The sequence below is a fragment of the Magnolia sinica genome, chromosome 15, assembly GCF_029962835.1.
Source record: "Magnolia sinica isolate HGM2019 chromosome 15, MsV1, whole genome shotgun sequence".
NCBI classification, from domain to species: domain Eukaryota; kingdom Viridiplantae; phylum Streptophyta; class Magnoliopsida; order Magnoliales; family Magnoliaceae; genus Magnolia; species Magnolia sinica.
The window spans coordinates 3176837-3237784 of NC_080587.1; the positions used below are offsets into that span (position 1 = coordinate 3176837).

The following is a 60948-nucleotide window of genomic DNA, read 5'->3' on the forward strand; positions in this document are numbered from 1 at the left end:
CCGTGGTGTATATAATGATGTTTATAACGGGTAGTGCCTTGGGAACAATGATGGTTAGATATCCACATTGTAAGGATGATGTCGGTTAAATGTCCACATTGTCACTCTCCCTAAGGCCCATTAATAGGCCCATACTTGCAGTGTGTAGGCCGTCTAGGCCCATCTTCGTTATGAACAGAGCCCATCATCACATAAAATGCTTAGTATAGATCCATGATTCATGATCATACGCATCATATGTATGCCTGATATGAGAAGTGACTGATCATAGAACATGCCTTCGGGCAGATCGTTTATGAGCTCCCCGATAGGCAGAGCTGCTCCACATGAGCGCTCGGTACGCGCAGGATTATTTCATGTCTGATAGTATGATTCATGCACTTGTATTAGTGTGATTGTGATAACTGTATGCCCTAGTGACATCAGGGCCATAGCCTCCACAGACACATCGTGGGTGGTTGGATTGGATACCAGAAATATTGTCACTAAGCATCGGGGCGCTATAGATGTCCTTGGGTGAAAATTTCTAAACTCGATGGTACCAGAGGATGACTCTAACATCGAGACTAAGTGGATATATGAGCGCACAAGAGCTGAATATCAAGAGGCCACGTCTCCCACTGTGTCGTGGTCGATTGGAAAGGGGTGTGGCCTTACTCGCCCGAGGGTAGGGGGCAATACTAGGCTGAGTTTGACCAGCTCGTGAATGGGTCCACTATCGACATGCCGGATAGGTATTGGCAGACTATTGGCCAGGCAGATAGTGAGGTTTCTTACGCTCACTTGGACTGTGCGGCTAGGAGAGCGGCAGTGCCACTTGGAGTGTACTAAACTCCGGTGATTATCCAAAATGAGAACTGTACTGATATATGATGAGGATTGGCATGCTTGAATTGCATCTTGCATCGCATGGCCATATTATGGCCGATAGCATTCATATCTTGCATCGCATTGCCTTGGTATGGCTGATTGCATTCATGTACTTATCATCATGATTACACATTACTCTGACTTTGCATTTTGAGCACGCTAATATTGTGCACACACTTACACCACCCTCTAAGCTTTCTATAAGCTTATGCACGATTGATGCGTGCAGGTGACGCCAGAGTGCAACCGTAGCATAGTAGCAGCAGGAGCGTGCAGACGAGCTTTTGGAGTTTCTATCTTTTACATTATTTTGTATTCCTAACAGACGCATTGTACTTAAAAGTTTTTTATCATAGTAAATTTTGTGATGGTGTTCTTGTTGTTATTGTTCGTGGGTTATGCTTATGGTTATGATCATTACAATTAAACTGATGATTTGAAATCCTCCTTGTGGCATCCCAGGATTGGAACCTGGTGTATGGGTGCCGGGAGCCGAGAATGGGGTACTACGAAGGCTGTCGGCGCCAGATTCGACGATCGGGAATTTTGTGAGCCCAGTTTCCGAGTTTGGGGTGTGACAGAGTAATATCCGTCTTACTGGGCTCAACGTCCATGGCGAGAGTCAGACCTGGGTAGTGCCTAGAACCACTCAACTTGAGCCAAAGGACGAGTGCATAAGAAATGTAAATACCCTAAAGAAAGGATCTGGAACTTAAGTGAATTGGGTCGTCCGCTCTTATGCAAAGTTGAGGATTTCGAACTGTCGGTTTGCGACCAAACTTTACACGTGGAGTGAGAATATTTCCCTACTCATATCCATATAGCCGCGGCCCCGATCAACCATCGGTAACCGTTAAACAGACTTCTGATCATATCCGTTGACTGACACATCCAAATGATGGGCCGATCATATCCATACGTAGATCATCATTAGGGCTAACTATCATACGGTGTATATCAACTTGTACACCCCATAGTGGGCCCTAGAGGATAGAAAAATCCTCCTGTATGGTTAGTATAGTAAAAATCCAACACTTGGGGTCATTTGTACCAAATCTGGTATTATAAAAGGGGCTTCTTTGGGGCACCCCTCTCCCCATACGAATTTGCCCTAGAGAAAGGAAAGAGGGAGGAGAGAAAAAGTAGAAGGAAGAGAGGAAGAAGAGAGTGAAAGAGGGTGTTGTTGGTAGAGGAGCCAAGGAAACTGGAACCTTAGCAATATCCTTCCTTTCTCCCACATCCACAACTACAAACTCAATTTCCAACCAATCGGGGAGGTAAGCACCCATCTTTTTGTAATCTTTTATGTTGAGCTAGGATTTGCATGTAACCCTAACATGCAAGTTCATTTAACTCAGGATCTCTACGAATCCGCCCCCGAGCTTGGTAACCCTAGATCATTTACTAGAGCTCTCAACGATTCATAGGTGCGGACTATTATCCTTAGGTGGCTTAGCACCAATTTTATTATGAGTCTAATGATTTTGATTAGTTGGAGGATCTAGAGAGAACCTAGGAAAGACCTTACCTTGATCCTTTCAATGAACATGAAGTAGTTATGGAATGTTTATTGTTGCTCACATGGTTGGGTATAAATTGATGATTGTATATTCATGTCTTGTTTGATTCATGTATCCTCTCAATCAACATAGAATAGTTATGGAATGTTTGTTGTCTCTCACATGATTGGGTATAAATTGATGATTGCATGTCCATGTCTTGTTTAATTTGTGTATCCTCTCAATCAACATGGAATAGCTATGAAATGTTTGTTGTTGTCTCTCACATGATTGGGTGTAAATTTGATGTTTGCAAGTTCATGTCTTGTTGATTCGTGCATAATGTTACCTCATAGCTTGTGTGGTTTATTAACCCCTGTGCATTTTATTCCTATGATATATATGAAATGCTTAGTTTCCTCACTAACCCACACAACACACATGCACCTTTATTTCACAACATTATTAGCTTTGCTTGTTAGGAAAACCTGAATCGTATGTTGAAAAATTATTAAAACATGATATTGTTTATGCTAGTTGATAATCTTGTTAGTTGGCATGCTACGCATTACCATCAAACCCTTGGGTTGGTCAAGAATATGAGGAGAGTTAAGGTGGTCCCCTTGACAGGACTATCCTGAGGCTAAACCTCTGGATTTGAGCGGGTGCATGTGGTCGACAGTAGTTAGACTACATCGGTCGCTCGTACCCGATGTCGTCTATTACATGCTCGCTTGAACTCGTGTGGTCTGGCCTACTTAACGACCAACCTTGTTTGTTAACCATGTCTGCTTACATATGTATGGAACCTGAAACACCCTTCAACCGTTACAGCCCATTGTTAACAAATTGAAGTCGATCCACCGACTCATGAGCTGGACATGGTGGAATGGGATACTGTGCCTAAGCTGTCGGCCTACACTGGGGTGATGAGCCTCCCTGTAGTGTCTGCGAGCAATCCCTTTCTCAGCACTCCCCATATGCTTGAAGTCGAGAATAGAGAACCCGACGAGATTAAGGATCGTGGTGTCCTGGTCTCACACATTGAGGGGTCTTAGCATCGCAATTAGTTAAGGGCATTGATACACGGAGTGTATCAGTTTCCCCAACCTACTGAATGAATGGAACTAATTAAGAACTTGACTAACACTATCATTGCACGCACTAACTAGGTTGGCGACTCGGCAACCGAGGTCGCAATGAGGAAGTGTTGTTCATACGCGATCGTTAGACGGAGTCGCTCAAGGGAGTGTTGTTGCGATGTCATGCATCATATCATTTATCATGCACCTGCAATAACAAAGATTAGATAGGTGTTTACAAATGCTTGCTTTTCATTAAATTCATAATATAACTGATGTTTGTTATAACTTAAGATTAATAGCACTCACTGAATTGATCAGTCACTCCCACTCTGGGACGGTGTTTTAAAACACCAACAAGACTCTTTAGTAGTTGCAGGTGACACTGAGTACGAGGAATCTTGCAGCACGTGCCTGGATGAGGAGGACGAGCTGTCCTACTTCTAATTGATGGGCGGTTCTCCATAGGCCTAGTCGATGGGCTTTGGACCGCTGGGTGTTAGACTCGATGCATCATTCTTTTGGACATAAGCTTTGTTGTATTTTTGTTGGGCAATGCCTTGCGCGACCCATTGATATTATTTCGGATTTGTATACATTTAGCCACTTTCAATTTAGTAGACTAGTTGTGATTGTGATTCATGTTTCAAGAAATTCCAGACTGCACATTTAAACCTGATTAAACGTAAAACAGTGAAAAATTGGTTATAGTGATACCCAGGAACCTGGGAGTCGATTGTATGCACGACCTCTAATTTTCAGGGCGTTACACAGGTAGACCACATTATGGAAACGGTAATGATTGAATATCCACCATTAAAAATCTCATTGGGCACACTGCCATGTTTATTTGACATCCAACTTGATCGCCACCAAGCAGTTTTAAATGGTTGGCGTTCAATAACACAGTTTCATGTGATGTGGTCCACTTGAGATTTGGATCTATTAGGTTCATACCATAAAATGATATGGAAAAATGGATGGAAGGCAGGGATGAAACACATACATCATGGTAGGGCCCACCGAGCACTGGCCACTAGCCAATCGGTGTCCCTGCCACCGGCACACGTGCCAAGGGGCATGTGAGATGGGGCTGACAGCGCATCATTAGACCTAGCCTGATGACTCAACACTGTGATGTATGTGTTTCATCCACACCATCCATCTATTTTTCTAGCTCATTTTAAGCTACAAACCCCAGGGGTGACAGAGATCCAAAGCTTAAGTGGACCACACCACATGAAACAATGGGCAGTGGATGCTTACCATTGAAAACTTTTTGGGGTCTGAAATTTTTATTTGCCATCCAACTCATTGGTAAAGTATCAGCTTGATCCAAAACTTCTGTGGCCCTAAGAAGTTTTCAATGGTTGGCGTTTAAAATCCACTGTTTCATGTGGTGTGGTCCACTTGGTGTTTGGATCTACCTCAATTTTTTAGCCACATGATCTAAAATGAGGTGGAAAAGTGACTGGAGAGCTTAGATGAAACAGATACATCTTGGTGGAGCGCATAGAGCTTGGACACCAGCTCGTTGCTGATGGTAGGGTCGCCTGCCAAACCGCGTCGAAAAAGTAAGCAAAGAATGAAAAAGGATTGCGTACTGAGTTACTACGTTCTTATCGTACTGAGTAAACTCAGTTGGGCCCACCTTGAATGTATGTGGTCTATCCATGCCGTCCATCCATTTTTTCATCTAATTTATGTGGTTGAACCCAAAATTGAAGCATATCCAAAGATCAAGTGAACATACCATTGAAAACAATGGAGATAATTATTTTCACCGTTGAAACCTTTCTAGGCCCCACAATGATGTTTATTTGTCATCCAACCTGTTCAAAAGATCATAAAGACATGGATGAAGGGAAAACACAAATATAAGCTCGATCCAAAACTTCTGCGGGCCCCAAGAATTTTTAAACGGTAGACGTTCAATTCAATTATTTTATATGGTGTGGTCCATTTGGACATCTGATATGCCTCATGTTTTATCTTAAACGCTTAAATTATCTGATAAAATGGATGGACGGAGCGGATAAAATACATAAATCATGGTGGACCTCACAGAGCTTACTCAGTATGTTAGTGAGTTACTACCCAATCTGCTTCCCCAATGGACCGAGTCGTGTGGATTTCGGTGGAAACGGATTGGCTACTCCCCTTACCACCAGCCAATGGCTGATGGTCGGTGCTACATGGCTCCACCATGATTGAACGTCTACCATTGAAAAAAAAAACTGGAAGCCATAAAAGTTTTGGATTAAGCTAATCTTTGGTTTTTTCCCTTCATCTAAGTCTGTATGACCTAATCGAAAGATTGGATGTAACACCCCTTTTTTTTTTTAACGGTGGGTTCCACCATATCCTTTGGTGTAGCCCACTTGAACTTTGGATTAGTCTCATTTTTGGGCTAATGCCCTAACTTGATCTAGAAAAATAAATGGACAGAGTAGATTTTTCATAAACATCATGAGTGGGGCCCACCATGTTTTTTTTTTAAAAAATATTTAAAAAAAAACAAAACAAAAGTGGGGTGACACCTAAAACCAATCCCACCTCCCAATTTTCTCTCTCCTCTCTTTCTTCTCCATAATACAACTGCAAACCCGAACCTATCTTTTGTCATGCCCCAAACTCGGAAACCGGGCTCACAAAATTTCAGATCGCCGAATCCGGTGCCAACAGCCTCCGTAGTACCCCATTCTCGGCTCTAAGCGCTCATACGCCAGATTCAGATCCTGGGATCCTATAAGGAGGATTTTCAACGTAAATTTGTCCCATAAGAAGCATAACCACCAATATACCCAAATCGTAAGAACAACATCATCACCACATATCCAGTAATAGCCATTTGAGTACAATACTGAAAAGGAAATATATGCATATAATAAAATCTCCAGAAGACCGCTGCATGCTCCAGGCTTAATGTTGCTGCAACCTAATATCACCTACACGCATCTATCGTGCATAAGCTTATAGAAAACTTAGAGGGTGGTGTAAGTGTGTGCACAAGATAAGTGCCAAGTATTCAATACAATGCCTTAATCATACAATATCGGAATTACTGGCATGAATCATACGATATCAGAGTAAGCGAAAATACTGTAAGTCCATACAAATATCCTCATCCTCATCCAGGATATGCAATGAAAAGACATAGTAATTCAATGTCATATACTGAGAAAGTAATATAAATCAACTATGTAATGCAGAAACATAATGAACCAGATATCAGATATCGAGGATACAATACAATATGTAATTCGGAAGAGCTACGAATACCATCAGCCTTATCTAGGTCATATAAATACAGAAATATAGTAACTCAAAATGTCATATGTCGCGGATGTAATGCAATATACGGTGCGAATAGAATGACCATGCTGGAGTATGAAGTCGGGATGATAGTACATAATAACGCAGGCCATGGGGTCCATCACAAGGGACTTCTATCCAAACCAGTCTCATACCCAAATTTGGATAGTCAGACTCAATGTGGTAAATTCCTGATCTCAGGTTAGTCGCGCGCCCCAACAGAAATCCTAGCCATTACGAAGGCACACGTAAGAAATATTTACACACTATCAGCCCGAGTGGATAGTGAATGAATGATGAATGAATATGTAACTCCTGCCCAATAAATCCACATATTAGTACTGTTAACCTCTGAGATCATCACTAGGGTCTAGTACACTCCAAACTGGCTACCGCCCCTGTAGGCCGCGCAGCCCAGCGAGTGGAAAAGACCTTACTACCCGCCTGCCAGCAGTATACCAATGCCTACTCAGCTCGTCAATAGCAGACCCATTTAGGAGCTGGTTAGACTCAGCCTAGATATGCCAAATCCCTCAGGCGGGTAAGGCCACACCCCCTCCCAACCGACCAAGACACAGTAGGAGACGCGGCCTCCTAGTATTTGGCACTCGAGCGCTCATGTATCCAATTGGTCTCGACGTTGGGGCGTCCTCTAGTACCAAGAGGGTTTAGGCAGTTTCACCCAGGGCCATCTATAGCAGTCCAATGCTAGAACAAATTTTCGATGTCCTGTCTGGTCATCCACGATATGCCTGTGGAGGCTACAACCCTGATGTCGATAGGGCACATAATGCAAGATGCATGAGTCACACATCCAATCATGCATTAATCTTGCGCATATCGTGCGCTCATTGAAACAATCTCCGCCTATCAGGGAGTCTCATAACAACATGCTCAATGACATATGCAATGATCAACCACATCTCATAACAAACATGCAAATGATGCTTATGGGCATGCATCATGATGCTATGCAGTCATATACTCATAATCGGTATCAATAACCAGCATTGACAATCGACCTCGACAATGTGGACATTCAACCAATATTGCCCTCATGGCATGACCCTCATAGAGCCTAACATACAGTGGACCCATGGCCCCACACGAGGGCCAGTTATACAACACCATGGGCCTCACTCAAGAACTTAATACATATCACGATGGGCTTTTTACATGGGCCTAACATACATCACAATGGGCTCCATCAACTAGCCCTCAAATGCATCACAGTGGGCCTCATCACATAGGCCTCACATTCATCACATTAGGTCCTTAAAACAAGGGCTGAATACACATCACAATGGGCCTCAAATATGGGCCGCATATACATCGCATAAGCCGAATACACATCACAATGGGCCTTAACTATGGGTCGCGTATACATCTATAAGTCTCGACAATCGGCCTCAACAATTGAAATCGACACTCGGAATCGGCCTTGACAATCGAAGTCAACCTATATAATCGGCCTCGATACTCGTTCTCGACAATCAGAATCGGCCTATATAGTCAAAATCGGCAATCGATCAATAATCAGAATCTGCAAATCGGTCACGTCAATCGGAATCGGCAAACGGCCACGACAATCGAGATCGATCGATAATTAAAATCGGTAAATCGGTCACGTCAATCGGAATCGGCAATCAGTCACGACAATCAGAATCGATCGATAATCAGAATTGACAAATTGGTCACGTTAATCGGAATTAGCAATCGGTCATGACAATCAGAATCAATCGATAATCAAAATCGACAAATCGGTCACGTCAATCGGAATCGGCAATCGGTCACGACAATCGGAATCGATCGATAATCAGAATCGACAAATCGGTCACGACAATCGGAATCGATCGATAATCAGAATCGGTAAATCGGTCACGTCAATCGGAATCGGCAATCGGTCACGACAATCGGAATCGATCGATAATCAGAATCGGCAAATCGGTCACGTCAATCGGAATCGACAATCGGCCATGACAATCAGGATCGACGTATACAATCGGCCTCGACAATCGGAATCGGCCTCGATACTCGGCCTCAATAATCGGAATTGGCCTAAGGGAAGGTCACAATGTGGACATCCAACCATCATTGCCCATCAATGTAGACATTCAACCAACATTGCTCCCAGGGAGTGGCTTACATAGAACTAAAGCCAAACATATAGTGGGCCCATGGCCTCACACAAAGGCCTAATATACATCATGATGGGTCGCACTAAATGGGTTACAAAAAAACATTACATTGGGCCTGATATATAACTCAATGGGCTACGCCAAAAAGGGTCATAAATACATAACAGGTGGGCCCTGCACCTGGGCCTCATACACATCAGATCGGGCCACGACCCATGTGCCTCAGTACATCACAATGAGCCGCAACCCATGGGCCTCAAATACATCACAGGTGGGACGCATCAATGGGTCTCTTAAGCGTCAAGCGGGCCTTAACAGATGGGCCACAAATACATCAGGGTGGCCTCATGGATGGACCATAAATACATCAAGTCGGGCAATGTCACGGTGGGCTACATACATCACAATGGGTCGCACCATAGTGGGCCACATACATATTATAATGGGCCACGTCATATGGACCATATATACATCATATCAGGCCTCGCCCATGAGTCTCAGCACTGGCCTCATATATCAAGTGGGCCACATTAGATGGGCTACGCCACAAATAGCAGCGGAGATGAAGATCGAAGATCATCTGAACCATACCACAAATAGCAGTGGAGATGATGATTTTCACCGTTTAAAAATTCTAAGGCCCACCATCACATTTATTTTCCATCCAGTCTGTTCATAAGGTCACCAAGACCTAGTTGAGAGGAAAACAACTATCATTTTGATCAATAACTACTGTAGTCCTAAAAGGATTGCAATGGCAGATGTTCATCTCTCCACTATTTTCTACTGTGTGGTCCACCTGATAGATCTGCCTCATTTTAGTCTCAGCCCTTAAGACGGGCTTGCCAATTGGATGAACGGCTTGGATGTAACACATACATCAGCAGACCCCATAGTACTGCTGACGTCATGGGGCCCACTGAGGGACGGCATGGATGAAACATATATCATGGCGGGCCACAGATGGACGGATACAACATATACCTCATGGGTGGGTCCACATGCGTTGCCCACCAAAGATTTGAATCTGCTTCATTTATGGATGGACGGTGTGGATCAAAACCCACACGTTAGCGGGTCACACCATCCCTGATGGACAGTGTAGATCAAAACACTGACGTTGAGATGGGGATGGACGGCGTAGAATATAAAACAAATACATCACAGGTGGGTATCACCGTCCCTGATGGACGGCTAGACACAGCACATGCACGTGCAATAAAGGTGGGTCCCACGTGAGACCACCATATTAAAATATTATTATATATATACTATACTATATTATAATATTATAATATACATTATATTATATTATCTTATAATATAACATACATGAATTGGGAATGCATCCACCGTCCATCGTCCAGATATGGACGGACGCCCTGGATGAAATTACATATATGCAAGGTGGGTCCATCCCACACATGCAGCACGTGTGGGTGGGCCCCACACGCGCCAAAAGGAGGGACGATTTGAATATAATATATGCATCAAAGTGGAGTTCACAGCACCGTCCATCGCCTTGGACGGTGCAGATAAAACATATACATCAAGGCGGGTACCACCACCTGCACGTGTCACACGTGTAGGGTGGACCCAGATAAGGACAGTTAGATATAACACGTACCTTAGGTCAGACCCATGGAACTAGCTGACGCAGCACATCAGCTGCTTGCTGTAGGCCCACCGTCCAGAGGACGGCTGGGATTTTGTAGATACCCCACGGTGGTCCAACGTGCTGTACTTAGCAAATTATCATGGTGGGCCCCATGTTCCCTGCATGGACGGGGTGGATTACATATAAACATCAAGGTGCGTCCCATATGAATGGGGTCCACCATTAGATGGATGGTGTGGATATCACACGCATCATGGTAGGTACCCACCATCCAGCAGCTGCTGGACGGTTTGGATTTTAAGATACATTACGGTGGGGTCCAATGCATGGACGGCGTGGATCAAATGCATATTAAGGTGGGCCATCAAACATGGGGAAGAGGGAGAGAGAGAGAGAGAGAGAGAGAGAGATAGAGATAGAGAGAGGTGGGAGGGGCCACGCCACACAAGACCCACCCAATACATACAAACATTAATATAGGTCATACAAATGTGGGCACTCAAATACAAAATCTACAAAGAAAAGCACCCACCTAATTTGATCTCCCCTTCCTTCTTCCACCAATGCATGTTAGAACTTCAAAGGTACAATTTCAACGGTTGGGATCAATTTTGGAGGGTGGGATTGGGTGGTAGGGAGTGGGCCACACCTAGCTTCTCTCATGGAAGCCATGGACGATTACTCTCTCTTGCTTGGGAAAATGGGAGAGAGAGATGAGAGAGAGAGATTGTAAAAGAGGAGGATGGGTGTGATGGGTGAGAGATGGGTGATGGGTGATGGATGTGTACTTAATATGTATGGGTTGTAAGAGAGAGAGTTGACTTTAGGGGAGGGGTGATTGTACTTGACATGATGTGGTGATCGATGAGATTGATGGGATTGATTTGACATGTTCTCTCTTGGGATTGTAAACGCGCGGCGTTTCCTTGAACTAAACGTGAGCCCACATCTCCTGGCCTAGGTATCGCCTCGGCGTGCGAGACGCGGCGTCGGAACCACGGCGACGGCGCGGTCGCAAGGATACAAGTCTCGGGTTGAGCCGACTCTGGAATAAGGGACACGACTCAAGGTTGCGCGCAACTGCCGATAACAGATTGCGGGTCGCCGGAATTCGACAGGAAGGACCGCAGAAGCGTACAGAACAGTATGGGCTAGGATACGGGCCTCACATCTTTGGCCATCAACCCACTATTAGCTCCAGTATCAGACTTCAACCGAAAATAATGTCGACTCTTCTTCAAACTTGACAAAAGATGTGCGACATCTGCAAGCTTCCAACCACAATACCCACTAACTAAGTTCATTGGAGTTTTAAAATCTACCTTCCTTCAGCCCCGTGGGACTCATCTGAGTCATCTAGAACAAAGGGCACGTTGAGATCTATCTTATACAAGAATCAGCCATTGAAGAGGCATCTCCTTTGTCAAATAGCCACCACATGATCTACATGAAGCACTATTTCAGATTCAAATCAAAAGTCATCTGGGCCGAATGCACCGCATTTGTATCGATCTTAGATCTTCTCGCCTAATCCAGCCATACATGGGATATGTCACACTAAATTAGGTAGGTGATCTTCCCTGTTGAATATTTTAGGTTAACATATACATTGATTTGATTATTTATTAGGTATTAAATTTATTTGATCATTGTCATTAGTTACATATTATTTAATTTGATTTCTTGGATGCATATTGTAGAGATAGTTATTTAAGTTATTAATTAACTTCATTTTATTTATCGTAACGTGCTTAAATTACAACTATTTCCTTATTATTACATGATGAAGAATGTGTTTCAATTTACGGGTGCTCTAACCTAAAAGGATCATCATATTATTTGTTTATGCGTACTCTACCCAGGGTCATTCCCGAAAGGATCGACACAGGTGCTCTACCTTGGGCGATTCCCTAAAAGGATCAACACACATGGGTGCTCTGCCCTTAGTATTTATTCTAAAAGTTTATTCAGTGGGTGTTCTACCCTGAATTAAACCAGAAAGGATTTTAGATGACTATATTATCTTTTTTTGTTATTATAAAAAATAATTTGTTATTGTTGTCATTTAAAATGCTGATTCAATACTCGTAATTAATCCTATTTATTTTATTGAGTTGTATTGGTGTTAAAGTAAAAATTTCAATTTTAGGAATGATTTGACCCTACGAGCCTTCGCGCTCACACCCATATAGACTGTTTTACAGGGTCTGTGTATGAAGAGTCAATTAGACAAGATCTTGCAATTTTCGATACATATTGAAGAGTATTCGATATGTATCGAAGGTGATATGACCAATAGCTACGGATTATAACCGTAGCCATAACTGTAGTTATGCTAGTTTATGATTTTTATTTTTATTTTTTTACATGGATAAATTTATTCTACCTACAATTTTCTCTAATACATATTTATATAAATATGTATATATAAGCATATAAATAAATAAATAAATCTCTCTTTTTTTCATTTATTTCTTTATTCATTTAACAAGAATAACTTCTAAACCAAAATTAGTTACTTGACATATCCTATATGATTTTGGGGTAGGAGAAGCTACTTTAGCCAACCGACCTGGTTATTTTTCAAGATTCCATCAGATTTATGGTCAAAAATCCATTTCATTCACTTCGCGGTCAATTTCAATCAGTTCGCGGTTAATTTCATTCATTTCATTTACTTCGTGATCAATTCCATGCATTTCACGGTCAATCCCAGCGATTTCGTTTTGATTCACGGTCATTTCAATGATTTCACGGTCAATCGCTTCACTTCACGGTCATTTCCATGCATACCACGGTCATTCCCGCCTATTCCGTGTTGATTCACGGTCATTTCGGCGCATTTCACGGTCATGCCCCTTCACTTCACGGTCATTTCCGCGCATTTCATGGTACAATCGCCTCACTTCACGGTCATTTCCATGCATATCACGGTCATTCCCGCCTATTCCGTGTTGATTCACGGTCATTTCGACGCATTTCACGGTCATGCCCCTTCACTTCACGGTCATTTCCGCGCATTTCACGGTCCAATCGCTTCACTTCATGGTCATTTCCATGCATATCACGGTCATTCCCGCCTATTCTATGTTGATTCACGATCCTTTTGGCGCATTTCACAGTCATGGCCCTTCACTTCACAGTCATTTCCGTGCATTTCACAGTACAATCACCTCACTTCACGGTCATTTCCATACATATCATGGTCATTCCCACCTAGTCCGTGTTGATTCACGGTCATTTCGACGCATTTCACGGTCATGCCCCTTCACTTCACGGTCATTTCCACGCATTTCGTGGTCCAATCGCTTCATATCACGGTCATTTCCATACATATCATGGTCATTTCCGCCTATTCTATGTTGATTCAAGGTCATTTCGACGTATTTCACGGTCATGCCCCTTCACTTCACGATCATTTCCGTGCATTTCGTGGTACAATCGCCTCACTTCATGATCATTTCCATGCATATCACGGTCATTCTAGCCTATTCCATATTGATTCATGGTCATTTTGGTGCATTTCAGGGTCATGCCCCTTCACTTCACGGTCATTTTCGCACATTTCATGGTACAATCGCCTCACTTCACGGTCATTTCCATGCATATCACGGTCATTCCCGCCTATTACGTGTTGATTCACGGTCATTTCAACGCATTTCACGGTCATGCCCCTTCACTTTACGGTCATTTCGGCACATTTTGAGGTACAATCACCTCACTTCATGGTCATTTCCATGCATTTCATGGTCATTCCCGCCTATTCTGTGTTGATTCATGGTCATTTCGACGCATTTCACGGTGAAGTGTAGCGATTGGACCGTGAAATGCACGGAAATGACCGTGAAGTGAAGGGGCATGACCGTGAAATGCGCCAAAATGACTGTGAATCAACACGAAATAAGTGGGAATGACCGTGATATGCATGGAAATGACCGTGAAGTGAAGTGATTAGACCGTGAAATGCACGGAAATGACCGTGAAGTGAAGGGGCATGACCGTGAAATATGCCGAAATGATCGTGAATCAACACGGAATAGGCAGGAATGACCGTGATATGCATGGAAATGACCGTGAAGTGTAGCAATTGGACCGTGAAATGCACGGAAATGATTGTGAAGTGAAGGGGCATGACCCTGAAATGTGTCGAAATGACCGTGAATCAACACGGAACTGTGTTGATTCACGGTCATTTCGGCACATTTCACAGTCATGCCTCTTCACTTCACGGTCATTTCCACGCATTTCGGAGCATAATCACCTCACTTCACGGTCATTTCGGCGCATATCACGTCATTCCCGCCTATTCCGTGTTGATTCACGGTCATTTCGGCACATTTCACAGTCATGCCCCTTCACTTCAAGGTTATTTCTGCGCATTTCGAGGTCCAATCTCTTCACTTCACGGTCATTTTCATGCATTTCACGGTCATTCCAAATAATTTCGTGTTGATTCACGGTCATTTGCATGCATTTCACGGTCAATTCCCTTCACTTCACGGTCATTTCCATGCATTTCACGGTCAATTTGCTTCAATTCACGGTTAATTGCCTAATTCAGAGACCGTTCGATATCTTAAAAGCACGATGGAACTCATCGATCGTCATTTTTCAATATCATCTGGTGGAAGGTCTGAAGTGGAGGAGGTGGGCCACCATCTTCCAACTAAGAATCTTTATTTGCATGAAGGGGGAGGAGACGGCAGTGATTTAGAGGGTATGTTATTCCACCAATTAAGAGTCTTGATTTTCGTGAAGGGGCAGAAGGAAATGGTAATGTACTGGAGGGTATGTTACTCCATCGATTCAAAGATAAATGGTAGCCATCATGTTCTGGTGAAGGATTCCAGGTAGAAGAGGTGGGCCACCATCTGCCTAGCAAGGAGCCCGGTTTACATACAGATGGGGGTGCAGGAGATGTTAATGGACGAGAGAGTGCGACAAGGTAGGATTAGATATATCGAAAAAGGTCCACAAGTCTCTAAAGAACTTGTATTCATTTACACGATTTAAGGTTTTCGTATCGATCCGTAGTGAGGGTGGATAACATGGAGTGTGTACCGAAATGGGTGTGTACTAACAAGCTAACCTAAAAAAGAAACAAAGAAAAAAACTTTAGAAAAAAAGAGTAAAAATTACCCTTCAATATATCGAACAGTACAAGATATATCGACATTTGCTGCATTTCGATATATCGAATGTCAGACGATATATTGAAATTAGTCTAAAATTGTCCTGAGACGAAATGATGTTTTAAAACAATTTTTCGATTATATCGAGTTAATTTTGATAAATCGAAGGAAGAAATTTCAATATCAATCGAAACACACTCGATTATAAAAACAAAATTCACTGAATTTTTGTAAGGAAAAAATAAAAGTACGCTTTGATGTTATCGAACTCTAATCGATTACATCAGGCTTAAGTTGTCGATAACATTGAACTCTAGTTGATGTTATCGAACTAGGTCATCGTTACAACGGAACGATACATCGCCTTGAAATCGATGTCATGTGTCAATATAGCGACTATATTTCGATTTATCGAAAATGGTCAGAAAATGTCCAGAGACAAAATGCTTTTTTAAAAGGAATTATCGATAATATCGACAACATTTCGATATATCGAAGGAGATGATATATCGACTAAATTTCGATATATCCAAAATGTTCCTCAATTGTCCAGAGACACACTGCTCTTCCGAAAAGAATTATCGATTGTATCGATACTCCATCAAGATATCGAAGATTCGATATATCGATTAAACTTCGATTTGTATGTGCATATATATCGAATGGTTTACAATATATCGAATCTTCGATGACCGTGAAATGAGGCGATTTGTAACCATGCTTGTTGTTCCTTCAGATCATACAGCAACCACGGAATAGACGGAAATGACCGTGAAATGCATGACAATGACCGTGAAGTGAGGTGATTGGACCGTGAAATGCACGGAAATGACCGTGAAGTGAAGTGGGCATGACTGTGAAATGTGTCGAAAGGACCGTGAATCAACACGGAATCACCGGGAATGACCGTGGTATGCATGGAACTGATGGTGAGTGAGGCGATTGGACCTTGAAATGCGTGTAAATGACCATGAAGTGAAGGGGCATGACCGTGAAATGCGCTGAAATGACCATGAATCAACACGAAATCACCGGGAATGACCATGATATGCATGAAAATGAGTGCGAATCTTGGCGAATGGACCGTGAAATGCGCGGAAATGACCGTGAAGTGAAGGGGCGTGACCGTGAAATGCGCCGAAATGACCGTGAATCAACACAGAATAGGCGGGAATGACCGTGATGTGCATGAAAATGACCGTGAAGTGAGTCGAATGGACTGTGAAATGTGCGAAAATGACCGTGAAGTGAAGGAGCATGACTGTGAAATGCACCGAAATGACCGTGAATCAACACGGAATAGGCAGGAATGACCGTTGTATGCATGGAAATGACCGTGAAGTGAGGTGATTGGATCGTGAAATGCGCGAAAATGACCGTGACGTGAAGGGGCGTACCTGTGAAATGCGTCAAAATGACTGTGAATCAACACGGAATCGACGAGAATGACCATGGCATGCATGAAACTGACCGTGAAGTGAAGGGGCATGACCGTGAAATGCGCTGAAATGACCATGAATCAATATGGAATAGGCGGGAATGACTGTGATATGCATGGAAATGACCATGAAGTGAGGCGATTGGACCGTGAAATGCGTGAAAATGACTATGAAGTGAAGGGGCATGACCATGAAATGCGTCGAAATGACCGTGAATCAACACGGAATAAGCGAGAATGAACGTGCTGTGCATGGAATGACCGTGAAGTGAAGCGATTGGACCGTGAAATGCGCAGAAATGACCGTGAAGTGGAGGAGAATGACCGTGAAATGCACCGAAATGACCTTGAATCAACACGGAATAGGCGGGAATGACCGTGATATGCATGAAAATGACCATGAAGTGAGGTGATTGTATCGTGAAATGCGTGGAAATGACCGTGAAGTGAAGGGGAATGGCGGTGAAATGCGCCGAAAGGACGGTGAATCAACATGGAATAGGCGGGAATGACCATGATATGCATAGAAATGACCGTGAAGTGAAGCGATTGGACCATGAAATGCGTGGAAATGACCGTGAAGTGAAGGGGCATGACCAATTAGATAAGATTGAAGACTTTTCTTTTTGTTTATTTGAAAATTTCTTAAAATTTAATGTATGTTGTTATTATTTATTTTTGAATGTCAATGTAACTAAAGATTCAAGGATTGATTAGTAAATATTATTTAATGACAATGATTAGTATCATTTTAGTTGCTCCGATTGCCTTGAATATGCGATCAATCGCAGCTCCCGCGATTCCACCGCAAGTCGCTGTCCCAATCGGTGATCAATTGTGGATTCCGCGATTCCACCCCCCGATTTATGGCTACGGATTATAACCGTAGCTATAACCGTATCCGTATCCTTTATTTCTTTCTCTTTTTCTCTTTCTCTCTTTTATTTTATTTTTTTACATGGAGAATTTTATTCTACCTACATTTTCTCTAATGCATATTTCTATAAATATGTATATATAAGCATATAAAAAAAATTTAATCTCTTTTTTTCATTTCTTTCTTTATTCATATAACAAGAATATCTTCTAAACCAAAATTAGTTACTTGACGTACCATATATGATTTTAGGGCTAAAAGTTGGGCGGGCTCAACTCGACTAACCTGTGGCCGACCTGACATTAGGTTGGGCTTGGGCAGGATGTATCGAGTTTGGTCTTGGAGTTGGGTCATACAAACACCCACCTGATAAAACTTGGGTTGAGCTCAGATTAAGGTCTTGGGTTGCCTGACCCGACACGAGCCCGATTAATATATAAGTTCCTTATAAATTAATTATAATTGAGTGCAGATCATTTGTGTTGAAGGCAAAGGAAATTCCAATGCCTCCTCTCAAGCTAACAAGATATGCTGGATTTCCCTCTCCCAAATAAATTGCTTGATACAAAATACGACTTGTAATGGAGTAGTTGTTCTATATTTTAGCTTGTTTGTTTAGAAAAAAAATGCATGGAAATGATGGTGAAGTGAAGGGAATTGACCGTGAAATGAAACGGAATCACTGGAATTGACCGTGAAATGCATGGAAATGACCATGAAGTGAAGGGAAATGATCGCGAAGTGCATGGAAATGACAGTGAATCAACACGGAATCGTCGGGATTGACTATGAAATGCATGGAAATGACTGTGAATCAAAACGGAATCGCCAGGATTGACCGTGAAATGCATGGAAATGACCGTAAAGTGCAGTGAAATGACCATGAAATGCGTGAAAATGATCGTGAAGTGAAGGGAATTGACCGTGAAATGCATGGAAATGACCGTGAATCAAAATGGAATCGCCGGGATTGATCGTGAAATGCATGGAAATGACCCATGAAGTGAAGCGAATTAACCGAAAATTGAGCAGGACAAACTGAAAATTGAGTGGGCCAAACTGGAAATTGAGCGAGATAAAATGAAAAATGAGCGGGACAAACTGAAAAATGAGCAGGCCAAACTGGAAATTGAGCGGGACAAACTGAAAATTGAGCGGGCTAAACTGGAAATTGAGCAGGATAAACTGAAAATTGAGCGGGACAAACTGGAAATTGAGCAGGACAAACTGGAAATTGAGCGGGACAAACTGGAAATTGAGCGGGCCAAACTGGAAAATGAGCTGGCCAAACTGGAAATTGAGCGGGACAAACTGAAAAGGAGGGGTATTTTCATCCTGAAATTCAGTCTCCGCACGTGCAGGTCTAAGTTGCAAAACAAAGTTTGTATTGTTTCATAAAAACAACTGGATAAAAGGTGGGGTCCACAGTCCTAAATTTCTCAAGAAAATACCCCTCCTTTTCACATACTCTTTTCACTGCATTGCTTTCAGCGTTGCTTTCACTCCCCTTAACAAAAAAACAGGTGCTTCCAGCCCTACACTCTCTTGGAACGAAGAACTGAAGTACGAAGGGTTTTCTTCTCATTTTCCTGACTAAAATCTCTTTGAAGATATCCATCTAGATATCATTAATCTACATTTGCCATTTTTCATCTTGGCTACGGTTACGTGAAATCCCATGAACTGGTATGTTAAGGAATGGTATATTGTACAAGCTTTAAAACCTGAGTGGTATTTTGTACAAATATTAAGGAATGGTATGTTGTACAAACCTGAATCGTATGTTGTACAAGCTTTACAACCCGAAATGTATGTTGTACAAGCTTTAAATTCCAAACATTTCTGTGGGTGGTCAACAAATAGAAGGGCCGCAATTAAGGAATCTTAAGCTCTTTCATGGGTCCTAAAGGCAACCATCAGCAGTTTGGATAACTGAACAATGGCCCCCACATGTAGAACTCCTTAAAACCTAAATGGTATGTTGTATAAGCTTTAACAAACACTTCAAAAACTAGAACATGGCATAACAGAACATGCCAAACAGCCAAATACACCCAACACCACACATTCTTAAAAAATCAAAACATGGACATGAACACAAATAAGTCAAAGATGTAAACACATGCACACACACATTCTTCAAAAATCACAATGTGGGAATCAACACAAACAAGCTAAATATTATGAGAACATATACATTTTTCAAAAGTAAAAAAAATGGGTATCAACACAAACAAGCCAAAGATACAAAAATAAAAAATGACATTCTTCAAACATCAAAACATGGGAATCAACCCAAACAAGCCAAAGATCACATTAGCAACATTTCCACAAATCAAAATTGAGAAAGAAAAAAAAAATCATATTCTTCACAACTCAATTAAATCTATAGAAACCAAACAAAGCACACAACAGTTACAGTAATACAAGATATTAAGAACACGATATTCAAACTCCAAAAAATGTTATGCAATTCAAGATAATAAAAAAAAATAAATTCCAATCCTTTACAAGGAAAAAAAAAAAAAAAACCCCAAAAATAGTATTCAATCCTATATAGCTAAATCACTATATCATATTAATATTTGTCATATTATCTCATATTAAGTCAGCCCCATGTCTGGTTAAAGATCCACAAGAGAGAGAAGCATACTAGATTACCTTAATCAATAGCTATTAAAAACACAAATGAATCTCTAAAAATATAAAAATAAGAAAAGACCCAAAAAAGGCCACAATCAACTGAAACCAAAACTTTTGTAGAAGACATAATCTTAGAAAAATCATAGACAACAAAGAAGAAGATTGATTGGATAACAAAGATTGATCAATCAGTATGATTTTATATTTATGCTCCATCGACAATAGGGCCCACAATAAATCAGCATTTTTGTATGATATAATCAATTGCATCTCTCCAAAAGTACCTATCAAGGAATTTTGAAAGGTGAAATCCTTCCAACTATGGTTTCAAGGGTGGAAATCATTATGCCCACTGTTTCCCATGGTATGATCCACTTGATCTTTTGATATGCTTAATTTGGGGCTAAACTGCTTAAATTAGATGGAAAAACGAATGGATGGCGTGGATATACTATGGGCCAAACTAGAAATTGAGAGGGCCAAACTGGAAATTGAGCGGGACAAGATGAAAATTGAGCGGGCCAAACTGGAAATTGAGTGGGACAAACTAGAATTGAGCGGGCCAAACTGCAACTTGAGCGGGCCAAACTGAAAATTGAGCTGGAAAAACTGGAAATTGAGCAGGACAACCTGAACATTGAGCGGGACAAACTGGAAATTGAGCGGGTGAAACTGAAAATTGAGCGGGACAAACTGGAAATTGAGTGGGACAAAGTGGACATTGAGCGGGACAAATTGGAAATTGAGCGGGATAAACTGGAAATTGAGCAAGCCAAACTAGAAATTGAGCGAGACAAACTGAAAATATAGTGGGACAGTATATAGTTCATTTCATCATCCACCAAAGTTACAAAGTATGCTATACATCCACCCATGCACCAAAATTTTCATGTCTGTGCATTTCAGTCCGAGTTCTTTCTTTAATCATGATAGCCTTGAGAGGGTTGATCCGAGGGATGGGTTGATTGCTAAAGGGCCGATTAAAACTATATTAGGTTATCTTGCAGGTTGGCATAATGATTTCAGTACTAGCAAGATAACCCAACATAGTTTTAATCGACCCTTTTGCAGTCAATCAACCCTCCCAAGGCCAGCGTGATTAGAGAAGGAACTCGGACTGAAATGCACAGGCAAGAAATTTTCTGCACTCCAAGATCACTGTAAACCTCATACAATGTATATTCAACGATGTATATAATGAAATTAATACATTGTATAATACAACATCTTTCCAAAATTAAATTGAGGCAAACATTAAATTGAGCGATCTTAACATGATATTTATCGAGGAAAACTTTAAATTGACTTATCTACCATGAAATTAAGCTGGGCAAACATTAAATTGAGCGATTCTAGCATGAAATTTATCGCGGCAAACATTAAATTGACCTTATCTATCATGAAATTAAGCTGGGCAAACATTAAATTGAGCGATCCTAGCATGAAATTGAGCAGGGTAAATATGGAATTCAGCGAGCCTAACATGAGATAAAGTGAGCCCTAACATGGAATTGAGTGAGCTTCAAATTGAATTGAGCGAGTTTGACATAGATTCAATCGATCAACGCATAAAATTAACTAAGCCTAACACATGGAATTGACCAAACTTCGCATGCAATGCCATTGTACTAGTGTAGCATTTTTTTTCAAGATTTATACCTCCGACTGCTACAGTACTGGTCAAATGCAGGTTGAAGAGAGGTGCTTTGGAGTGAGGGAATATTTTGAACCTTTTCAAGGAGATGCAACGAGTTCGTGGGATTTCATGTAACCTAGCCAAGATGAAAAATGGCAAATGTAGAATGACCGATATCTAGATAGATATCTAGATGCTGTACAGAGATTTCAGTTATGAAAATGAGAAGAAAACCCCTTGTACTTCAGTTCTTCGTTCCAAGATATTGTCGGGCTGGAAGCACCTGTTGTTTTTTCGTTAAGGGGAGTGAAAGCAACGCTGAAACGAATGCAGTGAATAGAGTATGGAAAAAGGAGGGGTATTTTGGTCCTGAAATTCGTAATCCGCACTTACAGGTCTAAGTTGCAAAACAAAGTTTGTCTTCTTTCATGAAACAGAGCCGGATAAAAGGTGAGGTCTACAGTCTTAAATTTCTCCTAATTCTTGCAAGGTAAAATGAGGTGGGCTTGGTCTGGTAAATGGGCCATAAATGGGTCCTACAGTCGTAAATTTCTCCCTAAAGTACTGTAACTATTTTATCCACGCAGTTAATCCCTTTTATTAGATAAATTTAAATTTTGACCTAAAGAACGAGGCAGGTCCACAGCTCCAGTGGATCACACCAAAGGAAGCTGCACTGATAATGACACCCACCGTTGAAACTTTTAAGAGGGCCACTGTGATGTTTTTTCTCCATCCAACCTATTAATAAGGTCATGTTGATGTGGATGAAGCGAAAACACAAATATAAGCTTGATCCGAAACTTCTCCGGCTCCTAAAAACTTTTTAATGGTGGAATTTCAATCTCCACTTTGTGGTCCACTTAAGACTTATAACTGCATAATATTTTCCAACATACCTTAAAATGATAGGAGAAAAACGATTAACGGAGTGAATAAAAAACTTACATCACTGTGGGCCCCACAGAGCCCTGCCCGTCCGGGCGGGGGTAGGACGCAATCCGCGTCCACATTCCACTACTCCGTATCCTCACTTTCCAGCATTTAATGTTCATTGTTAACTGCTTTTCTTTTCCGGAAACGGATTGGCTACTGCCCCTGCCACCTGCCCCGTGGCTAGTGGTCGGTGCTCTGTGGGCCCTACCATTATGTATGTGTTTCATCCATTCCGTTAATTCGTTTTTAAATATCATTTTATGGCTTGATACAAAAAATAAGAGGTAAATAAATCTCAGGTAGTCCACACCACATGAAAAAAAATATTGATTGGATATCCACCATTAAAATCCTCCTAAGGCCCACTGTACTGTTTATTTTATATTGAATCTGTTGATTAGGTCATACAGGCGCAGATGAAGGAAAAAACAAAAATCAGCTTGATCCAAAGCTTTTATGGCCCCCCAAAATGTTTTTAATAGTCGACGCTTATTCAACACTATTTCCTGTAATGTGGTCCACTTGAGATTGGGATATATCTGATTTTTGGTCTCATACTGTAAAATGATATGTAAAAATAGATGGACAGCATGGATGAAACTCATACATAATGGTGGGGCCCACGGAGCACCGACCATCAGCCATTGGCTGGTGTCAGGGGGAGTAGCCAATCCCGTTCCCTTCTTCTCCACCGTCGACTCAAAGGCCACTGTTTCAATGAACAGGATCATCCTATCTATACCTATCTTAAATTATTTCCATCCCTAACGGGTCCCATTAGATGGGCTCTCCTGATTAAAAGACAACCCTGCCACGTGTAACACAGCAAATGTGGTACTATCATATTTGGATCTTCTGGCCCTACCGTTTCATCGCCCATGGCCCGCTGGACTCGGTCATAAGCAGGGACAGGGCAGTGCCACACGTGTCAGCACACGTGTGGGCTATGCAAACCGAAGAAATCTGGTGAGTAAACTCATTAAGTGGGCCTTACATGTGTCCAAAAATTGCCAGCTGTCCACATTCAACACACCACATGGACCGCTGATTGGTAGGTCAGTCGACAACCAAAAGGAGAAATCTGGCCCACTAATTGGCCATGTGTGGTCAGAAAAGCTCAGGAAATTTGAGCCACTCAGCTCATCAGGTGGGCCAAACACATGCCGGGAATGCACGGGTCCAAATATCGCTGCTGCCCACGTCCAAATATACTCGAGCTTTGTGAGGCCATCCGTGATGTGTTATGCAGAATCCAAACCGTGGATCTTGTTTGCCTCATCATTTTCAGTATGGATACGAATAATCAATGCGACCCAATATTCACGCTGACAACACACAGAGAAACGTGCAATCATCCCAAAACCTTGGTGTGGTCCACCTGAGTTTTATAATGGTCTGATTTTTGTTATGTCCCTTCATGCTACTGGGATTCACGTGATTACTGGGTTGGATGGCATATACAAAACATGATGGATCACCCATTTATGGCCCATTTACGAGACGGAGCCCACCTCATTACACCTTACAAGAATATGCCCCAGCTGTACGGACGACTTGCCAAAGGTTGAAAATGCCCTTGCTTTTTCCTTCAAGCGGATCGGTGGTGCTTAGAGCTGGGCATCGGTCCTGATCGGATCGGATTAGGTTCAACTCGACCTGATCCGAAATTCTACAGGCTTGACCCGAATCCGATCCGATCCGTGCCCGGATCTGGGTCACATGATTCGGACAGATCTGATGCATGGTTTCCGTGACTCGAACAGCGTCCGAATCGGTTAGGAAAATCGAGTCGGATCGGGTTGGGTAGAATTCGGATATATAAATTTAATTAAATTGTTTCATGTGGTGTGGTCTACTTTAACCTTTAATATACCTACTTTTTGTACTCAATGGCTAAAATAATATGTAAAAATTGATGAACGGCTTAGATAAAACATACACATCAAGGTGGGCCCCACATGGGTATGAAAGAACTTCCAATCTAACGTATACAACATTTTTATTGATTTTTGAGGTGCAGTGCATGAAAATCAAACTACTTGCCTTTCACGTAAGCAGAGACATAGTGATTTCTTAATCTCAGTGAACAAGGTCTGTAGATCTAATCATAGGGTATGTGTTATATCAAAATCGTTCATCCATTTTCCAAGCTTGTCTTAAGGCTTGAGACGAAAAATAAGACGGATCTAACTATCGAGTGGACCACACGAATGGTTTAACAGTGAAAATCATTCTCTGCTGCTATTTGTGATGTGGGCCACATGATCTTTGGATATTATTTATTTTTGCATAATATTCTATAATTATCTTTAAAAGTATATGAACGGTGTAGATATGATAAATACATCACTGTGGGGCCCATAACTTTGATCTCCTTTGAACCGTTCGTACAACACGGAACTCGAGGAGCGCCTGCAGCTCGAGGAGGCCAGACATATTACAGCTGTACGTTGTACTGGAAACGGACTGGCAACCCCCTGGCCACCGGACGTCCGTGCTCTGTGGGCCCCACCATGATGTATGTGTTTCATCCATGCCCTCCATCTATTTTTATAGATCATTTTAAGTCATTAGAAAAAAAAATAAGGTATATTGAAATCTCAAGTGGACCACATTATAGAAAACAGTGTTGAATGAATTTTGACCATTAAAAACGTTATGTAGGCCATAAAAGTTTTCGATAAAGCTGATTTTTATTTTTTCCCTTCATCTAGGTCCTCATAACTTGATTAACATATTTTATACAATATATGTGTTTTATCCATATCGTCCATCCATTTTTAGAAAAATTAAGGGAAAAAATAAAAAATATACTTTACACTACCCACTCGCCTATCGGTTCGGGTTTGTTCGGTGCGGTTCAGGTCTAATCGGTTTGAGTATCCGGGTCGAGTCGGTCTGGACAAAGGCCTATCGGGACCCGACCTGAAAAAAAAATCGAATCTGGAAACCACAACCCGATCAGGCCCGATCTTAGCCGTCGGTCATTTCTTAGGTTGAAAATGCCCTTGCTTTTCCTTCCGGAAGTGGATCGCCTAGTGCTCGAAGGCGAGCGTCGATGCTCCTCGAACTTCGAGTTGTATGAACGGTTCAAAAGATATCAAAGTCACATGGGCCCCACAGTTATGTATTTATTATATCCACAATTTTGCCTCTGTATTTACACTGGTAATGTATTGTAACTTAAAATTTCCATGAAATGTTGGTAGGTATGTATCCAACGTAAAACGCCCACAGTTGAAGGTTGCTGCTACATGACAATCCCATCATGGTAGGGTTGTCAATGGGTACCCAATGGACCCAACCCGATTTAACGGATCTAGGCCCGATATCTCGGACCCATTTAGAAATATAACAGGTTTGGATCCACCACTTTGGATCCGGTTACAAAATTAGCTCTACTCGGTCCGAGTCGGATCCACCATTTTGGACCCGGTTGAGACCGGGCTTAAGGTGGGTCTGATTAATTTTAATAATATAAATACTCTATGTGTGTATGCTCACAGACAAGGTTCAGCTAACTTAGAAATTAGGGAGTAATTAATATTAAATTAAAGATTATTTAATGTTAATAAATAATCTATTAACAAGGTCGCATAGACCTAGATTTTACTAGGGCTGTCAATGGGCCGGGCCTAGTGTTGGTCTGGCCAAACTTTTGATTTTACTGACCCGAGCGTGGCCCATCGACACCCCTAGATCTTACACGAAAAGATGAGAGAGAGAGAGAGAGAGAGAGAGAGAGAGAGAGAGAAGAAAAAGAAAAAAAGGAAGCCTTTGATTCTCTCGGCAGGTGGTGGACGATACTCATGCATTTAGAAATTACTTGAATATTATGTATATAATATATTATAGTTCGAATTAAACTGTCTATATTATGTATATTAGCTTAAACTTATTATTATCTAAAAATTACTCTTATTTGGTTATCTGGCTATCAGATTAGTGGACAGTTATTGGACGGCTGAAAATGAAAAATATCACGCCTTGTTTCAAGAAACTAGGATCCATGAACCAGAGGTTACGTGATTGGGGTTCCTCGGCTATGCGGCCCACCTCCAAATCAAAGTAAGCAATCATACATTTTATAAGGAAGAAAGATCATTGGCTCACAGCATGTCAATGTGCATGCAGATAATGGCTATTCAAAAATCTGCATTTTGAAGTGCCTCTGAGATTCCCGCCAACCGTTTAGATGAGGAGAGATGTATATCCTCAACTTTCTAGGCGTTCCCTGTGCCAGTACTATTCATGATGCCCCACTTAATTGGCAGGCGTATGTAATGTTAAGATGATCTGGACCATTCATATGATGGACCTCACTTTGAGTAGCCTAGCCTAAAACGTTTGACCAATCCATGGTGGTTCGCACTTTATGAATTTTCAGATTATATTGTGGTCTAGGGTTGGGTCTAAGCACTTGGGTTAACAACAGGATGGGCTAGACAGCAGTGGGTCAAATTCTGGCTTGATTCAGGTGGGCCTAGTTTTCTATAGAGGCCCCTGATTTTGAAGCATGGCTTTGTAATAGAAGCCTTGGGTCGAGCATAGGCCTGGATGTTCTTAAAAATTGCAAGCCTTTGTAGTATCATTGATGGGAGATACTACAAAATATCACACCCTCTTAACTGTCAGAATGGGCCTGTTATGTACACAATTGGCAAGCCAGCAGTCGGATTGGCTACGATCATCCTTTAAAAAAAATAAAATAAAATAAAAAATAAAAAATAAAAATTATTTGATGCATCTTATATTAATCTAGGGGCCCAAGACATGTACGCAGTAGATTGCTGAAAAGCAGACCCCACCTGTATCATTTCTGGGCCGAACAAAACCTTTTCATCCACGATCAATCACAACACTTAATTAACAACATATTTAGAATAGTATTTACTCTTCAGACCACTTCCTATATGTGTGAATTGGATTTCTCAGAAATAGAATTTTGAGCACTTGAATTTACATGTTTGGATGGAGAATTTCTATACTGCGGGTACACAGAGAACCATAGAAATCAAGAAGCTAAGAAAATGTAGAAGATCAATGCAGCCCAGCTATCAGTTCAAAAGATTGTAAGCTGGCAAATCCTTAATGCTGGAGACGTCTTCCAATGCTAGCTCACGCTCCAGCTGCGGTAGTGTCGATTTCAAAACCTCCTAGAAAGATGAGGAAGACAGATCAAAGAGAAAAAAAATCAGGTAAACAAAATTTCAAGGGAACCCAATTCCTTTAGGGACACAAGGATGAATGTGATGAGGTCAATCACCGTCTTCCTCAAGGATAACTAATTTGAATCCATGAAGCTTCTTTGGACTCTTTTGGAGACTACTCGAATCCACAAGGAAAAATCAAGAAAATAGAAATAATATTCTAGAAAATTTGTAAATTGACTAATTCTTGAATAAACAAGTTTACACCCCTTTAAATAGGGACACTAAGCCATGAAATAAGTTCCGGAATTAAACTACAGCTAAAACTCCTAGAAATCATGACTTACTATAAATAGTAATCTTACAATTTACAGACGGTCATGATTCCTACAACTGCGCATGGTTTTTAGCTAAAGATAGTAAGTGTTCTATTTGGCCGAACCCTGATGTTCCCCTAACTATTCTAACCACTTTTCATGTTGACGCAGCTCCTGGAGCCCAACAATGAAGAGTTGTACTTAAACTAAAACTTGCTATAAATAGTAAAAACAAAATTAAATTGGGAATTTAACTGTTGAACTGATGGGCAAATTTGGTGATGGCAAATTCATTAACGCATTCTACCCAAAATTATATATGGTATTTCGCAAATTCAGCATTGGAATTCCACCGTTTGCGATATACGTCATCCAGGCTAGGTTACTCAGGTACATTTTCCAGTCTCCAACTGGGCCCTTTCTGATCCATCTTGACCATGAAACTGGCCACGACCCGCTCTACATCATCTAGGCTAGGTTACTAAGGTACATTTTCTGCCTTCTCTTAAATGGGGTGATGGCTCATCTACCGTTCATGTGGGTACTGATCCAAACAATCCAAATTGTGGACCATCCAATGGAGGTCATGGAATGGAGATGATCAGAGGTATAGATTCAACGATTGATATAAGATGGTTAAGATTCATCCTATTGATGTGATTTCCAGGATATGCTCCATCTACAACAGGACCCACGATTTGGATATCTATAGACACAAATGTATGCCATTTGTGTGCCTGATAAGATCAAGCCACTGTCAATGAAATGGAGTGTCACAGCGGTGCTTACATTGAATTCCATATAAGAAGCAAGCTTCGCAAGCCACTGAGCATTCATCATCTGAAATGACACACAATAGAGGTTATCGAATGCCATTTCATCGTCTCCAAGCAGCTCCAGAAGTCGAACACCTGTTAATGAAGTAGTCCTGCCTGCAAGAAAGTTCCAACCATACGTGATTTTCATTTTCAATGAACACAGTCATAGGAAGACATTTTTAATGTGGGTACCCAATCAACCCGACCCGATTTTAATGGGTCAGGCCAGGTTTGGGTCTCACTCTTTGGATCCAATTAAAAATCGGTCTGGTCAGGTTTTGGGTTGGGTCGAGGCAGTTTTAATAGTAAAACTATGTATTTTTAACATGCATTGATTATTCTAGTAAGAAATGAGTTTCCCTATGCTGCACACGTGTAAGAGAGACTATTTATACACATCATGCATCCGCCAAAGCAGCATGCTTGTGTGAGATCTAATCCATCCAGCAGGTATAGGCCTAATCATGTAAATGCTCTTGACTGTCCCAAAGCCAACTCCAAATTTAGATCCAAAGACTCAATGGGTACCTCGAATCCGATCAGATCCAGGTTTTTAAGAACCACACCAGACATAAAAGGACCCAAACCTGGCAAGAACCGAGCCTGGTAAGCCCAGGCGCAGGTACTACAAGACCCAACCCTTTGACAGCCCTACCTGTTTGGGTGCCACTTAAAAATGAGTTCATTGCATTTTAATAAATAGTAATTATGTATTAGAGATCATGATTGCTGGTTATTAAGATTACCTTGCTAGAAAAGAAATGGGGCGTTCGATAGCATTGACATACATCCAATACCTGCGGAATGACATTGAGTGCTATCTCCAAAACAGTCCAGCAATCAATTGGAATTTTTTCAGATTTTCTCAATGTGATTGAGTTGTCAATATCGATTGTATCGACAGCTGCTCAATGGAATTGAGTGGATTGACGTTGACATTGACAAACCCTATTACATACAAATTTAAGACATCTAACAACATAGAGTGAGCTCAGGTGAAAATGGATTTCTTGCTAAAGCCTGTCGTAGGTTTATGCGCTTGGATGCTAAGTGAGGCCCACTATGATGTTTGTGAGAAATCCACCCTGTCAATCCATTTTTCGAGCTCATTTTAGGATATGAGACCAAAAATAAGGAAGATCTATACTCAAGGGAGCCACATCGAGAGGAAACAATAGGTAAAGAAATTTCAATCATTGAAATCTTACGGGGTCCACCTTGATATTTATATACTATCCAAACCATTCATAAAGTCATACCCATTGGAATGAACTGAAAACACAAAAAACCAAATTCCTAATATGAAACTCTTATGGCCCTACGATTGTCTCAATTTCCTCTCATGTGGCTCACTTGAGTTCCGGATCCTCCTCATTTTTTATCATATATTCTAAAATGAGTTGGAAAATCAGATGCATGGAGTGGATTTCGTTCCTCTAAGTGTGGTCTACTTGATCAACAGATAAATTACAAACAATAAGGTGGGAAGTAGGCATTTTGTAAACGGGCTGGGCTGGTGGGGTTGGGTTTGTCTGGGCCTGGGCCAAGCTAACCCCACATGTATCAATTCTGGGCCGAACAAAACCTTTCCACCCTCGATCAAGCACAACACTTAATTAACAACACACTTCAATAGTATTTACCCTTCAGACTACTTCCTATACCTGTGAATGGAATTTCTCAGAATCAGAATTTTGAGCACTTGAATTTACATATTTGGATGGAGAATTTCTATACCGTGCGTATACAGATAACTACAGTAATCAAGAAGCTAAGAAAATGCAGAAGACCAATGCGGCCCAGCTATTGGTTCAAAACTTCCTAGAAAGATGAGGAAGACAGAGATCAAAGAGAAAAAATCTGGTATACAGAATTTCAAGGGAACGCAATTCCTCTATGCTAGGTTACTCAGGTACCCTTTCCGCCATCTCCTAAATGGGGTGATGGTTCATCTACCGTTCATGTGGTTACTGATCCAAACAGTCCAAATTGTGGACCATCCAATGGAGGCAATAGAATGGAGATGATCAGTGGTACAGATTCAACGATCGATGTAAGATGGTTAAGATTCATCCTATCAATGTGATTTCCAGAATATACTCCATCTAAAATAGGACCTACGATTTGGACATCTATAGACACAGATGTATGCCATTTGTATGCTGGATAAGAAGGCACTGTCAATGAAATGGAGTGTCACAATGCTTACATTGAATTCCATATGAGAAGCACACTTAGCAAGCCACTGAGCATCCATCATCTGAAATGACACACAGTAGAGGTCATCGAATGCCATTTCATCCTGTCCATGTAGCTCCAGAAGCCGAACCCCAGCCATTGAAGTAGTCCTGCCTGCAAGAAAGTTCCAACCATACGTTATTTTAATTTTCAATTGGTCAGGCCAGGATTGGGTATCACTTTTTGGATCCAATTAAAAATTGGTCTAGTCAGGTTTTGAGTTGGGTCCGGGAAGTTTAATTTAATAGTAAAACTATGTATTTTTAACATGCATTGATTATTCTAGTAAGAAATGGTTCCATGTGCTGCACACGTGTAAGAGAGACTGTTTTTACACATCATTCATTCGCCAAAGCGGCATGCTTGTGTGAGATCTAATCCATCCAGCGGGTAGGCCTAATCATGTAAATGCTCTTAACTGTCTGTTGAGGGTTAAATATTGTATATTAGACCCCATTTATTAGCTGAATTTACGAGCATGATACTGTTTAACGCTTTATTTTTAATCATGTTGTGATGCAAGGTGAATCTACGAGCCTGGACCGAAAAGGGTGCTTAAAGCATGGATTTAACGCTCTGATGACACCAGAGCATGGGACAGACTCCAGAGAACCAAGATCGACAGAATTACACACCAGGGACCTGAAAAAATCGAGAAACTGAAGCTCAAACGGCCTGAAAGTCAGCCAGAATGCAAGATCACTGGGTTTCCACCATCTATTCAGCTTGAAACTTTATACATGGCTCGAGGACCAAAAACTAACCGTACATGTCAAATTTCAACCATTGGATCCTTCTAGAAGTGGCCCAACGGACAAATCAGCCCATAAATCAGTGATTTGGGGCCTGCCTGGTATCTGGAAATGCGTCAATTTTGGACTCAACGCCTTAAGTGAGGCGAAAAAATGGATGGACGGCATAGATTTCTCTCGAACATCACGATGAACCCATATGTACATCGCATGTACATAGGGTACATGTGCACGAGAAGTGCACCAGACGGAGAGTCCGGTCAAACCACGGACTGACCCGAAGTCCATTTTTAAAAGAAAAGAAAAAAAAAAGAAACAGCGTCCGATGCTGTTTCGACGGGTGATCTTTGTGGGCCCCACTCGCTCCCCAGAACACTGATCCTGACCATACACTCGAACTCCATGGTCCATATTACCAAGCCCTAGGTGACAAAATTCCAAGAAACAGTACGGATGGGTTCCTGGCAGTTCAAACGGAAGATGGACGGTGGACTGAACCGGCTTGTGGGCCACACCAAAATCAAACTGAAACTGTCCCTTCCCGAACGGTTCTTTGTCCTGAATCCAATGGACGGCTTGGATTTCTCAAAACAATAGTGAAGTGGGCCCCACCATCGTCACAGCGTCAATGACGCTACTCTGTTTCGCGGTCCGGAAGAACCGGACGTTCCGAATCGTTCTGGCCCACTGGTGATGATCAGATGTCTGATCTTAACCGCCCATCATGCAAAGGGGCTTGCTTTAGCCAAACCCATGTTGTCTTTATGCACTCATACATGCGTAGGTGCTGGTTTCAATGGTCACAAACGGACTGCCTTACAACTGTTGCAGCTGATCTCTTCCATGGGTCACGCAAAATTTGATCCAAAACCGACCATCTCCGGTTGAAATTTCGAGGAGAATCTGGTGAACGGAGTGGATCTCCTGTCTGAATTCAAGAATGGGCCCCACCGGAAAAACAACGTAAGAAATCTATTCCTGCTACGATTCGGACTGCGAAGAAAGGACGGTTCCAACTCCAGCAACGTGCGTGAGGAGCTTCGACTCTCTCCGAACGGACGTCCTCTTGGCTTATAAAAGAAAGAAAAAGAGAAAAGAGAAGGGCAGCTGTGGGAAGAAGATCATGCTCGGCTTGGATGATTGCAAGTGAGAGAGAGAGAGAAGATAGAGAGTTTGTTTTTCTTTTTCTAATTATTTGTTTTACTTTGTTTGATTTATTTTTAAGAGAATCAGCCATTTATGTGTAGCTAAACCTCTTAGATAGGGCTAAGAGGTGAAGCCTGGAGCGAGATGGGAGATACTATTTCATGCTTCTAATTTAAATTCATGAACTGAATGTGATTTGCGCTAATTATTAAAGGAATGTTTTTTTTTCTTAGTCTTTAATGGTCTGTTGTGACTGAAATTACAATGGGTCTGCAATGGCTTTGAGTATTTCTTTTTCCCTTTTTAATGTTTATGACGCCAGGAAGCCCTGTTATTCACCATCGTCTCCTGGGCATGGTTGGATGATGGTACCCTTCCTAACTTTCATGCACTGTTGATTGGTTGGTAATTAGTTTAATCCTGTTGTTTGCTTTGTCTCCTGGGCATGGTTAGATGATGGAATCCATTCTAATTCATATACATTTCATCTTTTGAAAACCAGATCAAGTAAGTTCAGTTTAAATTCCATAATTCTTGATGCAGGCATAAGATCTCATTGATCCCTACAAGTGAATCCTCTGAATCCCTAGTTTCCTTCCTCTGAATTACTTAAGTTTTAGATTAGTGTTTCACTCTTATTATTCAAATTACAACTCGAATTAGATTTCATCTCATTCTAGTTTTAGATCTAGTTAGTTTCAGACAACGTACAGATATCAGTCCCTTGGGATTCGACCTCGGTCTTACCGAGTTTATTACTACATCACAACCCTATACTTGGGGAGCGAACAACGTCCCAAAGCCAACTCCAAATTTAGATCCAAAGACTCAATGGGTACCCAAATCCGATCAGATCAAGGTAAGCCCAGGTGCAGGTACTACAAGACCTAACCTTTGACAGCCCTACCTGTTTGGGTGCCGCTTAAAACTGAGTTCATTGCATTTTACTAAATAGTAATTGTGTATTAGAGATCATGATTGCTGGTTCTTAAGATTACCTTGCTAGAAAAGAAAGGGACGTTCCGTAGCATTGACGTACATCCAATATACCTGTTGATGACATTAAGTGCCATCTCCAAAACAGTCTAGCAATCAACTATAATTTTTTCAAAATTTTTCAATGTGATGGAGTGAACTATCGTTGCTATCGACAGCTGCTTGATGCAATTGAGTGCACTGTCGATGACATCGACAAACTCTATTACAGATAAATTTAAGATATCTGACAACAAAGAGTGAGCTTGGCTGAAAATATATTTCTTACCAAAGCCCTGTGGTAGGCTTATGTGCTTGGAAGCTAAGTGAGGCCCAGTGTGATGTTTGTGAGAAATCCACCCTGTCAATCCATTTTTTGAGCTCATTTTAGGATGGGAGACCAAAAATGAGGAAGATCTAGAACTCAAGGGAGCCACACGAGAGGAAACAATAGGTAAAGAAATTCCAATCACTGAAATCTCACGGGGTCCACCTTGATACTTATATACTATCCAAACCATTCATAAAGTCATACCCATTGGAATGAACTGAAAACACAAAAAAATTAAAAAATAAAATAAAATAAAAAATCCTAATATGAAACTCTTATGACCCTACGAATGTCTCAATTTCCTCTCATGTGGCTAACTTGAGTTCCGGATCCTCCTCATTTTTTGTCCTATTCTAAAATGAGTTCGAAAATCAGATGGATGGAGTAGATTTCGTTCCTCTAAGTGTGGTCTACTTGATCAACAGATAAATTACGAACAATCAGGTGGGAAGTAGGCATTTTGTAAACGGGCTGGGCCAAGCAAACTTATCAAGTTGGGCTTGGGCCTCCTGTGCCAGAATGCATGCTTGATTGGACTAGGCCTGGCCTGACCTAACTCTCTCGAGTTGGACTGGGCCTCCTGTGCAAGATGCATGCTTGGCTTGGGCCGGGCTCAGTCCTTGAACCTTAAAGTGCCAGATTAAGTGAAGCATAGCTTGACTCGACCCTGACCATGAGGCCTACCGTGATTATGTACCTTAATCAACGCCGTTGATCCATTTTGAAAACTCATTTTAGGTGATGATTCCAAAAATGAAGCAGATGCAAATCTCATGTGGACCAAAATATAGGAAACAGTGGTAATCGACCATTAAAAATCTCTCCCGGCCACAAAAGCTTTGGATGAATCTAATATTTGTGTAGTCTCCTCATCAATGTCCTTGTGACCTTCTCAACAGGTTGGATGACAAATAAACATTCCTGTGGCCCCATGATGTCTTTAATGATGGGAAATCAATGATGACTCTTTTGTTTTTTTTCCGTGGTATGGTCCACCTAAAATTTAGATCTGCTTCATTTTTCATTTTTTGGGAACATGTCCTAAAATGAGCTTTCAAGATGGATGGACGGTGTGGATGTAAGGGTGTGGATGTAAGGGACATACATCATTGTGGGGCCCACAGTTAGGGATCAACCTACGTCCTTGGATCGGGGGATCATCTGGATGAATGATAGCACGAAAATAGCAGCAACTGAATTATCCAAACTCTTCAATTGGTGGTCATCAAATGTATATCTATATACTCTGTATCTAAGAAAGAGGGAGAGTACCTAGTTGGAACTTGTCCACTTGATGGATCATCTCATCTTTAGTGCCTCATTCGATTCTGTGGTGGTCAATCCAGATGTTTGGGATGTGTGACGCTTTGCTCCGATACTTATGCATTTATCGGCCAGCATTGGATTAACGCCAGAGATGCTTAAATCTTGGAGACAGGTAAGGCCCCACAACCCTTGAGGCAATGATCGCAACTCGGGGCAGCCGATGACATGGAGACTCCTAAGAGACTTGAGCTGTCCCAAATCATCAGGAAGAGACCTCAATTTAGAGCAATGGTTGATGATAAGAGTCTCTAGTGACTCCAATTGTTTCCATCCGTAGGCGACACGTCGTGTTTTTTAAATGAGCTATCTGAAACGTCTTGAGGCTTGGGAGGTTCGGTAATGGCCACAAAATCTCGCCGCATCCCGCGATGTGGAGGTAACAGGCATTCTCTGCTTGTGGCTTTACCATTGGTTCACGTCATTTGTTATTTTAAAAAATAAATAAAGAAAAAAAGTTCTGAAAATTTTAATAAAAGGAATCGGCTATAATGGAAAGAAAGCTGCGTTTCTCATTCCCTCGCTCCCCTTTTCCCATTCTCGTTCCCAATGTCACCACCAAGATCCTCTCCAAGATCATCGAGTATTGCAAGAAGCACGTCAAGGTGGCTGCCGACAAGATCCCCAATGACCGCTTCAACGATGACGAGCTTAAGGCCTGGGATGCTGATCTTCACCAGCAACCTCGTCCACCGTCGTACAACAGTCTCTCGATTTATCTCACCCTCTTGATCCCTCTCACCCACTTTTAACTACCATCTCTCTCTCACGCCCTTATGAAAATCCCCATCGAAACCCTAATCCCCTGCCAAGACTTGCATTCCCCCATCTCATCCTCCATCGAAACCCAAAGGAGCAGACGCCCTCGATCTTGTCGGTCAGCTCGACAGCGTCCAAGGCATGGTCGACGCCCTCTCCTCCATCTGATGGAAACAAACGTCTCTCATTTTCAACATCTTGAGTTGATTTTTATTTTTTATTTTGTTTTTGGAATGTTGTGTTATTTTTCCAAGTTCTTCATCTTTTTCTTTAGCTAATGATTGTTTCTTTAATGGTGGAAACAAGTTAGTGATTTTTTTAGGGTAATTCGTAGAGATTTTGGAATTTATTTTGTTGGAAGCTTTTGGAGATATTGAATTCGCACGGGAGCAGTTTGACCAAATGCCACTCAAAGGCTCCATCGTGTGGAACGCAATGATCACAGGGTATGCTCAGAGACCTATACATTTGTTCAATTTGATGCAATTGGAGAGGGTAAAGGCCAAATAGTAGCTTATTTTACGATGCAAGCATGATGTTCAAATCATGGTAGGACAATCTCAAGATCAAATAATCTTAATCATTCAGTCCTTTACTGACCTCATTTAATTGATTAGGAAAATATTCACCGATGGGACGGAGTTGTTGGATAGTAGACCATCCATGGGGGGCCTATCTAATGGTTGGTACACATCATTACTAGATTGTTGTTGCTGCGACATTTATCCTATGCTTATGCAGCACACAGACTAGAAAATCTATTAATTATTTTTCCTGGCACTACATTTTGATACTACCCACTATCAGGAAAACTTTATGATGAATAGACAGATCTGTTCAGTGATGGTAGAGCTTGCCTATTTATGCAGAAGCTCGTGTGCCAATATGGCATGCATGTAATACATGTGAGCTTTTCACTTGGTGGGTCACACTATTGAGCTCTTTTGGTCTAAAATGAGGCCATTTCACTCATCAGGCATGCCACACTATTTAGATCTTCTGGCCAAGAAGTCAGGTAGTTTCACTCCTCAGTTGGGCTAATTTTATTATTATTATTATTTTTTTTTTTTACAGAACAAACAGTTGATAGAAAAATTTGTTTTATCTACCCACTTGTTTTACACAATGTGACCCACCTGAGTGGTAAACTAAAAGTTGAAACAAACTGATTTTATTTTTTTTAGAAAATCTAGGCAGTGTGACCCAGTCAACGAGGCTAATCATGTTGCTCCGAATTGTTGGAACCGGTTCAACCATTCCTATCAAGCAGAAGTGATTCCCCAAGCATCGGTACCGATGATAGTGACTGACCCACAAGACCTAGAGTGGATACTTGACACTAGAGCAAGCCCTTATATAACCAACAATGCAGGTCTTTCAAATACTATTCACCCTTATTTAGGAAAATAATAAAATTATTATTGGTGATGGAAAAAAGTTATACGCATGTGGGCTCTATGTTAGCTACTCCGAGGAACTTCCACATTCGCTAGAAGGAAATCAAACACAAGCACTTCCAAAGATCATCCCCAAATAGGACATCTCCCATCACATTCCTTTCCTCACATATCACATGAATTCCTTAAAACACTAGTAGGGCAAACAAGATAACACAGCTCCAAAGCCATCCAACCTAAATGCAAGAACCTAATACCATGAACAATCATATACCTATCTAGGATTGGGTGAAGGCACCGAGAGCCTGATGGTTGAGACCTTTTATTCCAACTTTTTGCTGGTTCCCATTCACAAGATGACCACTTAACCTTTCACATGTTGCAACCAAGGAATCCATCCATGTAACACATAAAATAATGAGTCGGGATCCTCTGTTATTCGGTAAACAGGGACTTCCTAATTGCCTAATCCTCATTGGTCCACGTCACCACTCCCTTAAAAAAAACTAAAACAAAAAATCGGACTCCAAACTATTATGGAAAAAGCCAAAGGAATTAAAAAAATAATTAAAAAATAAAAAAAAAACGAAAAAGAGAAGAAAAACCCAAGGAAATGAAAGAAAATCCTCAGAGAGAGAAATGAAATGATGTCTGCTTCTCCCATTTCTCTACTTTCACAGGTCCCGAAAAAATCCTCAAATCCAAAACTCTAATTTCCAGCTCCAGATCTCATTCATATCCGTTGCTGGTCTAATCTCCCTTCACTCACCTTCCATCTCATCATCATCATCAGATTTCTAGAAGCTTATCTGCATCGGTCTCCATGCAGCAGCAGATCCGCACAAGCTCGAACGATCTTGTTTCTTCGATTCTTTCCAAGGTTCGATTTCGATATCAGATTTCTCGATAATCTACTTGCATTCGTTTCCTGTTCTTGAAAATTGCCAGATTTTTAAGCAATTTATGACGAATTTAGATCAAGAAGTAGGAAATGCTGATGGTTTTAAAGCATATGCCTGATATAACCATTTTAAGTCTGATCTCGGCTGTTTAATACCGGGCGATCAATTGTTATGATCGTTGTTGTGATATCGGGTAGTATCTCATCCACTCTGGAGCCCATGATTTCAACTACCAGGATTATCAGGAATGTATGTCAGGTGTACAGTTGATGAGTTTCTGCACCTGAGTTCACCATTTTGGAAATAACGGTGTCTCATTTACTGTAATGTGTGTGGCAATCTAGATTGCCCAAGTCACCAACCGACTTGGAGATGGCCCGTAATCGAAAAATTGCAATAATTCGATGATGGTTACTGTCCAATTTTTCCTTTTGAGTTGAGACAATGCACTATTTTACTTTTCACCGCTCATTGAATGAGTCTCGGTCCTCTATTATTCAGTAAACAGGGACTTCCTGATTACCTAATCCTCATTGGTCGGATTCCAAACTATTAAAAAAAAACTAGAGGAAAAAAAAAAAACAGAAAAAGAAAACGAGAAGAAAAAACCCAAGGATCCGGACTCCACTCGTTGCTTCTGCCTAATCCTCTTAGCCATGTTTCTTTCTCAGGTTTTCTTAGAGAAACTCAATTCCATTTACCTTTTTATGTGTTTTTAATGTTAGATGATGAGTTTATAGGTTTGAATCTTTCAAATCCTCTTATGTTTTAATCCAAAACACCAGTTTCTTCACTGGAATCAATATTAAATCTCACTGAAATTAAGTTTTGGATGTAAAACCAATAACAATTCGAAATCTCTCTTATTGGTGATGGATTATATTGAAGTTTTCTTTGTGCCCAAGATCCTAGAGCTTGTGGAGTCAAGTCATGTGGCCAAGGAAGTCAAGCACCCATTCAGGAACCTCCTCAAGCGACGCAACCGCTTGCAGCTGATTATTGTTGTGGTTATGCTAGTCAGCCTCCCTCACAAGTCTCTGCCTTAAGTATAAAACACCCACAACAAATGACAAAACGGGTCATTTCATAGCCATTGTGAGCATTTCGTAATAACGTGCATGACCATAGATAATCATACAATGATTAACAGGGTGGGCTGGGCCAGGCTGCTCTTGCTGGAAGCCTAATTTACAATTCCGACAAGTGGGTCTCACATTTCAACAATCTATTTTTTTGGGCTGTTGAGTCTCACCATGTATTTCATTTATAGGTAGCTTATTTTACATGCATCCAAACGACCCTTTACATTAATCTTGTAATAATTGGGGCATCAATCTCTCTCCCGTGTAGTAGTATTAACAAAAGTACAAGTATTTACTATTTACAAATTACAACATAAGCATTCTAAGACCTTGGTCAGCCAAGTTCAATACTTCTTGTACAGTAGAAAGTTTGCTCATGCCATGCTTGTTATATAACAGTATTTTTCTGGTCCTTATATATCTGTAGGTCAATTTACTTGTGTCTCTGTTGAGAGCAGACATGTCAGAGGCAGGTCAATAAACCACCATAATGGTTGTAACAACCACTATCGAAATTGTATAAACAAACTCAGTGCATACATTAATGAGGTCAGGTGACTTGTCTGTTGATGTACAACCATGCTTTGATAAATTTTTGTAGTAGAGTTGGCTACCGAAAGTTTAGATGAGAATGCAAACCAAGAGCAATCAGAGATGGTTTTCCAGATGACTGAAATTGATGATATGCAGGCCCCTCGTGACCTTTCGCTTGCACAACTTTTATCAAGGTTTGATTCATCATCCTGAGTTGTTTGTAGTTTTGTTGACAACTTAAATTTCTAAACATGTTTGTTGACAACTTAAATATCTAAATAGTTTTGTTGACAACTTTTATATAGGATTGCAACTACTATCATGTTGATCATATAGTTGTCTTTAGTTGTCTACATTGTACATTTCTACACATGGGCATTGTGTTGGATTTATCTATTGTACTGCATCTCATGGCATGGATGCCTCTTTTATGCATACATACGTTTTACTAATTAATGTTCCAAATAGGGATCATCATCATTTAAGACTCATCCAACTATGAACATGTTGTGATCTAATAATTAAGACAGTTGTCTCATTTACTTTGTCATACATGCCTCATTCAATGCCCTTCACAAAACAACCCAAAAACTCGAAAAATTAAAAAAAATTAATTTTTTTTTTTTTAAAAATCAAGTGAAACAACCAAATCAATGGCCAGCAAATGAAAGAATTATTGAGTTTTAATGTGTCAAATGTGCCCATTCCATACAAATGGACTATGATAAGGCAGTCCAATCTGTTGATATAATGGACCCACTGTAAATGGGAGATGCACCAAAAATTTGCCAAATTAAAGCATTCATGTGAGCTTTAACTTAGCCACCAATCCACATCCACAACTTTAGGTGCATCTTTCAATCCATTTTCCCCCTAATCATTGGGGTAGAATTGTTTCAATGATCTAATTTTAGAATTCTTAGTTACTTAAATGGGCCTCTTTTGAATGTTTATAGGTTTGGAATCTTCCATAGCAAGAAAAGGAAATTCACTTCTGAAAGACTTGTTCTTGTGTTTGTAGGAGCAAGCTGTATGATGTTTGTATGGCAACCTATGAAATGTGTACTGGAACTAATAACTAGTTGAGATTAATGACTTGGATTATTAGAAGGCGTCCCAATGCAGGTAAGATAAATAGTTTTTTGCATTTTTTTTATAGGGTTGGAAAATTTCTAAATATAAATGAAAGAAATGACAAACACCATGTAAGAGAGCAGAATCTATATCAGAATAGGTACATGCATCTGTGGAAGTGATACAATTGATGGACTATGTGATGAGATTATACTTGAGGCGTTAATATAATATTGTCCCAGTATGATGGGGTTACACTTGAGAATGTGATACGGTTGATGGATTAAGTGATGAGGTTACCCTTGAGGATATGATGTGATTGTGTGATAGTGTGAAGTGGTTCCACTTGAGAATATGGTATGGTTGATAAACTGTATGATGAGGTTGAGCTTGAAGATATAATATGGTTGTGTGACAGTGTGATATGGTTCCACTTGAGAATGTGATATGGTTATCGTACTATGTGATAAGGTTGCACTGGAGGATATGATATGGTTGTGTAATAGTATGATGTGGTTACATTCGAAAATATGATATAGTTGATAAACCATGTGATTATGTTGCATATTCGGATATGATATGATTGTGTGATAGTGTGAAGTGGTTCCAAATTAAAGAATGTGATACGGTTGATGGACTATTTGCGCTTGAGAATATGATATGATTGTGTGAGAGTGTGATAAATGATCTACACTTGGGAATGTGATACGGTTGATGGACTATGTTATGACGTTGAATAATCCAAGGTTGTGTGACAGTGTGATCATGTTACACTTGAAAATATGATACAGTTGATGGACTATGTGATGAGGTTACACTTGAGGATATGATATTGTAGTGCGACAGTGTGATAAGGTTACACTTGAGAATGAAAGAAATTGAAGGACCATGTGATGAGGTTACACTTAAGGATATGATATGTGGTTATGTGAGTGTGATGTGTCCACTTGAGAATGTGATACGGTCGATAGACAATGTGATAAAATTGCACTTGAGGATATGGTATGGTAGTGTGATAGTGTGATGAGGTATATATCCACTTGAGAATTTGATACGATTGATGGACAGTGTGATGAGTTTGCACCTAAGGATATGATATAGTTGTATGATAATGTGATGTGGTTATACTTGAGGATATGATATGGTTGATGGACTGTGATTAGGTTGCACTTGAGCGAATCTAATCATACTGTCAATGGTATTCTACGTCGGATTCGATGTTTCTCTGTTTCGAATGATATTAGTTACTGTCATTTTCTCAGATTTCTCAATTGTAGAAGTTCTACCAAATTTCCATTTTGTGCCTTTTCTTTTGTATTGATTCTGATGGTAGGATTGAGTATTTAGTTTATAGATCAGAACAAAAGAAAACTATAGGTTTTTTTTTTTTTTTTTTGGTGAGAAAATGTAGTTTGTGCTGATATATAAATTGAAATGCATATTTGAAAGCCAAGCTAAATAGATTGATGCATATAGTTAGATGCATGTATTATGAGTCCAAATTTCTGGTTTGAATTTATGGTGATAATGATACCTAATTCGTAGTGGGAATTGGGAAAGGTCTTGGGAGGCGCATATTCGATGTATACATCCAGGTATCACTTTCCTTATCATTTAACATATGAAGGTGTGTTCTTTCAAACCATATTATGTTCAATATCTTTGAAAGTACTGCAAGATTTTAACATCCAAGATGAAGCCAAGGGCTCCAAAAGAGTTGTCATAAAAATGTTCATGGAAAATGTGACAGCCACAGCCATGGAGATCCACTTCTTTTGCGCTGGAAAGGGACCTGCTGCATTTCATTTCAAGCAACTTTCGGGCTGCTATTGTTAGACATACATGTTTCTCTAGGTTCTCAACCATCCTATTTCTGTGTTTTCCTTGCATTTAGTTTTCATCATTCTTTAATTAATTGATTCTTTGTTTTTATGTTGCAGAGTCCTCTAGTGGTGGTTCGCCCTTGAATAATTATAGAAGACGCACAGGAGAAGTTATCGATATAGCTGTCGGATGTGTAGGTGGACTATTGATACATGCATCCATTTTCTATCTATGGTGGATGAAGGATGCACCTGGCCATATGCGAGTGCGCACAGACTCACCAAGAAAAGGATGATGACCTTTTCTTTATATTTTCAGCATTATTGTAATTGGTTCATTATTGAATGAATGAAGGATTATGTAGGTGGTAATTAAATGAATGAACGAATGATTATACCGGTGGTAATTAAATGACTGAATGAATGATGAGAAGTTCTCCTAAAATATAGGACATAGCTACGGATATTGACTGTAGCAGTTATCAAATTGGCATATGCTATGGTTACAGCACTACTTTTAGCTCAAATACTATCCGTATCGATACTTATAGCTACGGTTTTTATCCGTAGCTAATTTTGTGGTGCATCCCAGCTCCTTACTTTGGTGCTTCCTTACATTTCTCAAAGATACATCATGGATTAGCATGTTGTCCCTACTAGGAACTCCAAATAAAATTCAAAAATGAAGCTTAACAGTATATTAACAAAGTTGGCTTTAAAAGATGTCATAAGAAAGAACTCATATGGAAAAGGCTGGACAAATTGAAGGGAATGATTGGAAGTACCACATCCAGAGAAATTAAGCAATTGAGAATTATTGTCAACATTGAGCATGTAATAAACCTATAAATAGATTAGTATGAAAGGAATCACGATTAGCAACAAGAAAATTATGCAGTAGTTAAATATTTAAGCAAATGGAATATGCACATATGTTTAGTTGAATTCTGTAGCGTTTAAGAGCTAAAGCATATGCTAAGAAGAAAGAACATAAGCAAGCAGCCCAGTGTGAGATTCATCAATAGATTAATGGCTTATTTAATGGTAATGGGCTAATGTAGTTTCACACCCTCATATATCCACCTGGTCAACATATGTAATGAATTCAGCTAAAAATTGGTACATGGAAATGGGTTCTATATTTACCCTAGTTCAACTGATGGATGTATTGAGGGAAAGAAGTGCACTCTCTTTCTCACTCAGCAACATGTACTCTTTGACAAAAAATTGATGAACCGCTACAAACTAGAGTTTTGTATAGTGTGCGTGTGCAATTGCCTGATACTTATATAAATTTAAGATTTGGCCTAATGACTTTCTTGAGTGCACGACAGATCGCTTTTTTCAGGGATTTACTGGCTCTTTTTTTAAATTTATGTGCTTTTTAAGGATTTGTTGACGCTTTTTTCAAGATTTACCGAGGACCAGTAGAAGCACTGGAAAAGGCCGCTGGCTGCCAGCAAATGATTTAGCAATGCCCAATTTTTCGGCATTTGTCTAACCACCACAATAACTTTCACCGGTGGTTTTTTTTAAAAAAACCTTTATTGGCATTTTTTTACCACCGGTGAAGGTCATTTTTCCTATAGTGCTACGTGATGAGATTATACTTGAGCATGCGATATGGTAGTGTCACAGTGTGATGAGGTTACACTTGAGAATGTGAAACAGTTGATGGACCATGTGATGAGATTACATTTGAGAATATGATATGAGTGTGATAGTGTGATGATGTTATACTTGAGAATGTGATACAAACGATGGACCATATGATAAAGTTACACTTGGGGATATGATTGGTTGTATGATAGTATGAAGTAGTTCCACTTGAGAATGTGATATGGTTAATGGACTATATGATGAGGTTGCACTTGAGGATGTGATATGGTAGAGTGATAGTGCGATGATGTTACACTTGAGAATGTAAAATAGTTGATAGACTATGTGATGATGTTATACTTGAGGATGTGATATGATTGTGTGACAGTGTGATGTGGTTGTTCCACTTGAGAATGTGATACGGTTGGACTTTATAATGAGGTTGCACTTAAGGATGTGATATGCTTGTGTGATACTGTGATGTTGATCCGATTGAGAATGTCATAGGGTTGTTTATTTTGGCAAAGATTGTAGTTTATTTTTATATATCTAGTTTTCAATCTTCATTCATTTAAATCCTTTAAAAGAAATAATGAAAAAGAAAGAAAATAGAAATTCTTAGGTCCTAAAGAATTTCAAATCATAGCCGAGGCACACAGACTCAAGTGCAACCTCATCATGTCGTCCATTAACCATATCACATCCTCAAGTGGAACTACTTCACACTAACATACAACCAATCATATTCTCAAATGCAATATCACATATAGTTCATTAACCGTATCACATTCTTAAGTGGATATACCTCATCACACTATCACACAACTATATCATATCCTCAAGTGCAACCTCATTATATAATTCATAAACCGTATTACATTTTTAAGTGGATATACTCACACTATCACATAACCATATTATATCCTTAAGTACAACCTCATCACATAATCCATCAACTATATCATATTCTCAAGTGTAACCACATCACACTATCACCCAACCATATCATATCCTCACGTGTAACTTCATCATATAGTCCATCAGCTGTATCACATACTCAAGTGTAACCTCATCACACTGTCACACTCATATCATATTCTCAAATGTAATCTCATCATATAGTCTATCAACTGTTTCACATTCTCAAGTATAACCTCATTACATTATACACTACCATATCACATGCTCAAGTACAATCTCATCATATAACACTATAGGGAAAACGACCTTCACTGAATGCACCAATCAGCCCGCCATACCATCTGCTCCACCAATCCTTGCACTGAATGCACTGAAGCACCCAAAGCCCAAACAGACCATGAAGCAGAGGACCACTCTCATAAGACTCCACTCAAATGAGATACCTGCCTTGCAGAACCCTGAATAGCAGAAGAGATGGAACCAGTTTTACCAAAAAAAAAAAACAAAAACTGAGATGACACCCTAGCGAAGGACCCACCACCCTCACATCCTAAACCAATGCTCGAAGGCCATGCACCATAGGTGTCCAAACCCCTTGACTAACCAAAACCTGCATTAAATTGAAAAGCTGTTAACATTTATCAGCTCAATTGAAGTGCAGTTATCAGTTCATTAAACTGCTTTTGGAATGTCATCATTGATTTATCAAGAAACTCCATTAAGTATCTGCAGGCTACTTGCTCATTACGATATAAGAAACTCCACATCTAGATTATTTCCTCTTGATTGAAACTATCAGGTTCTGCTGCGCATCCAAATACAGTCATAATCAATTGCTAGATAAGAAGAGCAAGTACCCATAAATAAAAGTAAAGAACAATCAATATTCCATAACGAGTTCTTCTCATTGTAATACAAAAAAGCCTTGCATTCATTCCATCGTGCCAATAGTCTTCTTTATATTCTAAGAACAGTATACAAGCTACAAATAAAAAGAACACTTGATTTCATTAAAAACCCCACTTTTGCCGATCTTTCGTACATAACTTGAACGTAAATAATCCCTTTGAACAGGAAATAATAAAACATCTCGGCTACTAGCTGCAAATACATATATACGTGTATCATTGGCTTACATGGGACTGGTAAAAAAAATGCCCAATAAAAGAGCCACGGAGCATCACGTGGGCGACAGGCCTAATAAAAACCATGCCTGAAACCGTTTCCCAGACTGACAAAATTCTCCAAAGAAAAAGAAGTGAAGAAATATGAATCCATGTGCTGAGTAGAAGGGGAAGAAGAAGACTCGTGATGAAAATCATCATCGGGGTAAATCAGGAGAGAATGGGATTCTGGCCGACCTACTGATGGGAAAAGGTATTGGAAGTCATAGGGTGGAAAATAAAATGGTACCGCCTCATCATCCTCAAGAGAAGGGACAACAGATGAGAGTGCATCATAATTGGGAAGACTGGCACGGGACGAGAAGCTAGAAATGTCACTGATGTAGCTGTTTTGGGTAGAAGTCATCGACTCCAAAGGATTATGAGGGTATTCTCTTGGGAAAAGGGAATGAATGTCTGAGAGTTGAAAAAGCATGATTGAGGGTAGTCCAGCTGTATATTTTGTGGATCTGAAGACGGCAATGAGCTACATAGGGTGTCATATGCTTGAGGAACTGAACCTATAGCAACCTTACATTGTGTCGAAATCCAGTCACGAAGCTTCTCCAAGGTCTTATCTATTAAGCTAAGATTTTCTTGGAGACTTTGTAGAGGTAAACCATCAGCGCTAAGATTTTTTAGCTTCGACAGTTTGTTCTGCAACTCAAGTTCCAAATTCTTCTTCCTCTGAATCTCCAATGTCTTCTTTACCTCATCTATTCTCTGTCTCATGACATCTGCGAGATCGACCTTCCGCTTGCTTTTGTCTTCTGTCTTTAACCTTATCAAACTGATCGTGATCTAACTCTTCATCGCAGCAACTATCAAATATCCCATAATCTGTACTCGCTCGTCTGAGACACCGCATGACCTTCACTTCATCACGACCACTGGTCTTAACAGTCATTTGCATCTGTTGCAGCTCAGCCGCTGTAACTTCTGCTTCATTTTGAGAAATTAATGCAGCATCGTCGGGCATCCTTCCAATGTTAAAAGGTGTATCTAATGTGAAATTTCCGCAACTTGAAATTTCCTGATATTCTTTCGTGAAGCAATTCCGAATGCATTCTGTCACCATCAATGTTCACCTGTATTAAAAATAAAAATAAAAAATTATGAAAAAATCAAATTTATATTTCACAATGCATGTTCATTAAATATTTGCAAGAAAAAAGAAAGCCAAGAGAATAAGCAAAATTAAAGGGTCATCTGATGTGCAGGTTTCCATACATGCGGGGCACATGGTTTAGTGTTCCAAACCGTTGATCTGAGGGGCCAATTTTGAATTAGGGGTGCCTTAGAAATCTCCCAGAGCACCAGATTCTAAACCTTTTAACATTTCTCCTTTTCTACATTGAATGTGGAAAATAGGTGTTCTTTTCTCTGAACATCTATTTGTAGGCCACCATATTGAAGGGTCGGGATTTTCCTATCTGGAAGAGTTTTTAGGCATCCCTAATCTGTGGCGCAGTTTGCATCACTTGACCATGGGCACCAAAGGTACAAAATATTGTGCATACCAAACATTTGAGACCTATACAAACAAGTTCAAGTAATTCTCAGTCAAGATTTCAAGAAAGTGAACAGTGAATTTTGCACAGTATATTGTTGGATTTATCAATCGACGTATTTCACAATAGAACTTGTGTGAATATGATCATTGATGCATCCAATCTATGAGAATACATTTCAGAACATTGAGCATGCATTTGGAAGTAGGCTCACTGCCACAATTCTAGTGGAATACATTCAAGAGAGCATTGTGTTTGGAAGTACATAGAAGGCGCATTCTGCATTGAGCATACACGAATGAAAGTCTCTGTGTTATGTTTACCTGATCAAGGAACCAACTTATCCATGACGCCCTAATTGCAGGGGCCCAGAAGCAACAGACCATGGGCTCAATATCGACCGCTAGTGTAAGCCTATAGTACTTGGGAACTCACTTGTATCTCCACCATGATATTAAAAATCGGCTACGTTGTGGCTGTAACAGCCATTACGTAACGGTAATGGTGGGAGCTGTTACATGATACGGGGTTGTAGCGGTGCTACTAAAAATTTGCCTATAACAGCCGTAATGAGCCGCTACGGACTCATATCAGTCCAATATGGGGCCAATACATTTTTTCCTTAAATTTTTTTAAAAAAAAAAAAAAACCATTGTATGGCCATAACAGTTGTTAAGGGAGCCATGATGACCGTTGTAGCCCATACCATAACAGTCATAAGGCTGGCCGTTATAGCCATCATTACTGTTATTGAATACCTTACTCTCCACTAGTGGTCCTCACATTTACTAACACTCCCTCATATATATTCTTAACAGTGTCAATATACCTTCTTGGGACTCCTTCCTTTCCCAACATCCGCCAAATTAACTCTCAAGGAACCCCATTGTATGCTTTCTCTAAATCAATAAAGACCATGAAACCAAACTAATTTTTCGATACATTCGCCTCGTGCCTTGGTCTTTATTCAATCACTCTCTCCCAAAATTTCATAGTATGGCTCATAAGTTTAATCCCAAGATAGTGCAGCTTTGTATGTCTCCTTTTTTCTTATAAGAGTAACAATGATTTTATTAAAGAAGTGCCAAGATGACACAAAGGCTACAGACAAAGAAAAAAATTTACAATCTTCTAATGATTTGATCCAATAAGCCCATTCCACAACATGAAGATGAGCTTTTAAGAAAACCTCCTCTACCTTTAGGGACTCATTGTGGAAGCACCTCACTTTTCTTTCCCCTCAAATAGCCCATAAAAAATCTACCAAAGCTTTTACATTTCTCCCTAGTCCCACCCATGCCAAAGCAAAAATAACTCCCCGATTGATTCTGGCATCACTCAGCATATGTCAAAGATCCTGAAAAAGCTACACATTTGCCTAGCAAACGAGCATTGGATAAAGAGGTGATATGCAGTCTCAGCATCCGCCATACACATCTTGCACACATTGGCAACACCATTGATTGGCTTTGGAGGTAGTCTATCCAAAGGCCGCATCTTTCGGGGGAACCCCATAGTGCAACACGTTGGCAATGAACACATTGGACCATCCCTGTCTGAGTGTCGCAAAAAACTGTAGGAGGACCAAACCAAAAAGCCTATATGTCTCCTTTGTACTTGTAAACAGTACCACCGTACTTTTCCCCCATTCATCTCAGCATTTGAATGGAAATAGTTTAGGTGGCTATAAAATCTTGCTATAGGTAATTGTACTTTCATATTTCTGCATGGCGAAAACTCATTGCTCGTCTTTTTCCCATGGGTAAAATCATACATTATGATGAACCATGCAAATATGCAGTTTTGTGTACCATGTTGTTTTGATTTTGTTCTTTGCTTCTTGATCTGCCATCGTCCTCCTTCAGTGTAACTGAGTGGGCTATTGCTTTTCCATCCAACCAGCTCGAAATTGTTACTCCAATCATTTGGGATATGAGTGTGCTATTAGTTTTTTGCCACTTCCATAGTGTGTTGTAACAACTGTTACACAACGGTAACGGTGGCAACCATTATGCACTACGAGGTTGTAAAGGCTGTTATGGAAAAATAACGGCCTGTTACCGGCCCGATACAGGTTTTCTTTTTTTTTTAAAAAAATACCTTATTATAACTGTAACGATGGTGGCCATTACAGCCATGATTACCATTACAGAATACCTTTGCCACTTCTACTGAAGTTGATGTTGTTAAATGACGCAGGGATGAACGTGATGAGGATAACTACTCCGAATCCACGGAGCTTCTCTGGACTCCTCACAAAGACTTCTTGAATCCACGAGGAAAGAAAGCAAAAAATAGAAATAAATTTTAATAAATTCGAAATTGATTAATTGATTAATAAAAACGAGTTCACAACCCTTTAAATAGGGGTACCAAGCAATGGGAAAGAAATCAGAATCAAACTACAACTCAAATTCCTAGAATCTGTGACTTACTATAAATAGTAAACTTACTATTTTTAGATGGTTGTGATGTCTACTAGTGAGCAAGGTTTTCGCCCAAAAATAGTAAGTGTCTTATTTGGCTTCACCAAACCGTTCTCCTAGTTATTCTAAGCTCTTTTCACGTTGGGCGCAACTCCTAAAGCCCGACGGATGAAGAGTTATAATCAAACTAAAACTTACTATTTATAGTAAAAACAAAATTAAAACAGGGAAACGACCGTCGATCTAGGGGTTTTTCACAATTCTGGTCTACATAACCCGGCGTAGCGGGGTTGGTTGGCTAAAGTAGCTCGTTCTACCTCAAAATCATATATTTTACGTCAGCTAACTCATTCCGGATTGCGAGATACGCCCGATCTAAGGTCCGACGGTCCGGATCACTTCTGTCGTCGACCGGGCCTTTTCTGATCCATCTTGGCCATGAAACTATCCGCGACCCGCTCTACATCATTAAACTGAATATGCCCATTAAGAATTTTCTCCTAATGGAATTTCCACTCTCTAATGAAATCCACTATTTTACTAAAAGAAAAAATATACATGTATAGGTTTGGTGATATGACTAGGTTTGATGAAATTCGGGGATCTAGATCATAGGGTTGTATAAATTCAGCAAACTAGAAGATGCATCATTGCATATATAGGAAACAAGATTGGCCTTGTATCATTTCTTCTATTAGGAGAAATGAGCTCAACTGAAAATTTTGGGCTGGTTTGATGGACGTTCTCCATTCCACTTGATGAAGAATGGCTTTTTGCATTTTCCGAACAGAACGGCCTCCTCAACTTGACGAGCACAATAGCCATTTGCGCCCTTTTCCAAAGAGTAGGTTGGTATCGCATACTCTCCTTGACAAATTGACTACAAAACTCTATCATTTATGTATGTCTTTCACAAAAAGGATAGGAAAGATACATCATTCCTATCAACACATCCACACCAGAAGGACCTTCGACACCTCCTGCCTTGCACTAGCATATGAATTGCTTACATCAAAGTGCAGTAACTCTACAATTCAATGAGTACAAACTATAGACATTACTCAATACCCAAAGGTTCACTAGCCCCCACGTGCACCTTGAAACACAGTACACACTCCAGTTTGGTACATGTGTGGGCCATTTGAACATTGCATGATGTGGACCTCACCATGCAGATGATCTGGTGCACAAATAAGGTTGGTCCTCTCATCAGGTGGGCCCACCTCACATGATATGGATATTTCATAAAACCTTACTAATGGTCCACAATAACATGCATGACCTGTCCGATGAGCAGACATGATTTTTGTGTCCGGCCATCTTGACAATGAGGCCCAGATGGTTGCAATGATAAGATGTCCCACATGCATGAATTGGTGTGTTTGCCTTGTAGAGAGGTCCTATATTGTAACGTAACTGGCAAGAAATTTGCATTCATATTTTCTCAAAAAACGGACCAATTCCTAGGTCTGAGACAGTTATAGACATTCAACGTTCCTTGGAAAGGACTCTATCCTAAAACAATGGAAAATTTCCAGTCGTAATTCAGAATATGGGAGAAAGATCTGAGTAAGAAAGCAATAGATTCAAAACATAGATTCTGCAATCCATCAAAATCAACTTTGGAAAGCAATAGATTCAAAACATAGATTCAGCAATCCATCAAAATCAACTTTGGATCTAAGCTAAATCTAAATTTTCAAAGATTTAATGCAGGCAAATATAAGTTTATGGGGAATGATTAACCTCCCCATTGCAAATTCCTTCCAGCGATGAGAACTCTTGCACAAGCGCGAAAACATCTCATAATCCAAACAGCTGTGTCTCTTTTCCTTATAAAACAAAACACACACAAAAATAAAGAAAAAAGGAATCAATCAGTGAGATCTATCCAAACCATGAGAATTCAAAGATCAGAAATATGAAAACTTACTTTTTACAGAAATTTCAAAGCAAAGTTATCTCAACATCAAAGATCTAATCAAAACATGCCGTTATATGAAAGAGAAAAATAATTTAAAAAAAAAAAAAAAACCCTAATTACTCATCAAACTATTAGAAACCCTATAAAAAAAATAAAAAAAATAAAAAAAAAAATCAAATCAGAATACATCAATTCAACAAACACTAGCAAATTAAACCAAAATCAAAATCCCCCTTATATAAGATATATTAAAATAATAATAATATTATGAAAATGACTAACAACCCACTGTGTGATCTACCAAAATCAGAACAATGACATGATTTAAGACATGAAAAAAGAACCTAATTCACCGAACATTACAAAATAAAGCAAAATAAAAATCCCCCCAATATTAGAGATTTACCAAAAAAAAAAAACATAAACATAGACACACACAAAAAACAATAATAAATTATGCAAAATGACAAACAACCCACCATGTGATCTACCAAAATCAGAACAATAGCATGAATTCAAATATGAAAAAAAAAAACCAATTCACCAAACATTACAAAATGAAACCAAAATGTAGATCCCCCAATGTAAGAGATTTACAAAAGAAAACACAAAATAGATAATAGAATCATGGAAAATGACAAACAACCTACCATGTGATCTACCAAAGTCGGAATAATGGCATGATTTAAGACATGAAAAAAGAACCCAAATTCACCCAACACCCAAAATTAATAATTCACCCCAAACAAAATCTTTCAATAATAAAACCTTTAAAACAAAAAAAAAAAAAAACCAACAGATTTACCAAAAATCAGAACAGAGACATAATCTTTGACATTAAAACACAACTCAATTCACAAAAAGCCAAAACCAAAACCCCAAAAGAATTCACAAGAAGAAGAAAAAAAACCACCATAAAAAGGACAAAAAATCATAACATTTCAACCAAAATCTAGGGTTGTAAAAATAATTTGAGATAGCAAAAAATAAAAAATAAAAACAAAAAAAAAGACCAACAAAACCCACCAAAAATAAAAAAGAACAAAAGATTCAATCAAAATCTATCAACAGAATACCACCCGAATCTTACCTGTCACAAAATTCACAAATAAAATTAATAAAAAAATTCTGAAAGCTCAAAATTCACAAATTACAAAAAAAAAAAAACAAAACCCCAATTATCCTTTTCTTAATTTAAGTGCCATATTAATAATAAAAAATAAATAGTAAAATTTAGTAAAAAATAAAAAAGAGTAAAAGATGTGATACCTTGAAAACAGCCAAAACTCATTGAATGAAGACAGCCTTTTTTTCTTTTTCTATTTTTATTTTTTGAGAGTACAATAAATGCTTCCGTCTTTGATGGGAGAAGTTGGATTTTTGCGTAGGAATTTCTTCGTTTTTTCTTTCGGAGTCTGGATCCTCCGTTATAGCCGACGGAGGCTCTTTCTTTTCTTATGTTAATTTTCCTTTTGTTTTTTTTTTTTCTTTTGTTAAAATTTTTCAGAACTTTTTTTTTTCTTTATTTATCTTTTAAAATAATAGATGACGTGGACCAATGGGAAAGCCACAACAGAGAATGCCTGTTAGGCTATAACAGAGGATCCGAACTCCTCCCAGTTATATCCCCTTCGCCCCCGCTCGCTTCTGCCCTAGAAGTCTTCTGAAACCCTAAAAAAACCCCTAGAAATGGCCAAAAAGAGGAAACCCGAGCAAAAACCAATAGTCATAGAAGACGAATCTTCCCAAGAAGAAGAAGAAGAAGAACAACAAGAACAAGAGGAATCCTCAGAGTCAGATTCTGAAGAGGTCGAAGAGGAAGAAGAAGAAGAAGACGAAGAAGAAGAACAACAACAGAAGCAAGGAGATTCATCCGAAGCCGAAGAAGATTCCGATTCGGAAGAATCCGAATCGCAAGACGAGTCATCCAAACGCGATACGATTCGTAATCTCCTCCAGCCCTTCGGCAAGGACCAGCTCATCGACATCCTCAAGGCGGCTGCTCTCAAGAACCGTTCGATCGCGTCTCGCCTCATCTTGGCCGCAGAATCCGATCCGGTCCACCGCAAGCTCTTCATCCATGGCCTCGGATGGGACGCCACCAACGACACGCTCCTATCGGCGTTCAAGATCTACGGTCCGATTGAAGATTGCAATGTCGTGACTGACAAGATCACTGGTAAATCCAAGGGCTATGGGTTCGTGCTGTTCAAGACCCGTGCTGGCGCCCGTAAGGCGCTGGAGCAGCCGCAGAAGAAGGTTGGTGGGCGGGCGATTTCCTGCCAGCTCGCGTCGTTCGGGCCTGTCCCCGGGGGGCAAGCGGGGGGGTCCAGCGAGTCGACAGCGGGACGGAAGATCTTCGTCCGGAATGTACCTCCCAATGTTGACCTTGAACGGCTCCGGGCGTTCTTCGGGAGGTATGGCGAGATTGAGGGCGGCCCTGTGGGATGTGGACGGGGGTTTGCAATCTTCACCTATAAGACTGCAGAAGAGTGTAGGAAGGCGTTGGAGGAGCCAATTAAGGTGTTTGAAGGGTTCCAATTAAGTTGCCAGCGGGCAATCGAGAAGGCCCCAGCAGGCAATAAGCCGGTGGGGCCCACACTTGGGGCGGGAATACTGCAGCCAAACGATCTTGCGCTAGCCTACAATTCAACGGCTTTGTTGGGTTTGAATGCAGGTATGTTAGGTCAGAATTTGAATCCGGCAGCAGCAGGTCTTGTGGGTCAGAATCCGGCATTGGGTGTGGGGTTGTCATCTGCAGCAGGTAGTGGGCTGTCACCTACTGTGAATCGGAGCAGCGGGCCCTCTTCTCTTTATGGGGTCGGATTGGGTGCCACGGGACTCAGTGGACAGTCAGGGATCAATAGCATTAGCCCGAGTGTTATCGGGAGTTACGGGTCGCAGGCAGCTCTGCAAGGATTGGGTGCATACCAGAGTGCACAGTTCGGTCAATCATCAGCGGCAGCGGCAGTGTCTGCGACGAGGTCTCAATCTGGTATTGGATTGATTGGAAGCTTTCCGCCGTCTTATCTTGGACGCTAGATAAAACAGGTAATCTTGATCCCATTTGTGATTTTCACTGTTAGTGTGATTACTGGTTGGAAGAGCATCAATTACGTATCTTGGGTATCTTTCACAAAAAAAAAAAACCCCGTATCTTGGGTGCATTTGGATGCACTATTGAATTGAATTGCAATATTAGTCTAGTAGGGTGTAAATAACCAACGTATAATTTCCTTCTTCTGCATTCGTATAAAGAGACTGAGCTCTGAACTGCAGTTACATTGTTTTCAAGTTGGAAATGAAACGAATGTAACTGCAATTTGCAGGGAAGCAGTGTTTCTCATTTCTTCCTCATTAATAATGTCACCAATTTGATTCACTTCAGCATCCACATGCGGCCGTAGTATAAATTAGTGAATATTTGTGCGTTCGAACTTTCAGAATAACGTCTATATTTATTGACTTGGTAGTCTTCCAAAAGATAGCTGTATTGCTTCTACAAATGATGTAAACTTAAAGCCCAATCCCCTGCAGAGAACTTTTAGCACTTCTTTGCAATGTCAACTGCCAGCATATCATGTCGTCACAACTCCATTTTTTCTTTGTATTCGGTTTGGTTTCTTACACATATGCTTGCATCGACCTACTCAATATGTTATACATTGGTAGACACCTAAAAATGAGCCATGTCTTTTTGGTTATAATACATATTAGAGATTATGATTGTTGGTTATCAGGATTACTTTTAATCCTTGCCAAAAGGAAACATTATCTCTAAACACATTATGTGGTTAACTATAATGAGAAGAACACAGTTTTTTGGTGTCTAAGAAATAGACCCTTAGGGTGTGAATTCCTTTGCGTGTAAGGATGTTGATGCGGCGGAAGAAACACTGGAGAACTCATTTAAAAAAGACAATTAATTAGAATAGAGAGATAACATTATGCAGATCCAAGGGTGAAACCCATGATCCACATAATCAATGATAAGGTCCCATCATCTCCTGGTCAGTGAATGGTATTGTTTCATAATGTGTTCATTCAAGGAGGAGGACCCCATGATAAGATTGTTTGATCATTAGTAGGTTTACAATCTAACAAATTGTTTAATTTGTGCTTACTGCCAGGTTTATGGGTTTCTTAATTTGGTTCGTTTTATTTGTTAGAAATCCTGCTTAGTAGGTAATGCTTCCAGTTTACCCCACTTTGGAGTGGAAGGAGGTGCATTAAAGAATTATCAGGTGCCACTGGCATTAAATTTTGGAAAGTTATGAACAAGCCTTGCCGGATAAATAGCTTTCATTGTTGGGAGAAGACACATCGCTGTGGAGTTATTTTGGAATGATGGGTGGGGCATCCATGTCTTTAAGGCATGGAAGTTAAATGGTGTGGAATCAATTGTGGCAACGGAGAGCTCTGGTTCTCAAGGGTTGCTTGTGATGTCAGATTTGGCTTGTTGACTCGAGTTTTGGAGGACAAGTACGTAATTCAATTATAAATATCTAGTAAATGTTTGAGCTCGTGAAGTACATACTGCATGTACCTAATCCATTGTATATCACGATGCTGCCTGTGACCCAAGTGGGTGACTGTTAACCTTATTCTTAAAGTGGGCTACACATGGCATTTGTGTTCAGGCAGAGGATTAGGACAGTTTTGATCATCTAGAACTATCTCTTGCCATTCGGGGAGTGGGAGCATTCACTGAGGGGTAGACAACTGCTGCCGATTCCTATCTACAAATAGTATTAGTCCCCAACTCAGGACTTACATTTGAAAATTAGAAAATTTTCATTAAAGGCATGGGAGCTTGAGATGGATTATGTGAGTCGACAATCATTTTACCTCAAGGTTTCAAGCATTGGCAACAATGGCAGCCTATACAGGTTGGTTCGGTTTCGTTTTCCTAGTGATTGACTCGTGGTGGTCTTGCTTCATGCTGCCCACACTTACAGCTTGATATTGGAAGGTGAAGCTCCCCCGTTGCATTTGGATGGTGATAAAGTACTAACAATTTCATCTTTGGAGTAAGAACACAGTTCTAAGGGCTTCCAATAGGGAGGAGCAGGTGGCTATCCAGAAGGCGATCTCTTTGGTACCGGGGAATATTTGTGGACCATTTCACGGTGGAAGGGGATTAAGACAGTGCTATAGTGGCTTTGTGTGAAGCGCTGCAGAATTGTGCCCTTATATTGAATGAGATCATATTGAGCAATGGCAGGGCGTAGTGTCTTATACTGTGCAGTTGAATGATAAAAGAAAAGGTTAACAGGGGTAGAAATTTTGGGGCTGTTGGTTTACTCCAAAATGTGCTTCGTCGTTTATGCACCCTTGCGTCCGCATTTTGGGGCATGTTTGAGCAGGAAGTGCCAAACACTCACTGTTCACAAAAAAAAAAAAAAAAGCACTTAAATGCAAGAATAGGTGATAACATATCTTGTTCTCATGTTGGGTGGTGGGTAGGCTGTCCCATCTGCCAAATTCCAATATCCAAAGTCTGACTCTTATACTTGACTTGAAATTTGAAAGGAAGTTGACGAGTATCAGAGACTCAAGTGGTTGGAATTACATTAGATTCTCATGATGCTGGGTATATTGATTATGCTTGTTCTAGGTTTTAGGATTTTTCTAGTTGTAACTTGAACACATGGTGTGGTGCCAAAACTCTTCTGTAGTTCGTTGAAATCTTCTGTTGCACAAAAAATTGAGATCTTTGCAATGATGCATGGGCCTGGTTACACTGAGGCGATGGCGCAAGCTTTTGCATGTTGAAATTAGAGGTTCTTTTGAGATTTGCCACAACCTTACATTGTCCAAATGAAAGCTTGCCCAAACCCATCTATATTCTACCCAAGAAGGTTCTAGAGACTCCTAGCCATGTTTTTGGTTTGATGTTCCATGTTCTTCGAAAAGTAAGGGATTGGTAAAATATAGGGTTTCATCAGTTACAAAAATGTTAAAAACAAGTGTTTCTTGAGGTGTTCATGTGGTTGGCTCCACTCTATGGAGGATGCCCAAAATCAATTATGAGATTTAATGACTTGCCAGGCATTGGCCATGGAGGTTTAGGCTCTGCTTTTCAATTGGGGTTGCAGACTTATCTAACCATGGGGTTGAGATGCTGTTGTATGATTTTGTAAGCTGTCTTGATTTCTGATTCATTTTTCTGGTGCCCCCTTTGTCATGTGACATTGCTTTCTTGATTTATGCTTCTTTTGTTTCAGATAAGCATTCAGTTCACATTGATAAAATAATCAAGTGTTTTCTGATAAGTTCATATTCCAAAAGTCAAAAAAAGGCCTCCAAAATAGAGCCACCTCTTCCAATAGTCTCCTGTTGCCTACTGTAGATTGACATCTGGCCCATCTTTCTAAGATTCTGTACTCAACAACCGTTGCAGATTGGTTTCTGTCTCCCAAAACAATGATGCGCTTTATGAAAATCAGAGGGGCCATTAGGGTGGGGATTGTTTGTCCTCTTGTTTTGTTTCAGAAAACATGTGGACTTGTCTGATTACAACTCCAAATTGAGGTGTCAACTAGGAGCGCCGCTGTCACAGAACCCAAATGAGACAGGAACCTGATCAAATCTGAAATGAGAGGGGCACTGCTAGATGACAACTTAATTACAGAGCTGTTACCCTTGCAAGATAACCACATATTCCTCAGTGCATGGAAGTGATTTGAAACCACTTATTTTAAATTTTTTTTCCTTCTTTTTTTAAAAGTAAAATTCAGGGGACAGTTGATATCATGTTCTTACTGAATTTCCCTGACAAACAATCACATCAATCAGATGCATGGGGCCCCAGGATATCATATTAGATATCCTGTTCAGGACACAGCTGATTAGATATTACCTGTGCATTCCATGTTTGGATTTTTATTGTGCTTTCTGCTATCATATTAGATATCACACCTCCCTAATGTACCATCATCTCCAGAAAAACCCATCTTATCCATGTAATTGCTCTTTTAGGTAAAAGCCAACTGAGAGATGGACAAGATCTAATTATACAGGAGCAGTTAAGTGCAGCATGACGAAAGAGAAGGGTAGTTTTTTCTCTGGCTCAATGTCATTAGGGAGATCTAGTTCGCCAGGTCAGTTAAAATGGCCATGTGCTCTGTGCATTGTTAGCTGTAGTTTGGTTTGCCAAACATACATTAATCATATCTAAAGAGTTTTTTTTTTTTTTCGAAAGGAATCTTTATGTTCCATCTGATCCCCTTACCAATTTGCTGTTAAACATCTTTATTCAATAGTTCCAGGACAATCAATGGGATGATAGGACTGAGTTTTTCCGGGTCGAAATTCAAACTGGTGGGACTGGGCCTTTTGGAAATTATGGTTCGTTGCCTTTGTTGCTGTGACAGTCGTGGTGGCTGTGATAACTGATGTTTTATAACCTGGACTGGAGAATCAGACTGGTTTGGACCAATGGATCTAGAAATCTGCAAGTTGACTCAAAATGCAGTGGTGTTGAGTTGACTCAGTGAGATTTCAAGCCCAGTCACTGGGTCCTGGGTCTGTTTCCTTTGTGATTTGTGATGACTCATGTCAAACCCAAGTACTCTGTCGACTTGACATGACATGACC

General features: G+C 40.3%; 1 protein-coding gene and 2 long non-coding RNA genes across 5 annotated transcripts; 2 read left to right on the plus strand and 1 right to left on the minus strand.

The window, feature by feature from the left end:
* Positions 1-36722: 36722 nt before the first annotated feature.
* LOC131227818 (uncharacterized) lies at positions 36723-44132 on the plus strand. Of its 2 annotated transcripts, none has more exons than XR_009162510.1 (3): positions 36723-37172; positions 40976-41102; positions 43923-44132. It is a non-coding gene; the product is annotated as an uncharacterized LOC131227818 (long non-coding RNA). The 2 variants fall into 2 exon arrangements; XR_009162511.1 differs by lacking the exon at positions 36723-37172 and adding an exon at positions 37823-39270.
* A 3182-nt stretch (positions 44133-47314) lies between these two features.
* On the minus strand, positions 47315-54749 carry LOC131228189 (uncharacterized). Its single transcript, XR_009162746.1, has 3 exons — positions 54619-54749; positions 53172-53257; positions 47315-48576 (listed from the first exon to the last, which is right to left on the minus strand). It is a non-coding gene; the product is annotated as an uncharacterized LOC131228189 (long non-coding RNA).
* A 210-nt stretch (positions 54750-54959) lies between these two features.
* On the plus strand, positions 54960-60705 carry LOC131228188 (UBP1-associated protein 2A-like). Of its 2 annotated transcripts, none has more exons than XM_058224052.1 (2): positions 54960-56400; positions 60331-60705. In XM_058224052.1, exon 1 carries the CDS (start codon positions 55039-55041, stop codon positions 56389-56391), a length of 1353 nt encoding a protein of 450 aa, XP_058080035.1. In that variant the 5' UTR covers positions 54960-55038; the 3' UTR covers positions 56392-56400; positions 60331-60705. The 2 variants fall into 2 exon arrangements, with proteins under 2 accessions (XP_058080035.1, XP_058080036.1); XM_058224053.1 differs by lacking the exon at positions 60331-60705 and adding an exon at positions 57519-57883.
* Positions 60706-60948: the final 243 nt, after the last annotated feature.

Coding starts and splice junctions, on each gene's coding strand:
- LOC131228188 (XM_058224052.1), top strand. CDS start 55,039: ATGGCCAAAAAGAGGAAACCCGAGCAAAAACCAATAGTCATAGAAGAC.